Genomic DNA, 60,948 nt, shown 5'->3' on the forward strand with positions numbered 1-60,948 from the left:
AGGTATTGTGGTCCTTATACAATACTTAAAAAAGTTGAAAGTGTAGCTTACAAGGTAGCTTTACCCAAAGGATCCAGAGTACATCCTGTGTTTAATGTTAGTAGACTGAAATGCAAGATGGGAAACAAGGATAACATCATTGAGAAAGAAGCAATAGTTGATTTTATAGAACCACTTATTCTTCCACATGAGCCTAAAATGATTCTAGAATATCGAGAAAAGAAAACTAGACATTTTGTGTTTAAATAATGTTTAGTAAAGTGGAAAGATAGACCAAAAGAAGGATCAACTTGGGAAAGGGTGGCTACACTAAAGAAAAGGTTTCTTGAGTGTTTTTTTGACGATGATAACTTTTCTTTCAAGGGGGAGGAAATGTTATGAGACTGGCACAGGAAACACTAAGGTAAGACTAGGAAAGATTATTTATATGTAAAAGGCTACATATAAATAAGGTCCAGGGGATTTCAAATAGAAAATATCTAAGAAATGGTTAATAGGCATCAAAGTTAAAGTAAAAAGGGAAGTAGATGGTGCACAATGGAAGCCCAAGGGACATAGAAGTAGGGGGGTAGTTTGACAAGGAAAAGGCAATGTCTAGCCACCAACAATGGAAGGTTAAGGGGCTGAAGTTGGAAGGTCATGCGCATCACTTAGGCCTATATAACCATGAGTTTAGGGACTATTTGGGATATGGTTTGGTGGAGAATCAAAGAAGTAGTCTTGCAAGTCTTGAAGCTTATAATGCAAGGAGCATTACAAGACATGAATCACATATCTTAGATAACTGAAGAGTTATCATCGCTTTGCATGATGGATACAAGTTTTATGTAGATTTCAAGGGAAATATGTATATCCCCATGCAAGAATCCTCTAGAATCCTATCATTTAATGTGCCAATAGGGGGATAAGGACCTCATAAGGTCCTAGAAAGCTCAAGTTCTGACACAAAACCAATTGCAAATTAATCTCCAAATTTGGTAGACATATTCTTCCTGAAGAGAGTTAGAGTCAATCAAGGCAATATAGGCCAGTATGAGGATGCCTAGGGAAACCTCTTTAAGCATCACCATTGTACAAAGGGATGAGGATGGGAATCCCAAATTTCTAAATATATCCTTAGTTAGTAGGTCTTATCATCTAGTTGGTGACCAAACGACATATGCAGATGAGGAAGATAACACATACATTCCTAGAGTGGCCAAGGAAGTGGGAAGGATGGAAAGTTCTGGGTAGGGGGAACTTTCCCATCCAACATAGACCTAGAACATAGGAGTCCAATGCAAAGTTAGGTGAGGTCCTCTCTTGAGGAAACCACTTCAAGAGAAGAAAGCCATGTGGGAAAATGCATTATATTTGGCAAGGGAAACAAACCACAGTCCTGAAAGTCGAGGTGAGGCTTACCTCCACATTAGACCCAATAATGGAGGAACATCTAACCTCCATGTGGAGAGAGAACCATTATGAAAGAAGTGGTGCCTATAGAAAGAACTAGAACATTCATCCCATTTGAGCATCTCAGGCCTACTCATTTACAATGGGGAATTGTAAAAGTGAAGAGTCACAAACATAGATCCACAAAGCATACTAGTAACTCACAAATTGCCATAGTATATGGATATTCCATGACACATACAGGCTTTGTGTCTCATTTAGAATGGGAAACTGTAAAAGTGAAGAGTCACGAACATAGATCTACAATTAACTCATGAAGTGTCGGGGTATATGGGTATTTCATGACACATATAAGCTTTGTGCTTCCTTGAGCCACTGGGAGAAACATCTTATGGAGTACCAACTTATGGCTTTACGGGACCATTATATACCCATATGCCTCTTAGAGTTGAGTTGAGATACACAACTGCTATGGTTCTCGAGCCAATAGTAGAACTAGCCAAAATAAGGGCCACTAAAACTTAGTTATGTGAGATGAGAATGAAATTGACATTGTCCCCATTAGGATATTACATTCAAAAGTCCTAGAATCAGAGAATGGAGAAGAAGAAGTGAAGTCCACAAGGCTTTGCTTGAACTTTAAAATGAACAAAGAAAGCATAGCCAATCTTGCCCCATTGGATACAGGAGCAAGTAAAAACCTAATGTCTTACAAGATATGGACCTTGCTAGTAGGAAAGGTCCAAATCTTTTAAAGGCGCTTGTGCAGACCATCTCAAGACTTTACAATGAATGTGAAGGGTTGTTAAAGCTCCAGTTCCACATAAACTCTTATCTTGTGTAAGGTAGGTTTTTTATGTCATGACTACAAGTACTATGTTAGAATAAATCATCCTTGGAAGCTGATGGATTGCTAAACACAACTACAACATCGACTAGAGGACAAGGACCACAAATCTCAATTTTGAGCAAAGAACCATGAGTGTCCTCCTTGCAAAAGGAGAACCAAGACGCATCTCCTCAGAGATCCAAAATTGCTCTCGTTTTATTAAAGAAGGTCCAATCAAGTCGTTAAGTTCGATCATCTAGAAAATCTAAGCCTCATTGAAATAACCCTAAACCCTCCCATCTCTACCACCAACAAGGCCCAACAAGAAAAAAGCTGAACCCAAGCCAGAGAAGCCCAAAGCTTAAACCAAGGAGGAACCAAAAAATGGCCCAAGAATCACTAATCCCTACTGCCTCCATTTCACCACCGATTCCCAAGGGTAAACTTAGCCACGTATGGGTCCCAAAAGTTAAGATACAAAATCTACCAACAAACTACGACAAGATGGTATGGATCCCAAAGCAAGGGAGAAACACTAGGCGAAGAAATGATCCAACCACCCAAGGATGGATAGCCACAAAATGCTCCCTCGCCCAAGGCCAATTATCAAGGACAAGGCTTGATCTACTAGCTACCAAAGATTAAGTCCACAAAAGGGGGTGCATAACCAGCAACAAAGCACGAGAGTTAAAGAACATCCAAAATCATCATCATTCTCAAAGCTAATCCATAAGCTACCTGAGACATTGCAGGTATATCCTAATAAGGGCCGGGCAAAAGTAGAGCAAAAATTGACCATGGAAGAGCAGTAACAAATCCAAAGACAAATTTAGAATCTCCCCTAAACCTCTAGCATGAAGAAAGCTCTTCTAAATCCTCTGATCATGAATAGTAGCTATCATTTCTCTTATCATACTTGTGTAGAAAAGTGTGAAGTGTAGTCATACTTCACTTCACTCCACTCCAGTCCACTTCAATTTACTCTCTTTGCTTGTGAGTCCTATGATAGTATGGCTCACTCAAAAAAAATTGCTCGTAGAAACCTGGCTAAGCTTTCCCACAACCTCCTAAACTTCTCAATAAAACTAATAGTAGTGAGCATACTCAATCCGACAATGTTCCTCCTTCTCAACATCCCCAATAGCTCCTCCAACTGAGAGAGTTGCACCTCCTCTAGCTCCTAGGTGCCCTCCACAGCCACCTCATAGAAAACAAAGATGGAGATCGGGTGCACCGCCACCCTTTGAGAGATAAGGAAGCACCAAAATCCCACAGAGTTGATTATACCAAAGGAACCTTTTGCAAGGTTAGTCAAGGAAGTGATGTAAGATCTACAAAGGTCATCCTCGAATAGGTTCTGTGCACAATATCACACTAACTCTATCGACCCTTGTTCGGCCCAAATATTGATGACTATCCAGATAGTATAGCTGAAGATTATTTGGTGTATTTGATGCATGATGGCCAACTGGCAACAATTCATGCTAAGCGTATCACCCTCAAAGACAAGGATTTATGGCTTGTTCTTAGAGGATATACAAAAATTCTGATGCTTTCAATCTCAATCCTGGCATGATGTGAGGACTTGTAGATGCTAGTGTATTGTTTAGGATGATAAATGGTCCACACTGTAAGATTCCTCCCTAGCCCCTCAAGATGTCTAGTTTCTTCCCCTGTAATCAATCCCCTTTTCAGAATAATAAAAGATCTTGTTTCTATCTGTTTTGGCCTAGAGAGAGAAAATATTCTAGAGAGATAATTCAGTTTTTAGATATCTTTGGATGGAAAAATTTCCCTTCTTATTAAAATAAATTTCCCCGAAACAGAAGTTTAAAAAGAAATTCCTAAGGTGCATTAGAAATAAATTATAATGTGCACAAAAGACCTTAGTCTAAGGGCCCCTGTTTTTAGAAAATTTTGGATTAAGGTCCAAACAAAGGTTTGACAGGCCAATGAGATTAATCCAAATGTAGAGAGGAGATAAATTGAAGAATAAAAGAAAAAGCTCCCAAAAATGAGTAAATGCTCACATAAGATGAAGAGTGGACTAAAGACCAAAGAAAAGAATTAAAAAACTGAATTTTGACACCTCAGTAGTGTGGGGATCTCCCCTCATGAAGTAGGCGCCTTTTTCTCATCATTACTCCCAATTTTTAATCAATTAAATGAGATATTTTTATCTCTCCTCTCTCCTGTTTCAAATCTAGATCCAAAAAGTAAGCTGAACTGACCCAAAATTGGTCAAAAATTGACCAAACTGTTCTAGAAAATTCTAGAATCAGTTTGCTTGGTTAGAGGCTCACTTTTTCCTATAAATAGAAGCCTCCCCCTTTTGTAAAAGCTTAATGGTGTTTATGCACTGTTACTCTACTCCTGTCCTGAGCCATCTACATTGAATTTTTTAATAATTCAATTGTTTTTGGCCTAATCCTCTCCAAAGTGAATTGGTGGTGGCCACTATTGCTTCAAACAAGAGTAGAACCCTCAATCCCTCAAGCCGCCAAAGGAGAGCTTACAAGCTTCATGTAAGTTAATTTTCTTACTTTGTTTTACGAATTTTAATGAAAAATCTATGGTTTTATTCATTTTTATGTTTTGCAAATGATTGAATTAAATTCAAATGCTAGGCCACCCCCTTCTCTTCTTTACATTCCAACCTTTCTTAATCTTAGAAAGATTAAATAAGTGATTAATTAAACACTTCTTATTGTTTACTCTCTTGAATTTAGAAAATTGTGTAGATTAGAGTTCTATAATTCTAAATTGGATTAATTAAGTTAAGTGAAGAAAAATAAAAATGAGAAATGGTCAGCCATACAAAGGAGGTTATGGCAAAATTTTTCAGAATTTTGTGAAAAAGAAAGTTTGTTTTTATGATATTCCAAAAGAGTAATTCCCACCATTTTTGCATCTAAAAGAAATATTCTAATTACTCCATGTACATATTCACCTATGAATATGCATGTATATCACTGATATCAATTATTAAATTTGATTTCTATGCATAGAAAGATGCATAAAAGAATTTTTTTTAATTACAAAAGTGTTATTCTTATTAAAATTGATTTCTATGCATAGAAATATGCATAAAGGAATTTTTTTTATTACAAAAGTGTTATTCTTATCAAAATTGATTTCTATGCATAGAAAGATGCATAATGGAATTTTTTATTATAAAAGTGTTATTCTTATTAAATTTGATTTCTATGCATAGAAAGATGCATAATGGAATTTTTTTATTATAAAAGTGTTATTCTTATTAAAATTGATTTCTATGCAAAGAAAGATGCATAAAGGAAATTTTATTATTATAAAAGTGTTATTCTTATTAAAATTGATTTCTATGCATAGAAAGATGCATAATGGATTTTTTTATTATAAAAGTATTATTCTTATTAAATTTGATTTATATGCATAGAAAGATATATAATGGAATTTTTTAATTATAAAAGTGTTATTCTTATTAAAATTGATTTCTATGCATAGAAAGATGCATAAAGGAACTTTTTATTATTATAAAAGTGTTATTCTTATTAAATTTGATTTCTATGCATAGAAAGATGCATAAAGGAATTTTTTTGATTACAAAAGTGTTATTCTTATTAAAATTGATTTCTATGCATAGAAAGATGCATAATGGATTTTTTTTATTATAAAAGTATTATTCTTACTAAATTTGATTTCTATGCATAGAAAGATGCATAAAGGAATTTTCTTATTATAAAAGTGTTATTCTTATTAAAATTGATTTCTATGCATAGAAAGATGCAAAAAGAAAATTTTTTTATTATAAAAGTGTTATTCTTATTAAATTTGATTTCTATGCATAGAAAGATGCATAGTGGAATTTTTTTATTATAAAATTGTTATTCTTATTAAATTTATTTTTTATGCATAGAAAGATGCATAAAGGAATTTTTTTATTGTAAAAGTGTTATTCCTATTAAATTTGATTTTATGCATAAAAGATGCATAAAAGGATTTTTTTAATAAAAGTGTTATTTCCATTGAAGTTGATTTTTATGCATAAATAGATGCATAAAGAATATTTATATCAAAATTAGAATTCTCTTAAATTCTATGAGTATTTGATAAATGAATAATTAAATACTCTAAGAGAGAAATTTCTATCATTTTATATTCACACAGATTGTAAAAAGAAAATTCAAGAAATCTATCGAGATCGAAATATTGAGATAAATGATTAATTTATTCCTCATTGGAATTCGTAAACTAATTTAGAAATCAGTTAAGTGAATATTCAAAGAAAGAAATTCAGTAAAATAGTAACTAAATTATCAAACCTTTTCGAGAAAGATAGTTCAGGAAAAATCTTATCCGACTCGAACCTTGAATCAGACTATATGACCAAGACCAAACTCTTTCATCAATTTCAAGGAAAGAAGGTGTGACCAATTTAGAAAAATACACTCAAAACTCCCGCTAAATCTGAAACTAAGTTTGAGACCCTTCGAATTGATCTGTGGATCAAGGTTATAGAATTCGAGGAATTCTGGTATAAAATTCAGAATTCCGATCAAGAAGTTTTGGGGATATTGATTCAAGAAATACTCCTTGTATTCAAAAGAAAATCGAATTGAAAACTTTCTTATAAACCCTGTTTTCTTAAAGGACTGTCTTATGCCAGAATGCTGGAGGGAGCATTTGGTATATGTTTTTCTAAGGGAAGTTCGGTTGCAACAGCTGGCGGGGAGAGTTCAAAGGATGGCTCACGCGGCGAAGCAGGTCTTGACCAGCCTCAGTATGGTTGAAAAATGGTGCGCTTCCGGTACGATAGGCGAGGGCCGACGAAGCGGTGTCCCTGAGTGAAGTGCCAGGACACCTAAGGAGGATCCTGGAGGGTTCTGACCAGGCGACGCACGGGCTCGCAGTGCCTATGACACCCATGCGTATGTCGTGGGTGATATGTATGATGGACAAAATGATTATTGGTGCCTATGACACCCATGCGTATGTCGTGGAAGATATGTATGATGGACAAAATGATTATTGTAATCTGTTACTGGATCTCGTTGGGCTGACCAGTGGGTCTCAACGGAGAGTCCAGAGTGATACTGTTTTTTGAGAAACAAGGGATTGGATGGAATTTTTGAGTTATGACATCTATAAAACCAGTAACTGTTTGTCAATGGATTATTTTATATGTTAAAGTTTTAAAGAGGAGTGTGTGTGTATCTGTATTTGAAAGCAAAAGTTAAGAAAGGCATTCAATTATGGGTGGGTGAGTAATTGTCTAGTTCTACCGATTCCAATGGTTGGGTGGTGGCTAACCCATGGGCCAGATGGGGTTAGGCTGGAGTTTTAATAATTAAATTGAAATAATAAGAATACGCTTAGAATTCGAGTAGTTAAATAAAAACCTGAAGAATTTCTCAAATGATTAGATCAACGGCTGTGCCTGATTTTGGTTAGGAAAAAAGCATTGATTTCTTCAAACTAAGTCAGTGATACTTTTCCTTCTATCTGGTTTAATCAGGTGAAGGTTAGTTCAGTCTCTTAACCCCGTTAGAAAATTCATTTTAAGAAAATCAAAAAGGTGAAATCGTCCCTATTTTTTGGGCAAGGGAATTTTCTCGGTTTTGGTTTCGAAATGACCACCAGATTAGTCTCGTATCCGGACATTCGAGGGCGAGGCCCCGAGTGGGAAACCCTGCCCCGCGCAAGAGGAAGCTACTTCTTCTGCTTTAGCAAAACTGGGAATCCAGTGCACGGAGGGAGCAGAGGGGTCTCACAGCTGGTATCAGAGCGCTGTTGAAATGAACTTCATAAATTGAAAACTCATTAATTGAACTGGATTTTTAGATGGATACCCCAAATCTGTCTAGCATTCCTAGACTCTCCCAGAGTCAGGATATGATCGCCTTTGCCTTCGAACATCTCATCAACTCCGCTACAACCCGAGGAAGCAGAGTGAGACTCGCTTGTCACTTTGAGGATCTATACTTTCCTGATCTAGTAGAGCGACGTCAGCATATGTGGTTCTCTGGAGGGCAAAGTATTCGCGTCAATACCAATCAACGATAGAGACTCAGATAGAATATCTCGCTAGCCATGATCTTGATAAGGCTAGGAGTTGTTCATTATGTATAACTCTATAATCACTCACCCCGAAATTTTAGAATTTCTTACCGTAATTTTAGACTTCTTAGCCGCTTTATTCCTAGGAGAAGAATTACAGCACCATTATCAGTGATGAATCGTGTATATCATAGCATGTCTCCATCACAGTATCGCCTTTTTATGCGTACGCGATTGAGGCGGTGACTTTTGGAGCCGAGACGCTCTATGTATATATCAAAAACTTTTGATAATAAATGATGTTTTGTAAAAGATTCCAAATTGTTTTTGTGGTTGTGAATATTGGTTAATAAAATTATCAGAGTGAATCTTGTTTTCAAGAATTATGATGGAATATTTATTGTTTAAGAAGTAAATCTCAAAAATTAAATAGTCATAAATCTGATGACAAAGTTAAGTTAACAAAAATATCATTTTGTCAGAATCATGAGGCGTGTGGGCCGTGGTAGGCAGCCGGATCCTCTTACCGATGATGAAGAGTTAGATCCGGACATTCGTAAAGCCCTGCACTGATCCCAACCTAGTCCCTTCAAGGGTAAAGGCGAACATTTAGGAGAAGTAGTGGTGGAAAAATGGATCGAGGCAATGGAAGAGTATTTTGATGTAACGGGTTATAACGAGAAGAGTAAGATGGCTCTCGCCAGATTAAAAATTATGAAAATGGCCAGGGTCGTATGGAGGAACCATTGCGAGACAAACCGTCTCGCCCGAAATACCTAGACCTGGTCAAATCTTAAAGCTTACCTCAGGAAGAGGTTCTGTCCTCCGGGCTTCCTGGAAACCAAAATGAATAATTTCCTAGAACTGAAGCAGGATAGCCGGACGATTGAAGAATACCATCAGGCATTTGCCCTTCTCCTCAAATATTCTCCACTTTTGGATGAAGAGCAGCTGATGTCCAGATTTATTCGAGGGATGAACGACCCATTGGACACTTTAGTGAAAAATGCCAAACCAGTCTCAATGGTGGCTGAAGCTGTCAGAATGGCAAAGGACTTTGCCAAAGCATTTGTTGTTAAGGTCCCGCCAAATCCTGCACCCTTAAACTTTAAAAGGTTCCAAACCCCGGGAAGTGCAGTGCTTCAAACTTTCCACCCCCAAAGAGGCAGCAAGGCCCTATCAAAATCAAGATGCTGGGAAATTCAAAAGTGAAGGAAGACCCTTCCCTCAGAACATTGGCAAAGGACTTTGCCAAAGCATTTGTTGTTAAGGTCCAGCCAAAGCCTGCACCCTTAAACTTTAAAAGGTTCCAAACCCCGGGAAGTTCTTCAAACTTTCCACCCCCAAAGAGGCAGCAAGGCCCTATTCAGAATCAAGATGCTGGGAAATTCAGAAGTGAAGAAAGACCCTTCCCTCATCTCAGAACACTTTCTCAGGAGCCCCACCTCTTTCAAGGATTCAGAGAGATGAGCTTAGAAGTGAGAACAGGTGTTTTGGATGTCAGGGTTTCGGTCACCAGCTTAAAGACTGCCCGACTCCTGCCATGTCAAGAGGACAGGGAAGTCAAGGACCTAGAGTGCAGAGACCAGCCCCTTCGTATCAATCTATCTTGCCAAAATCAGTGCAATCCGAGGAGGACTCCAGCTCCATCTGCCTCTGTTCAGAGTAATCTCAGAACCCCCTCCCAGAACTGGGGTAACCAAAGAGAAAGAGTTCCACCCAATCCGCAGCAGCCAGAGCAGTTACGATAGTAGAAGTAGTGGAAGAGAAAAGAGATCAGATTTATGTCGCGATTGAAAACCAAGGGCCAAATCGTCAATTCTTTGTCATCCATACAACAGCTGAGTATGAGGGTAAGCCATTTAAGCTTTTGATTGATTCAGGCAGTACTCATTCATTTATTTCCCTAGGATGCTTGCGTAAGCTAGTCTTAGAACAGAAATCAAGGAAACCTTTGCAAGTTGAATTGGCCAGTGGTGGAAAGATTCTTTTCACTCACCATGAGATAGATCATATTCAGTTTAATCTAGATGGGAATGTAACTGACTGCCAGTTTAGAGTCTCACCTTTGGGAGTTTTCGACGGAATCCTTGGAATGGATGGCTCCACAAAAATCAAGCTGACATTCACTGTCACAATGGAACCATTTCCTTCCGTGACCTTCACAGGAACAAAGTTCAAGGATCTGGAATTCTCGAATCCCCAGATCTGCAATTAGTAAAAGCTTCTAGGTTACTGAAAGGACTTAGAAAGAAGTAGCTCATTTATGTTGTCCAAATGAATCCAGTAGACACAAAGTTAAAGGCTAAAAAACCAGAATGGTTAAGTGAGTATGATGATTTATTCCTAACAGAGCTAGCTGAGATGCCTTCAATTTGGGAAGTAGATCATGAGATAGGATTGACCCCCGGAGCTCAGCCAGTAGCCCAACGCACGTTCAAAATGCCAGTCCCTGGAGCCATTAAACTCAAGGAATAGCTTAGGTAGCTGTTAGAACAAGGGTTTGTAAGACCCAGTGTTTCACCTTGGGGAACATCAGCTCTCTTTCAGAAAAAGAAGGATGGAATGTTAAGACTCTGTGTGGATTACAGAGGTCTCAATCAGCTAATAGTAAAGAATAAGTATCCTATCCCCAGAATTGATGAGCTTCTAGGGACAGGCTAAATGGAGCCCATATCTTCACAAAGATAGATCTCAAATCAGGGTATTACCAGATCAGGATTAATGATCAAGATATCCCGAAAATAGCCATCAATACTCGCCATGGGCACTATGAATTTACTGTTATGCCGTTTGGATTAACAAATGCCCCAGCTACATTCAATCGCCTAATGCAGGACATTCTCAGAGAATACTTGGATGATTTTGTTCTTGTTTTCTTTGATGATATTCTGATTTACTCAAAGAATGCAGCTGACCATGAAGCTCACGTCCGTAAAGTTCTTGAGATTCTAAGGAAGCACCAACTCTTTGCAAAAAAGAGCAAATGCACTTTCTCTATGTCGACCATGTTGAATACTTGGGCTTTCTGGTATCCAAAGATGGAATTTCTCCAGATTCCGCAAAAGTCCGAGCAGTCATAGATTGGCCTGAACCAAAGATAGTGAAAAAAGTCAGGGGATTCTTGGGATTAACTGGTTGGTATAGAATTTTTATACCTAAGTATGCTCTCATAGCTTCCCCCTTGACTAATCTTCTCAAGAAGAATACCTCGTTTCAATGGTCTGCCAAGTGTCAGAGCGCTTTTGTTAAGCCGCCTTGGTAACCAATCCGGTTTTGAAGTTGCCAAATTTCTCTCTACTCTTTAAGGTAGTAACTAATGCCAGTGGTTTTGCCCTGGGAGGTGCGCTCATGCAAGAAGGTCATGCAGTGGCCTATGAATCTCAAAAACTCAGAACGCATGAGAGAAATTATGCTGTCCACGACCTGGAGCTACTTTCAGTAGTCTATGCCCCCTAAAGTTGTGGAGACATTACCTACTACTGGGTCAAAGATTCACTTTGATGAGACAGATCATCAGAGCTTAAAGATGATCTTCACTCAGAAGGATCTCAACATGCACCAAAGAAGGTGGATGTAGACCCTGCAGGAATTTGATTTTGAAATCAAGTACCGCCCAGGCAAAGAAAATGTGGTAGCAGATGTCCTCAGCAGAAAAGCCTCCTTGCTTGCAATCACAGTGGTGTCAAATCCATTGATTAATGAAGCAAGAGACAAGATCATGCAGGATAGATTCTTTGGCACTATTGCTACCCTACTTATGCAGGAAAGCAAAACTCCCTCAAGAGTTGAACCGAGTTCCAGGGTACAGCCTGGATGAAGGAACTGGATGAAGGAATTATGTATTATAATAGCAGGCTATGCATTCCTAATGATGAGGAAACTAAGGGTCAAATTCTGAATGAAGCCCATGATAGCCTTATAGCAGGACATCCAGGTTACCTACATGTCTGTAAAGAAAAGCTTCTTTTGGCCTGGACTAAAAAAGGATGTACTTAATCATGTACGTCAATGCCTGATATATCAGAAAGTCAAAGCCAAGAGAGTAAAAATGACTGGGAAGTTACATCCATTAGACATCCCCCAGATGAAGTGGGAATGTATCAATATGGATTTTATTACTTGACTACCTTCATACAACTCTATCTTCATGGTAGTTGACAGAAAAGTTACCCATCTGATTCTAGTAAAAGAAACCTACACACTACAGTTGTTAAAACCCTAAAATCTCTCTAGATAATCAACATGCATAGATCAGGCATAAACTCTACCACACCCAACCACCCCTGAGCCCAAGGGTTGCACACATGAAATATAATGGAGTACCACATACCTTAACCTTAGTGTCCCATACCACCAAGAGGTATAACTCCAATACAACAGCACTCAGCCCTATAGTGAAATGGCAAGAATGTAGATACAATCCTCTACACAAGAGAACATCCCTTGAGTGTGCCCCCCCATGCCCCTATTATATAGGAGGACCCTCAAGTGACTCTTGACTCTCCATTTCCCATGTGTGACCCTTGGATGCCTGACCCTAACCTTAACCCTTAAGGTTAGTCCAACCCATGCTCCACTAGAGCTTGTTCCCATGCTCCCATACTCACAAGCCTAATGTGGGTTAGCCTCCTAGTATATGCACATATAATGTGCACATAACATACTTCCCCTCTCTCAAAGCATTGCACTCTTGCAATGAAAAGAAGGAAATCTGGGCTGAACATTCTCAAACGACTCCCAAGTCGAATCCTCTATTTCCCTATCTTTCCACAAAATTTTAACCTCAGGGATTAGTCGACTACAAAGTTTCCTTTCCTTGAATTCAAGTACCTTTTCAGGTTCGTGTGGAACATAAGATAAATCTTCGACTTCAACGAGTTCTTGAGGAGTAACTGTGTTATCCTCACCTCCCAGCTTCTCTTTCAATCTACTGACATGAAAGATTGGATGAACTCTAACATGTGGAGGCAGTTTTAGTTCATACACAACCGTGCCAATTCGACGTATAACTCGAAATGGACCACAATATCTACAAGATAATTTTGAGCACTTTTCCATTGATAAAGTCTGAGAGTCTTTAGGAACTTTTAAATAAACCAATGCTCTTGGTTCAAAAGACCAAGATGAGCGTCCTCTATCAGCATAAAACCGTGCTCTATCTCCTGAGCACTCCTGATAGAATCCCGAGCTTCGATCAGCATTTCCTGCATATCACGCAAGAAATCCCTCGATGCATCAAGCTCAATGTCCTTAAGACCAACATCACTAGGTGCCCTGGGTCGATACCCATACATAAGCATAAACGGACTAAAACCTGTAGCTGTATGTTTAGAACTGTTATAGGCAAATTCCATCAGTGGAAGATACTTTTCCCAATTTGATGGTTTTCCAGAGACATATGCACGAAGCATATCCTCTACAACCTGATTCACCCGCTCTGTTTGTCCATCAGACTGCGGATGATCAGAGGAACTCATACTTAAAGTTGTTTCCAATTTCTTAAAAACTTCCTGCTAAAAATTAGCCGTGAACTTAGAGTCCCGATCACTCACTATATCAGAAGGTAGACCATATAGTCTAAACAGTTGCTCGATAAATTGGTACGCCAATTTCGAAGCTTTAACAGTTGTTTTTGTGGGTAAAAACTTAGCCATCTTTATCAATCTATCCACGACTACCCAAATGGCATCGTGACCCCTGCTGGTATGTGGAAGTCCCGTAATGAAATCCATGGAAATACTTCCCCACTTTTTAGACGGAATATCCAAAGGATGTAATAACCTAGCAGATTTAAGGCGTTCAACCTTGTTTATCTGACATTGATGACATTGGGACCACATAACTCTGAATAAAATCTTTCATTTTTGGCCGATAAAATGTCCTTCTAACTAAAGCCAAGGTACACTGTATGCCAGGATGTCCTGCCGATGATGCGTCATGGCACTCAAATAGGATCCTTAACTTAATTTCCGTCACATCCAGCACGCAAACCTTATCATTTCGGAATAAAAGACCATTCCAAAGAAAAAATTGGTTGGCTTTTCCTTTCACCAAGTTTTGATCTACTTCAGAGTTGGACCTTGATTTTGCCAAATTTTAAAATTTTCCAAAGAAAATATCTGTGCTGCATTTTTCCCTGAGTGAATCGTACAAGTTAGAAGTAATCTCAGTGAAGCAAAGTTCATTAACTTCACCAATTCGACTCAATGCATCAGCAATGCAATTTAAGCTACCTTTCTGTATTTAATCATAAAATCAAAATCCTACATCAACTTAGCCCATCTGGCTTTTCTACCTTTTAAGTCCGGTTGATCACAAATATACTGTAAAGATTGATGATCTGTCAAGACCATAAACTGAGACCTGTAAAGATACTGTCTCCGTGCCTTTAAAGCATAAATGATTGCATACAACTCTTTCTCCTGAACTGGGTACCTAGTTTGTGCATCATTGAGTTTCTTACTCTCGAAGGCCACAAGCTTCCCATCCTAGAATAAAGCTACGCCTACCGCAAAATCACTAGCATCAGTCTCAACAATGTAAGGTCTGCTAGGATCTGGCAAAGCTAACACAAGAGCATCTCGAACTTTATTTTTCAAAATTTTGAAAGCCTCCTGTAGCTTATCATTCCAACCAATTGGAGAATTGGACTTTTTATTTTTACCTTTAAGAAGATTGGTAAAAGGTACAGTCAACTTCGAATAATCCTTAACAGATTTTCGAAGAAATACCACAAAACCTAAGAAAGATCTTAGCTGTTTGACCGTACGCAGAACTGGCCATTCCAAAGCTTTTTGGATCTGATCCAAATCTATACTTAAGCCATCCTGAGAGAGATCTTATGACCTAAATATAACAATTCCTTTTTAAAGAAATCACACTTAGATAATTTACAATATAGTTTTTTCTTCCTGAGCCTTCCTAGAACCTCTTTAAGATGACTCTCATGCTCATTCAAAGTTTTGTTGTATATCAAAATATCATCTAAGAAAACCACCACACATTTTATATCATTCATCATCTGTTGGAAAGTTGCTGGTGCATTAGTGAGACCAAAGGGTAACACTAAAAATTCATAATGGCCATATCTTGTCCTAAAAGCAGTTTTAGGAACATCTTCCTTTGCTATACAGATCTGATGATAACCGGTTCGTAAGTCAAGCTTTGTAAAATACTTAGCTCCATGCAACCTATCAATAAGATCATCTGATCTAGGTAATGGGTATCTATTTTTAATTGTAACCTTGTTAAGACGTTTATAATCAATACACATCCTCCAGGTACCCTGATCTTTTTTCTTAACCCAAGAGAACTGGTGCACTCTAAGAAGACTTACTTGGTCTAATTTGACCCATCCTCAAATATTCAGCTAGTTGTTTAGCTACCTCATCCTCCTCAGATTGGCTAAGCCGATACGGAGGAATACTAACAGGTTCTGCCCCTAGTACTAGCTCTATTTTATGGTCCACCTCTCGTTTAGGAGGTAATCCATGAGGCAATTCACTAGGAAATACATCCTGAAATTCACTTTTAATGGAACTTAACACTTTATTTTCCCAAACATCTAAAGAAACAGTGTTTGCATCAAAATGAATACACGAAGACACTGGATCCATAACCAACTGGAAAAGTTCATAGTTAAAAATATCTTCCATTAATTTCAGCTCATTGATAAAAGTTTCCTTGGGTACAACAATGTTTCCTTTAAGAGCTACAAGGCTTCCATTATGATGGAAAGATATCAAATGTTTGACCCAATCAATAGAAAAATTCTTATTTTTACTATGAAACCATTCCATTCCCAAAATTATATCCACATGACCCAAGCTCATGACATGAAAATCAAGCCTATCTGAGTACAATTGGATGTCTAATGGTAATTTTGACACCTTCTTGTCCCAAAATTGGACTTGTCCTCTAGCCATCCTGACCTTGTACATGTGATCATTCTGCATGGATTCCAGCTTCATCTTTTGTACCACAATATTGTGAATAAAATTGTGAGTACTACAAGATCAAACAAAATATGAACCTGATGTCCTTTCACTGATCCATAAACACGAAATAATTTGTTTAGACCATAAACATCTTTATTGAAAGTACAATCTGAATGTTGGGTTCCTTCAAGATGCGAAACATTAACTTTAGAGAATTTACCTTAAAGTTCTGTAATGTGTACAAATTTCCTTGGAATAAACTTTTTCGATGCCGCTGAAGTTGTTGTAGCTTCATTCAAAGGATAAAATTTCTTTGTATGCCCTTTCTCTTTGCACGTAAAGCATGTGAGTTTTTCCTTACAAACTTTGGTTTTTTGCTGGCATTGTCACCATTTTTTGGTTTTGGTGTGAAAACCAATTTCCTTTTTTGTCCACTATTTGAATAAGTGAACGTGGGTTTCTTTTCATTTGACGTTGGTTTTGATGAATTAGCGCCAACCATTGTCTTATGAAAAACCTGAGCAGCCTGACCTCAGCCGTTTTAACTTTGCATTTCTTCACCTCGTATTGATAATCACGAGATAAACCATTGATAAAAATACCACACAAAGTATGATCATCAGACTTGGCTTTAGCAGCAGCCAACTGTCTAAACTTTTGCATATAGTTATTATCAAAAGACTGATTAAGCATGCTATTTTTAACCAACTTGGCAATAACTTCGAATTCATCCTCTGGTTGGATAAATTCTTTCTTGAATGCAACTTCAAATCCTAGCCAAGTAGTGGGAATAGAATCTTCTTTTAGATCCTTCCACCAAGTCAAAGCTTTCCTCTTTAATAAACCCTGTGCCATTTGCAGTTTCTGCACATCAGTGAAAGGGTGAAAAGCAAAGTGTGTATTCCACCTGTTAAGCCAGGCATCCACACATTCTTGTGTCTTCTCCTTCTTCTCTCCACCATACACCTTTGGTGCAAAAGACGGAGCAACTGCTTTGGTAGCTGTAGATGAGGTGGCTAGAAGAGCTTTCTTGCAGAGTTAAAATCTGCACCTTAAGTGATTCCATCTCATCATGGCACTTTGTTATAGTAGCCTTGAGACGTTGTGTCACCTCCAAAAATTCACTCTTTGCTACCGCCTCCTCTTCTTCTTCATGGAACTTATGATCTTCCCTTCCAGAGTTGGGATGATCACTCATGTCATCGACATTGTCATTGACCGAGAAGTCAATATGAGCCATGGTAAATGAGTTCTCTATGAATCTGGATTAAATTTTTCTTCACCTTTCTCTTGATCCCTCTTGACCAAAAGTTCTAGCAAATTAATTCACTAGAAACAATTGCACATAAGAAAAATGCTTTAATTAGCATTTGGTGGCTAGACATTAGCTAAAAAATTCATGAAAATATCGTCTAGAATCAATCCAAACGAATAAAGTATTAATACAAGGCATGCTCGCATTAATAATATGCGAATAACCCGCATTTGTTTAGTGTGAGTACATAAAAAACGTACTATAACACCAAAAATCCCTCGAAAATAAGATTTCTCGAGAAAAAAGAATTACCATGATTTTTCTCCTAATTTTCTAGGGCCTCAAAATATGTTAATTTTGAAAACCACCAAAACCCATCTTATGGCACTCCAAACCTATAATTTTTCAGAAACTTTTTAGCAAGTAATTTTGCCAAAATACCAATTTCTAGGATCTCTAAAAATAATTTCTAGAATATTCCTAATTTCTCATGAGAATCCCATTGTCCACGAAATTTCCAATTTCGCCCGACAATTCTCAAATCCAATGAAATTTTAAAAATTTTAATGGATTTCTTAATTTTTTGGACCAAAAAATAGATTTTTAAAAGAATTTGAATGGTCACGGGTGCCCAAATGGACATACCACATGCCAATCACCAATCTCAAATATTATAAAAAATTAAAATATCCTTTGTCTAATTTTCTACTAATTTTCAAGAATTTTTTGAAATTTTTAATTCACCCCAAACGCATTTAGAATATGAACGGTCAAAATTTTCTACTAATTTTCTACTAATTTTTTGAAATTTTTAATTCACCGAACGCATTTAGAATATGAACGGTCAAAAAAATTTCAGAATTCCAATGGTTTTCCCGGAATACGGAAAGCCAAAAGTTTTGGGAAAATGAAAAGACAAAAAAAAAAGGGAATATGAAAGGTCAAAAGTTTCCGGAATCCGAAAGGTCAAAAGATTTTCCGGAATTCGGAAAGTCAAAAGATTTCTCGAGAATGCGGAAAGCCAAAAGGTTAAAGGAAAAAAAATTCTAGAAGAAAGAATAAAATTTTCAGAGAAATAATATATTTTTTCAAGATTTTTTTCCCTTTTTCCAAGCTTTTTTCAATTGAAAAATAACTTGAGCCAAAATATATCTATTTCAAATATATATATATATTTTTAAAAAAACTTTTTAAAAAAAGCTTATAAGCTTTTGTTTTAAAGGCTTTAAAAATTTTATAAGGGGAGGGGGGGCGCACAGCAAAATCACCAAAATAAACCAATAAAATAACATTTTATTTAGTAAATATAAAAATTTACTTTAAAAAAATACCAAAAATTGGAATAAGAAAGTAGAAACAACAACAATTAACTAGAGATTGCTCTGATACCACTATTAAAACCCTAAGATCTCTCTAGATAATCAACATGCATAAACATGCATAAATCAGACATAAACTCTACCACACCCAACCCGAGCCCCAAGGGTTGCACACATGAAATATAATGGAGTACCACATACCTTAACCTTAGTGTCCCATACCACCAAGAGGTATAACTCCAATACAACAGCGCTCAGCTCTATAGTGAAATGGCAAGAATGTAGATACAATCCTCTACACAAGAGAACATCCCTTGAGTGTGCCCCATGCCCCTATTATATAGGAGGGCCCTTAAGTCACTCTTGATTCTCCATTTTCCATGTGTGACCCTTGGATGCCTGACCCTAATCTTAACCCTTAAGGTTAGTCCTAACCCATGCTCCACTAGAGCTTGTTCCCATGCTCCCATGCTCACAAGCCTAATGTGGGTTAGCCTCCTAGTATATGCACATATAATGTGCACATAACAGCCGTGGATGTGGCCAGAGTGTTCCTCAAGGAAATCTTCAAATTGCATGGCCTACCCAGGAGAATAGTAAGCGATCGAGATTCCAAATTCACGTCAAGATTCTAGACTGCATTCTTCGAAGCAGTAGGAACTTTCTTGGATCTCAGCACAGCTTACCACCCCGAGACCGATGGTCAAACAAAAAGGGTGAACCAAATAATCGAAGATATACTGCAGTCATGCTGGCAGGGAACCCAAGAAGTGGCTAAGCTATCTGCACCTAGTCGAATTTGCGTATAATGCTTCTTATCACCGAAGTATCGGGAGATGAGCCCTTTCAAAGCTCTGTAGTATGGGCAAGACTGCCTAACACCATTAACTTGGTCCGACCCATTGATTAGGGTCGAGATGTCCAGACAGATGCTTGACGACATGGAGCAGTAGATGCAGTCAATTCGCAAGGATATAAAAGCTGCCCAGGATAGACAGAAGCAGTATGCAGATAAGAAGAGGTCGGGCAGAAAATTCGAAGAAGCGGATATGGTCTTCATTCAAGTACGCCCCAAAAGAAGTTCTCTATCTCTTGGGAAGTACAAGAAGTTATCCCCTAGATACTGTGAGCCATATCTGATTACAAAGAAAGTAGGTGACTTAGCCTATGAACTTCTTCTGCCTCCTCATCTCAAAGTACATAATGTAATTCATGTCAGCCTACTTAAGAAGTATGTACCAAGCCCGACTCATGTGCTTAATGATGAACTCTTAACTTCTTCAACCCAAGGGTAGATGGAACTCCAACTTGAAGAAATCCTTGATGTTCGAGAGAAGGTTCTCAGGAACAGAATTCTGAGAGAATTATTAGAAATGGAAGTTCTATCCTTTTGAAGACGCCACCTGGGGGGAGAAAGAAGCTGAATTGATGCGGGATTACCCCCCCAGTTTGCGAGATGAGGACATCTCGCGTTTTTCAAGTTGGAGAGGATATAAGATTCCTTCCCAGCCCCTCAAGATGTCCACTTTCTTCCCCTATAGTCAATCCCCTTTTCAGAATAATAAAAGATCTTGTTTCTACCTGTTTTGGCCTAGAGAGAGAAAATATTCTAGAAAGAGATAATTCAGTTTTTAGATATCTTTGGATGGAAAAATATCCCTTCTTATTAAAATGAATTCCTCCGAAACAGAAGTTTAAAAAGAAATTCCTAAGGTGCATTAGAAATAAATTATAATGTGCACAAAAGACCTTAGCCTAAGGGCCCCTGTTTTCAGAAAATTTTGGATTAAGGTCCAAACAAAGGTTTGACAGGCCAATGAGATTAATCCAAATGTAGGGAGGAGATAAATTGAAGAATAAAAGAAAAACCCCCAAAAATGAGTAAATGCTCACATAAGATGAAGAGTGGACTAAGGACCAAAGAAAAGAATTAAAAAATTGAATTTTGACACCTCAGTGTGGGGATCTCCCCTCATGAAGTAGGCGCCTTTTTCTCATCATTACCCCCAATTTTTAATCAATTTAATGAGATATTTTCATCTCTCCTCTCTCCTGTTTCAAATCTCTCCAAAAAGTAAGCTCAAAAAGTAAGCTGAACTGTTCCAAAAAGTAAGCTAAACTAATCCAAAAATGGTCAAAAATTGACCAAACTGATCTGGAAAATTCTAGAATCAGTTTGCTTGGGTACAGGCTCACTTTTTGCTCACTTTTTCCTATAAATAGAAGCCTCCCCCTTTTGTAAAAGCTTAATGGTGTTTATGCATTGTTACTCTACTCCTGGTCCTCACATTGAATTTTTTAATAATTTAATTTTTTTGCCTAATCCTCTCCAAAGTGAATAGGTGGCCACTACTATTACTTCAAACAAGAGTAGAACCCTCAATCCCTCAAGCCAAAGTAGAGCTTACAAGCTCCATGTAAGTTAATTTTCTTACTTTGTTTACGAATTTAATGAAAAATCTATGGTTTTCTTGATTTTTATGTTTTACAAATGATTGAATTAAATTCAAATGCTATGCCTTTGATGAAAAGGCCACCCCCTTCTTCTCTTCTTTACATTCCAAACTTTCTTAATCCTAGAAACATTAACTAAGTGATTAATTAAACTCTTCTTATTGTTTACTCTCTTGAATTTAGAAAATTGTGTAGATTAGAGTTCTATAATTCTAAATTGGGTTAATTAAGTTAAGTGAAGAAAGATAAAAATGAGAAATGGTCAGCCATACAAAGGAGGTTACGGTAAAATTTTCCAGAATTTTGTGAAAAAGAAAGTTTGTTTTTATGTTATTCCAAAAGAGTAATTCCCACCATTTTTGCATCTAAAAGAAATATTCTAATTACTCCATGTACATATTCACCTATGAATATGCATGGATATCACTGATATTAATTATTAAAATTGATTTCTATGCATAGAAAGATGCATAAAGGAAATTTTTTAAATTACAAAAGTGTTATTCTTATTAAAATTGATTTCTATGCATAGAAAGATGCATGAAGGAAATTTTTTTATTATAAAAGTGTTATTCTAATAAAATTGATTTCTATGCATAGAAAGATGTATAATGGATTTTTTTTTATTATAAAAGTGTTATTATTATTAAAATTAATTTCTATGCATAGAAAGATGCATAATGGATTTTTTTATTATAAAAGTGTTATTATTATTAAAATTGATTTCTATGCATAGAAAGATGCATAAAGGAAATTTTTTTATTATAAAAGTGTTATTCTTATTAAATTTGGTTTCTATGCATAGAAAGATGCATAATGGAATTTTTTTAATTATAAAAGTGTTATTCTTATTAAAATTAATTTCTATGCATAGAAAGATACATAAAGGAATTTTTTTTATTATAAAAGTGTTATTCTTATTAAATTTGATTTCTATGCGTAGAAAGATGCATAAAGGAATTTTTTTATTACAAAAGTGTTATTCTTATTAAAATTGATTTCTATGCATAGAAAGATGCATAATGGAATTTTTTATTATAAAAGTGTTATTCTTATTAAATTTGATTTCTGTGCGTAGAAAGATGCATAAAGGAATTTTTTTTATTATAAAAGTGTTATTCTTATTAAAAAAAAAAATTATTATAAAAGTGTTATTCTTATTAAAATTGATTTCTATGCATAGAAAGATGCATAATGGAATTTTTTATTATAAAAGTGTTATTCTTATTAAGTTTGATTTTTATGCATAGAAAGATGCATAAAGGGATTTTTTTTATTATAAAAGTGTTATTCCTATTAAATTTGATTTTATGCATAAACAGATGCATAAAAGGATTTTTTTAATAAAAGTGTTATTCCCATTGAAGTTGATTTTTATGCATAAATAGATGCATAAAGAATTTGTATATCAAAATTAGAATTCTCTTAAATTCTATGTTTAAATTCTATGAGTATTTGATAAATGAATAATTAAATACTCTAAGAGAGAAATTTCTATCGTTTTATATTCACATGGATTGTAAAAAGAAAATTCAGGAAATCTATCGAGATTGAATATTCAGATAAATGATTAATTTATTCCTCATTGGAATTCATAACAAATTTAGAAATCAGTTAAGTGAATATTCAAAGAAAGAAATTCAGTAAAATAGTAACTGAATTATCAAACCTTTTCGAGAAAGATAGTTCAGGAAAAATCTTATCCGACTCGAACCTTGAATCAGACTATAACCAAGACCAAATTCTTTCGTCAGTTTCGAGGAAAGAAGGTGTGACCAGTTTAGAAAAATACACTCAAAACTCCTACCAAATCTGAAACTAAGTTTGAGACCCTTCGAATTGATCTGTGGATCAACGTTATAGAATTCAAGGAATTCTGGTATGAAATTCAGAATTCCGATCAAGAAGTTTTGGGGATACTGATTCAAGAAATACTCCTTGTATTCAAAAGAAAATCAAACTAAAAACTTGCTTAGAAACCCTGTTTTCTTAAAGGACTGTCTTACGCCAGAATGCTGGAGGGAGCATTTGGTATATGTCTTTCTAAGGGAAGTTCGGTTGCAACAGCTGGCGAGGAGAGTTCAAAGGATGGCTCACGCGACAAAGCCTGCCCAGGTCTTTAACCAGCCTCGGTATGGTTGAGAAATGGTGCGCTTCCGGTACGATGGGCCGACGAAGCGATCCTCCCTGAGTGAAGTGCCAGGACACCTAAGGAGGATCTTGGAGGGTTATGACCAGGCGATGCATGGGCTCACGGTGCCTATGACACCCATGCGTATGTCGTGCAAGATATGTATGATGGACAAAATGATTATTGTAATCTGTTTTACTGGATCTCGCTCTGCTGACCAATTGGTCTCAACGGGGAGAGTCCAAAGTGATACTGTTTTTTGAGAAACAAGGGACTGGATGGAATTTTTGAGTTATGACATTTGTAACAACCAATAACTGTTTGTCAATGGATTATTTTATATGTTAAAGTTTTAAAGAGGAGTGTGTGCGTATCTGTATTCGAAATCAAAAGTTAAGAAAGACATTCAATTATGGGTGGGTGAGTAATTGTCTGGTTCTACCAATTCCAGTGGTTGGGTGGTGGCTAACCCATGGGGCGGATGGGGCTAGGCTGGAATCAGTGGAGTTTTAATAATTAAATTGAAATAATAAAAATACGCTAAGAATTTGAGTAGTTAAATAAAAACCCGAAGAATTTCTCAAATGATTAGTTCAACGGCTCTGCCTGATTTCGGTTAGGAAAAAAGCGTTGATTTCTTCAAACTAAGTCAGTGATCGTTTTCCTGACCCCGTTAGAAAATTTGTTAAGAAAATAAAAAAGGTGGAATCGTCCCCGTTTTCCGAGCAAGGGAAATTTTCCCGGCTTCGGTTTCGGAATGACCACCAGATTAGTCTCGTGTCCGGACATTTGAGGGCAAGGCCCCGAGTGGGAAACCCTGCCTCGCCCAAGAGGAAGCTACTTCCGCTGCTAGCAACCTAGAATCCGCCGGTGCGTGGAGGGGGCAGAGGGGTCTCACACACGCACTAAATCAAGCTTTGTACTTAGTACTTTTTTAGCATTTTGTTGTGTTTAATTTGTGCCGTCGCACCTTGTACTCAGATTTGGACTTTGTACTTTTCTTATTGTAATGTTATGATTTTGCTTTATGAAGTGATTATGATTTTTGCATTAAACTTTTCAATATTCTTACCGTGGTCCATAATTTTTTTTGGATATTACCGAAACTTGACACACTTGAACATTATGTAAATTTTACAAGAAAAATATCACTTGGATAGCCAAATTTTCATGTGGATGTCTGATCAAGCACTAGAATACCCCAGATTTTGAACATTGTCAGAATGTGATGAAACTTGATGTGTGAGTAGACTAGGCCTTAGAGAGCACCCATAAAATAAATTGGGTTGATTTTCCCTCAACCAAAGGCTCACGTATGGGGGCTTGGATGTATAGATCCAAGCCCCCACATGCAAACCTTTAGCTGTAGATCCAAGCCACTACATGTAAGCCTTCAACTAGGGGCATCATAAGCCTCAGATCAGCCCAATTTGTTTTCGGGGATCTCTAGTGCCTGGTCTACACACACCTCAAGTTTCATGCACTTATGATAACTTTGAAAGTTTTGGGCTTAATTTTGGCATCTAATCAAAGAAATTAAAATTTGCTTAGGTTGACTTTATAAACATAAGCTATCATCATTTCTCATTTTTTATTTTTAAGAAGTACGGTTCACATAAAGCAGTACGGCTCACATAAAGTAGATAGCAAAGACAGTGATGCCTCTAAAGGTAAGAAGACTGATGCCTTCACCACTTGATCATGAGATCGAGACTGGGCCTGAGCTTGAGCTTAATCCCCAGCCCCAATAAGAGCCAGTCACAATAGCCTTAAGCCACATAAAGTTTATCAGAAGATAGTACACCACCTTATCCCTGTAGCCCCATTCCACCGACTTGTACAAGAGGTCAATGATGCTCTCATGTTGAGAAGCAATAAGAGATTTTGAGATCGCCAAGCCGACTGCTGCCATATCATTGGTCAGTACAAGCACTGGAGGCTTTATAGGAGGCATAGTGGACATGTTTAGTGACAATTTGTTAGTTGTTGTCCATGCAAAGAGGGTGACCATCTTTGACAAGGACATATGATTGGTTCAACGTATGTGAAGATGGAGGGATACTCTAGGAGATGACACCAGCATGATCACATATATATAATTGTGTACCTATGTAAACAATGATATGTAACTCTATGATTATGATGAATAAAAAAACATCTTATCTATTCCTTAGTTGTTTGTTTTAATTGTGTTTTTTAAGCGTGTAATGCGTAAGCATTAAAACAACCAACCATAATGATTACTAAGGGTGCACTGAACCCATGTAGTAACTAAATTTGTCTTGCAAAACAACGATGTATTGCTATGTCTTGCCACTATATTGAATGAGCCTGGTTTTGCATCTTCCTATTGCATTTGTTACAAATGGGCTACAACCAAGACATACTTCTCTCCTAATTAACATTCTTGTGATGCTGCCCTTGGAAATGGACTACAAACGAGACTAGGGAATTCATGTGCATCAATGGAGTCTTGAGAAATGTGGTGCCATTGAGCACAGGAGTTAGTAGGGAGTGAGTTGAGTAAGCCAAAGAAGATATTTTCCAGCAAGAAGCCACATGAGCAAAGCTAAGTCATCCCACGGGAGCTAGCAAAGCTAATGTTGTACTCACCCATATAAAAGGGGGCCATTTTCAAGAAATGAACATATCACTTGCACTTATCTCAAGTCTCTTTATGTATCCAACATTAGGGAAAATTAGGGCTCCAAATGATCTCTCTTGGAACCCATTAAAAAAATATAAGACCCACCAATGAGAGTGCTTAGATTCTAGATCCATGTAACATGGATCTTTTTTGTCAGAGTAGTCCCCACAAGTTTGATCTCAAAAAAGAAAAATAAAATATATTAGCATAAAACTAAAAAAATAGAAGAATGTCAGGCCTGAATACCACCTACCAAACTTTAAAAACAACGTATGTGAGAAGGAATCTCAAGAAAAGTGGCTAGACTAATTGAAAACTAGTCTAGAGACTAGAAGAAACTTGAGTTTTACTTTCTTCATAATTTAAACTTTGTTCTCTTCGTTTCCTACCTCTCTTGTGTGTAACTCATTTTCACCATATCTTCTTCATCTCTTCTTCTTCTTCTCTCGGCCTCTTTTTTCTTCCATCTTAATAATCTAGTAAACTTCTTTAAGCTATGTTTGCTAATCACGGTTTCTTTGTGATTTTATTTTGTTTATTATGTTTATCTATTATACGGAACCTTACTAACCATGATGTCATTTGTGAAACTTATAGGGTTATTTGTCAACTCAACTACAAGGAAAATCGAGTGTAAGGTTCACAACATTTTTTTAAAGTTTTATTTTAGTTATTTAGATTGTTGTGTCCACCATCGAAATGGTAATAATTTTATGTTCTCCCTTTGTAGATGAGCTCTAGGAGAAAACACATCTACTGCAGCATTAAAAGTGTGGAGCTTTTCAACAGGAAGGATGATGATGGCAGTTGGATCCCTCAGCAGTTCAAGAAGTTGGACTGGATCACGATGAGACCCAGCACTCAAGAAGCATTCAGGAAGTCAGACTGGATCCAAATGAGACCTAGCACCGAGAAGCATTTAAGGTAAAACGAAAAGACATTGGTGATCCTAACAAGCATTGGAAAGGTAGGATCATAGAGTTCTGTAGGTATCCAAATGGTGCAATAGAGTCCTTGTGCAGCATGTTTATATGCACATGGACATAATGCTACATCACCACGATGAAAGTACAAGATCTAAGACAAACAGTAAGATTCAGTAAGTAGTCTTTGTTTTTTCTGTTCAATACCTAATTGTTTTGTGCTCTATAGCTAAGCATTAAAATTTTCTTGCAGCTTTATATCCATCGAATATGCAAGAGTGGCAGAATGCAGTCATCAGTGGAATAATCAATGTCTTCCATATAGAGATAGGCACATTGCTATATGACAACCCACCCAGCCATTTAGCATTAGAGGGAATCTTCTTTTACAATTCCATGTATGTTTTGGCTAATCCAAATGATAATATTAGTAGACTAGAGTCTACCACCATTATTTATCCAAGAATGGGTTTGTCCTTGCACAGACATCCTTGCAACATACAAGAATAAGATAAGAACATATATGCATGGAAACAATGAAACCATCAACACAACAAGTTCTAAGGACGTCATCTGAGTTTGTTTATACCATTTAACACCTTTGCACAGATGTTTGCATCATACGAGGGTGTTAAGAAAAAAAAGTTAACATATCAAGTGAGGTCACTTGATAATGAATATTTATATATTAGTTGATAATTAAAGTACATGAATAATATATTCTACTCTAATGTATTATATCTAGTTAATGCATCATATACAATGATTTAGTATAATAACTTATATAAAAAACACAAAATTAAACCAATATAAAACTTGATAATTATGTGTGCTACAATGAATTTAATACCTTTTTCATAAAAATAGAAATAAAGACTAAGTTTCAATTCAAATAGCACATGCTTTTGAAAAAATATATGAGTGTTAACAAATACACATACTTTTGTTATTATTGTTACTAATTTCATAAAAACTACCTTTTGTCTTCAATATCTAATAAAGTTAACTTTTAAAAAACTAAAATTTATATTTTAAAATACCTTTACAATTATCAAAGTTGTATAGCTAAGTGGTAAGGCTTTTGTACTTCAACCTTGTGAGATAGGTTCAAATCCTACCTCACACTCTTTCTTCTAAGAAATTGGAGTTGTAAAGGGTGATGCATTATTAATGGTGATTTGACATAGGTGTATTCTTGTCAATTGATGGCATGTACCCCACCCACTAATTAATGTTGTAATATTAAAGGATGTGTCCTACAAGTTAAGGTTAATGATGTCATGTCCTAAAACAAGTTAAAGTGCCAGTTTCAAATAAATAATGTATCAAGAAAGTGAACCTTGTATTAAAGTGAACAATACCAAGGCTATGAAAGACACGACAATCATGAAGAAAACATCATGCAGCAAATATATGATAGACACTATACTAGACAAAAATCTTGCATGTCTATTCACTCGAAAAAAAAATTGCATTAATTAATTGATGTCGCGGTTGCCTTTAATCAACATTTACACTAACGTTAGACATTTCACTCCTAAGGTCTCGATGTCCAAAAACCTTAAAACTTCATACCTTAAATCAACAGAGGCGTACACAAACAGACCACAACACCAACAACATGCTCACATAGCAGCACGACACATGAGCAATGTAACACACACGTAATAGAAGCAGGCCAACATGGACCCTACACAGATTTCTAAAGTAGGCCGACGTCACTAGCACGATGATAACCAACCATAAGGAACATCAAACAAGGTGCAACATCATCACCTCCCCACTAAAGCGAGCCACACCCTGCATCAAAGAAACCTGCATAAAACCCTAACAAGAAGGAATAGTAAACGGAATAGCAATAAGGGTTGCCACATCTCACCTCCACTCGCATGTCACCAGCATCATAGCCATGACGACCAACAAACCAAAAGAAACATTAAACAAGGAGCAACCTCATCACCTCTGACACCCAAACGAGCCTACATCAAAGAAACCTACACGAAACCCTAATGAGAAGGAATAGCAAACAAGGAGCAACATCTCATCACCTCCACTCTGCTCTCAATTAGACCTCCCCACCAACATCACCAAGTGTCACAAACACGCATCATCACAAAAAGAGCAATCAAAAACACGAAACTACATTATTTTTCATTGCAACTTTAAGGTTTCAAAGATGCGTGGGATATTACCAGATCAATGAATTAGCTCATATTAGATCCTCTCTCTCTCTCTCTCTCTCTCTCTCTCTCTCTCTCACACACACACACACACATTTATATATGTTATAAGGTTTCTAGCTTGCTTCCATATGCCTTAGTATCTCCATCGAAATTTAGAAGAGTTTTTAAAAAGCTTTATATTGAGACTCATAACAAGCAATTGACAATCTGAATATAATATTTAGAGTTAGGTGTAAAATCGTATAAATAAACGTTTTTCACTCCCTAAATGGGGAAAATATTCTTTTTTAGAAATAGAGGGGCCAAAAAAGCAAGAGGAGTTATTCAAATTAAGAAAGCTCTTGGGCGATAAATAAAGCATCGTTTAAACGACTAACTACTAAATTGAGAGTATATCTTGCCCAAAACGGGACGCACATCATCCTGCAGAGAGGATCGCATGCAACAAAAGCATACACGGGACGAGAGCACGCAACAAAAGCATATACACACGTGCGCACAACAGCATATACTCCGTTCTCATGGCTGAGGACTGGACTTTGTTGAGCACATCAGATGATGAAGAGCTCCAGCTTCCATGGAAGGGCTCGGAAGCCCCTGTGCACAGTAAATCTCACGAAGAATTTATCAAAGCTGAGCACAGCAGTGATGACGATGGGCCTTTCTATGAAGAATGTATGGGGAAAAGAAAAGATGAATGTGCCGAGGACGATAATGCAGGTCTCGGTTATAAGGTGCAGATAGAGAAAGCCGGATGGTTGAATGCTCTGAGATCAATTACAGGTCTAGAAGGAGCAGGCTATGGTAATTATGATGAGAAGGGAGAAGAGGTGAAAGGTTTTAACACAGAAGTTGATGGTCTTGTCCATGATCATCTGGGTGGCAGCGACCATGATCATCATGATGGTGCCGTCGAAATTGATATGATTGATGATGGCCATGCTGAAATTGACATGGGCAGTAACTGCAGTTATGATGGTGAGCAGGGAGAACAGGGTTTTGAAAAAGAAGGCGATGCTCATGTCCTTGGTCATAATCATGTGGGTGGCAGCGACCATGATCATGCTGATGAATTTGATATGGGCAGTAACCACAGTATTGATAACGGCCATGCTGACATTGATACGGGCAGTAACCATGATGATGTTGATTTGGGTTTAGAAGAACTAAGGGGAGAAAGGGGTCAAGTTCATGTTCATGGCCACAGCCGTGGTGATGACCATGGTGATAAAGATCATGTTTATGTCAACCTTGGTGATGAGGATGATATTGGAGCTCAAAAGGGTGAAGAAGAAGTACAAAAGCAACTTGAAGACAAGGAAAATAATGTACACAAGGCAGATAACAAGGCACATAAGACAGATGAAGAGGCACAAGAAGAAGAGAAAGAAGCGAAGACAGAGATGACACAAACAGAAGAAGAAAAAGCAACACAAGAAGAGGAGACTGCACCAAAGGCACAAAAGGAGAAAGCACAAGTACAAAATGTACATGGAGAACTCAAAGAGGAGCAGAGCAAGGCCAAAGAGGCCTGCCATGGAGAGCAACAAGAAGAAGCTCGCCGCAAAGCTCAACAAGAAGAGGAGCAAAGAGCGGCTTGCCACAAAGCCCAACAAGGAGAGGAGGAGAAAGCTGCCCGCTGCAAAGCCCAACAAGCAGAGGAGCAGAGACCGGCGCGCCGCAAAGCTCAACAAGAGGAGCAAAGACCAGCCCACCGGAAAGGTAACTATACCCAGCGCAAATTGCAGCGAGGAAAGGACAAGAGAGGCGCCCGGGTAGTCGAGAGAGTAGAAACCTCAGCCAGCCAAAACAATGTCCTTGAAGGGGCCAAAGAGCTGTCCAAGAAGGTTCTGTCATGGGGTTCAAAGGTTTTTCAACAGGGGCCAAGTGAGCAGGTTGCACAGGTGGCACCCCGCCCACGAATGCATGCAGAACAAGCCCTCACTCTGGAAAACCAGAGAGACAGGGGAGGTAGATGGAGTCTGGTGCCGACAGTTTCTCTGGTGACAGCCATAGGACTTTTAGGTTGGGTATTGGCCTTTTGCTGCGGTGGTTGTTGTGATGGACTTGATTCACCTCGTCACAAAGCACAAACCGAGGAGTTTGCCGAGCCGAATTAACCTTGATGGGCCACCTATCTGGGTGTTAGGTAAAACTTGTTTACTTTGCACTTAAGGCATGCTTTTTTATGGCCTTTATTTGAGCGTGACATATTATGTGATTAATTATGTGCAATTTGTCATGAAGTGATTCATTATGTGCAAAGCATCACAAAGCCTTTGTATAGCTTGGTTTCTTTTACTGACAATTCTGCATGATCTGTGGCGTTTTTGCGTTTGGCAGCTTTGCAGGCTGAATGAGACGGTGTGAGATCGAGAGAGGAAGAGGTTACCATATAGTTTAGGATTCAACTTACATTCTATGTATCAATTCATCCAGGGTAAATACCATGTAGTTTTTGGTACCCAAAACATAGTGGGATTATAACATTTTGCTGAAATAGAACAACTCCATTTTTTAAGCTTTAACTATTTGTTTTTCCTATCCATATATATTCTCTTAATTACGGATCATGTGCACTAAGACCACCAACAGGTCAGAGCATGGACTGTTTGAATTTAGACAGTTACATGTCAATTTATCACACAAGCGTATGTGTCGATGTATCATGGCTAATGTAAACTAGATACTTGAAATGATTTGCGAACATTTCACTTTAACTGTTCGCAAAACATATCCTAAGATGGGGGTAAATTTCACAGTAATATTGATGGACTTAACATGGTAGCCGTACCTTAAGATCAGACCTGTCCAACCAGTGTAGCCCATGGAAAGTAAGTTCTCTTCTGTGACATTGTGCCTTTTCTCGTCTCTGCCCGTGAGAAAGAATACACTCCACTGTGCTTCAATAAGATGACCAATTGCAGGAGCTACGGCTAAAGTCTCCCATTCAACCCAAGTAGTTCTGTTGAAAGGGGTGGCCCTGCAGAAAACGAAGAACCCCACAAGAAGGGAAGGAAATGATCACCATCAGACAAACTAACATAAACATCTGTGTTTCATGTGCCATGCATACAACACAATCTCTTACTACATACATCTATCACCCCTTTCATTCCTTGCCCATGAAACGAGCAGGCAGTTGCAGGGGCAATCTCTCAGGCAGCCCAGATGGGCCCCTGTTGGCATGCATTCTTCTGTAAACGGCCCCAACAACTCACAGGGAAGACTTACCCAAAATGATTTCTTGAATAGAATGCAACGTGAGTCAGGGCAGTGTCATCGATGTCAAAAATCCAGGCATCCTTTCCATCCCCGTTGAGCACTACTTTTCTGGCAGTTGCCATTGCTTCATGGGCTAAAAGATCCACATCGGAGATGTATCGACCTCCAAGCATGAAGTTGCTGATATGGTCTTCAAATCCAGACAAGATCACAACCCAGTCGACTATGTTGTCAACCTCTGCATTAAGCCTCCAGCTTTCACAGGCGGTGTTCAGCGACAGCTCACCTTGTGTGATAATGTCAAAGAAGTCACACCTTGCCTTAGAGAAGCTCGATAGGAAGAAAATCAGTAAGATTATGGTCTTCATCTCTGCCAATGGCATAAAAGGATGTTGTGTTTCTGTTATTTAAAAATGGAAAAGATACATTTTGCATAGTTATATGCAGGGCGACACCTCCAAAAACATGGGAAAACCATGGCTGGGATCTCAAACCATGATGGAAAGAAAAACGTATACAAATATGCACAGAGAAGAGCCCTAATGCAGGATAAAGCAAGCCCTACCGGGAACCGATGAAAAGTCTGACAGACAAAGGTCAGGGCAAGAAGAGATCCAACTAGGTTTAGAGGTCTGAAGGGTCTAGGGGAAACACAAGCTTCTCTGGCAAAATAGGGTAAAAACCCCAAATCTCTCTGGCTACGTCAGAAATAGGGTAAACCGCAGGGCTCTGTGGTAATGTTGGGATTAAGGAAACCCACACAGATGGCGGAATAAGACTAAAACCCAAGGCTCTCTAGCTATGGCGGAATCAGGTTAACCTGGAGGATTAGGATGAAAGGGGGATGAAAGCTCTCTCAATCAGGTCGAAAACTATGTCTGGCGATGGCGAAATCCGATGCCTGGGTATGGATCAGGGTAGAAAAGCTCGCTGGCTATGGGCAGGAAGGATCTCTAGCTATGGCAAGCAAGGACGGAGAAGGAGCAAGTCTGGGAAATTAGGGCAACTCTGGCGATGACAAGGTGTCAAAATAAACGAACGCAATCATGGCCAGGGGGCGCAAATGATGCTATCCTTTCTCACTATTCCTACGTGTCAGGCTTTCACTCGCCCGATCAAACCGCCGTGTAGCTGACTTTTTTTTAGACTTGCGTGGCGAAGTCCAATTGGCCGTCTGCTATAAAATTGAATATCCACCTTTTCTTGCGGTGTGATCCCAACTTTTATTTAATTTACGAAGGTCATATATTTCATAAGCTTTTTTTGGCAACATAATTAAGCCAAAAGGCGTCAGCTTGAGGAAGAATGCTATCGCATTTGGGGCAACATGGGTGATCAGTGGAGTGATTTAAAAGGATATGTTACTGGCGAACAAATCCGATGTACTTTATACCCTAGTTCCATATCCAGACCAGCATATTGTGTGTTGTAGTGGTAGAATTGGTGGAGTTTTCCGGAGGGGGGAACAGTGCCGCCACAAAATCCTTTAAAGACAAAAGGATTCAAGTTTTAGGGCGTCAAGTAAAACCTGTTTACTTTGCACTCAAGGCATGCTTTTTTATGGCCTTTATATTTGAGCGTGACATATTGTGTGATTAATTATGTGCAATTTGTCATGAAGTGATTCATTATGTGCAAAGCATCACAAAGCCTTTGTATAGCTCGGTTTCTTTTACTGACAAATCAGCATGATCTGTGGTGTTTTTGCATTTGGCAGCTTTGCAAGCTGAAAGAGACTGAGATCGAGAGAGGAAGAGGTTACCATACAGTTCAGGATTCAACTTACATTTTATGTATCAATTCATCTAGGGTAAATATCATGTAGTTTTTGGTACCCAAAACATAGTGGGATTATAACATTTTGTTGAAATAGAACAACTCAATTTTTGAAGCTTTAACTATTTGTTTTTCCTATCCATATATATTCTCTTAATTACGGATCATGTGCGCTAAGACCACAAGCGTATGTGGTGATGTATATCCTGGCTAATGTAAACTAGATACTTGTGCAGTAGAATAGGGATATGTCAATTTATCACACAACCGTATGTGGTGATGTATCCTGGCTAATGTAAACTAGATACTCATGAGAATAGGGCTATCCAATCCCTCTGAAAGTTTTCCTGCAAGTGTGTATGTGATACACATGCATCTGAGCAAAGGCAATTGGAACTAAAAACACTAGGCACTAAATAATAAATCATCATGATTTAATACTCACGAAAACCAAATTGCATAAGTTTGTAAGTTTACAATGTAAAAGATTCCAAAAATATTGGTGAGAAGCCAAGCCCTGTAAAGTAATTATTTACACTTGAGTTTATTCCATTCAGTCACATTGTCATGAAATCCTTTTGTCTTGAAAGGATTCTGTGGGGGCACTGTTCACCCCTTCGGAAAACTCCAACAATTCTACCATTACAACACACTATGCTGGTCTGGATATGGAACTAGGGTATAAAGTACATCGGATTTGGCACTTTGAAGACACGTTCGCCAGTAACATATCCTTTTAAATCACTCCACTGATCACCCATGTTGCCCCAAATCCGATAGCCTTCTTCCTCAAGCTGAAGCCTTTTGGCTAACTTGTAGACTTTAGCCGGTAGAGCCCTTTCTGACTCCTGCCTGCAATGCAAAGATACAAATTTAGGATCAGTTTCACAGGAAGAACATTTCACTTAAACTATCTGCAAAACATATCCTAAGATGGGGGTAAATTTCACAGTAACATTGATGGACTTAACATGGTAGCCGTACCTTAAGATCAGACCTGTCCAACCAGTGTAGCCCATGGAAAGTAAGTTCTCTTCTGTGACATTGCGCCTTTTCTCGTCTCTGCCCGTGAGAAAGAATACACTCCACTGTGCTTCAATAAGATGGTTGTATAAAGACAATATAGAACCAATTGCAGGAGCTACGGCTAAAGTCTCCCATTCAACCCAAGTAGTTCGGTTGAAAGGGGTGGCCCTGCAGAAAACGAAGAACCCCACAAGAAGGGAAAGAAATGATCACCATCAGACAAACCAACATAAACATTTGTGTTTCATGTGCCATGCATACAACACAATCTCTTATTACATGCATCTATCACCCCTTTCATTCCTTGCCCATGAAACAAGCAGGCAGTTGCAGGGACAATCTCTCAGGCAGCCCAGATGGGCCACTGTTGGCATGCATTCTTCTGTAAACAGCCCCAGTAACTAATGGATGCATTCTCTCAGGGGCCCTGTTGGTCTGTAAACAGCCCCAATAACTCATGGATGACACATCATAAAACCACCCCTATGATATGAAGAGATTTTAATCATCCTTGCTTTAAGGGGAAGACTTACCCAAAATGATTTCTTGAATAGTATGCGATGTGAGTCAGGGCAGTGTCATCGATGTCAAAAACCCATGCATCCTTTCCATCCCCGTTGAGCACTACTTTTCTGGCATATGCCATTGCTTCATGGGCCAAAAGATCCACATCGGAGATGTATTGTCCTCCAAGCATGTAGTTGCTGATATGGTCTTCACATCCAGACGGGATCACAACCCAGTCGACTATGTTACCAACCTCTGCATTAAGCCTCCAGCTTTCACAGGCGGTGTTCAGCGACGGCTCACCTTGTGTGATAATGTCAAAGAAGTCACACCTTGCCTTAGAGAAGCTCGATAGGAAGAAAATCAGTAAGATTACGGTCTTCATCTCTGCCATTGGCATAAAAGGATGTTGTGTTTCTGTTATTTAAAAATGGAAAAGATACATTTTGCATAGTTATATGCAGGGCGACACCTCCAAAAGCATGGGAAAACCATGGCTGGGATCTCAAGCCATGATGGAAAGAAAAACGTATACAAATATGCACAGAGAAGAGCCCTAATGCAGGATAAAGCAAGCCCTACCTGATGCAGGGAACCGATGAAAAGTCTGACAGACAAACGTCAGGGCAAGAAGAGATCCAACTAGGTTTAGAGGTCCGAAGGGTCTAGGGGAAACACAAGCTTCTCTGGCAAAATAGGGTAAAAACCCAAAGCTCTCTGGCTATGTCAGAAACAGGGTAAACCGCAGGGCTCGGTGGTAATGTTGGGATTAAGGAAACCCACACAGATGGCGGAATAAGACTAAAACCCAAGGCTCTCTAGCTATGGCGGAATCAGGTTAACCTGGAGGATTAGGGTGAAAGGGGGATGAAAGCTCTCTCAATCAGGTCGAAAACTATGTCTGGCGATGGCAGAATCCAATGCCTGGGTATGGATCAGGGTAGAAAAGCTCGCTGGCAATGGGCAGGAAGGATCTCTAGCTATGGCGGGGAGGGAGAAGGAGCAAATTAGGGCAACTCTGGCGATGAATCATGGCCAGGGGGCGCAAATGACGTTATCCTTTCTCACTATTCCTACGTGTCAGGCTTTCACTCGCCCGACCAAACCGCCGTGTAGCTGACTTTCTTTAGACTTGCGTGGCGAAGTCCAATTGGTTGTCTCATATAAAATTGAATATCTACCTTTTCTTGCGGTGTGATCCCAACTTTTATTATATCATATATTTCAAAATTAAGCTTTTCTTATCCCTTAGGTGAAGAGGGTAACTTGCCTCAAGAAGACTCCAAAGACTTCTCTAATCGGAGGCTTTAATGCACCCCTTCCCTCACAATAGTGCAGCAATTTTTAACACATTTGCAAAATACATCACATGGCCGCTTGGTTGAGAGGAAAAACTTCAGAAGCAATCGAGGCTCCTGACGAGCTTGATGAACAAAGCTGTTGCAAATGCAAGGGGGAGAAATGATTATGTTGCACATGAGTACTATATCTCTTGGGTAGCAAGTGCGCTCTATATCTCTTACCAATGAATCCAATCTTGACACATGAGCATAGACTAAAAAGATTCCAAAAAGCATTCCACTGCTAGGGAGAGGGGTGCAAGAGGACAAGGCTTAAGGGTGTTTTTTTACAATTATGTTTTCTATCTCGCCATCAAAATTTACACAAAAAAGGCAAATATATAGCCTAGGTTTAGAGTAGCCTTTACAATTGCATTTTCAACCTAGCCATCAACTTTCTCGAGTAGTCATCGCAATATCTTCTTTTTTGGATGGCTATCTCATTGATAATTAGGTGGGATGCCAAGTGTACAAGCACATACATTGGTGGCACTTTATGTGAAAGGAGCATTAATCCTCATATTCATTCATGTAAAACTTCCAAGCAAGCATGGGATACACTTGTGCTACACTTTACTCGGTGCATAACAAGGCACAACTTGCACAAGCAGTTAGAGTCTAAGCATACGATGAAGGAGGCTTAATGGATGAGTGCTTCACAAGGATCAAAGATCTCAGGGAGTAGCTTGCACGTATTGATGAGGCTTCTCTGGATAGTTCATTGGTGTTTATTGTTCTCACAGCTTTATTAGATTCATACCAGGCTTTTGCACCCTCATGAAGGGTAACCTCAATGCCCTTGCATTTGATAAGTTTACCGCAATACTCGTGCAAGAAGAGCAATCTCGGCAAAACCAAACTAGTATGTATGTGGGAGATTAGGCATTTTCTCTACCAATCAAAAAGAAAAGGAAAAGCGTTCTCTACCAATAAAAAAGGTAAAGGAAAAGCGTTCTCTCACGGTCAAGGTGGCTACAAGCAAAGACATAATCAACCTAATCTTATGGAATTGAAACTAAGAAGGGAGGTGATAAGATATCAAGAAGAAAGAGTCAGGCATGGGCACCAAGTGCTGAAAGAAAGGAGTCAGCGAACTACCCACAAGATGCATTCATTGTGCACTGTAGTTACCCTTTGTCTGTCTATGATGTATGCATTTCAGTGATAAATTAGCATATCAAGTATTTTGATAGTGGTGCTATCAAGCACCACTATCAAGCACATTACTTCTCACCATGATTTGTTTTCCTCCCTTGAGTCTACTCCTCAAGGAGGCACAGTCCTATGTGCAAAAAACTCCTTATATCCAATGAAACGAGTTGGTAAGGTTATGCTCACTGTTGCAAATGGTGGGATAATCACTTTCTCAGAAGTCTTGTTTGTGCTAGGTATCAAAAGAACTCAATCTATGCCATTACTAGGGCATGTCTAGTGGTCATATTTGTTAAAATGACAAGTATACAGTTCATCATCGGAGTGATGGAAAAATCACTATGGTATATCCGATACTCTAAGACATGGGCTCTATAGGTTGGACAAGTATGAGAGATTGGCACATAATGTTTGTTCTACCATACATGCTATGAGTGACCTAGAGCTATGGTATGCCCATTTTATTCACTTGAATTTTGGCAGTTTGTTGCACCTTAAAAGGCAAGAGATGGTGCCCATACATGCTATGAGTGACCTAGAGCTATGGTATGCCCGTTTTATTTACTTGAATTTTGGTAGTTTGTTGCACCTTAAAAGGTAAGAGATGGTGTCATAGTATCCAAAGCTTAAGGCCCCTGTCAAACATGTATGTGGGGTGAATTTTGGCCAAAGATGCAGCATGCGTCATTCCTGAAAGATGGATTAGTAAGGGATGTCCAAAAATTACAATTGATATGTGTGGTCCCATGTCATCCTTAGACACTTTATTTCAATAGCTAAAAAAATGTGTTTATACCCTTTGTACAAATCGTAGGGGGGATTATATGAAAGGCAAAGTCAAATATTTTTACATGTTTTAGACACTTTATTTCAATGGCTGAAAATATGTTTATACCCTTTGTACAAATCGAGGGGGGGAGTATATGTTAAAGGAGTTTCATATGCATATATGGCTAAAGAGATATAAAACATCAGTACATAGTGCCTTACACACCTCACCAAAATGGTGTGGCTAAGAGAACAAATAGATCTCTCATGGAGATGGCATGTTGCATGGCTAAAGGCTAGGATTTTCCTCATGTTTTTTGGTTTGAGGTACTTATGTGTGCCCCTTTCTTATGTATTAAACAGATGCCCCACCAGGGCCTCATAGACAATTACCCCTTATAAAGCTTAGAATGGTAGGAAGTGACAATTACCCCTCACAAAGCTTAGAATGGTACGAAGTGACAATTACCCCTTATAAAGCTTAGAATGGTAGGAATCCCTCTATGGTTCATTTACATGTTTTTGGTTACCTTTCTTATGCACTTATGCCTAAGAAAGAATTCAGTAAGCTAGATAGTAAGGCAATAAAATGCATTTTTTTGGGACAGAGCTCAAAAAGCCTCTGCCATATCAGACCCATAAGGCAGATTTTGGTGAGTAGAGATGTTGCCTTTGTTAAGAACTCAGTCCAGTCCATGCTTTTATGCAAAAAAACATAGCTTAATGTATGCTCATAGGACATCCTTAATACACTCCTACCTTTGTACAATGTCATACTAACATATGTGGAGCAAATTAATACTCAACAAGGTGCTATAAATCAACCCATACCGGCTAAAAAGCATCTCAAATTTTAAGCCACAGATCATCCCATTGATGAGGTAATTGTGTGTGCTACAGCAAGGGAATCCATACATGTGTCCAAGAGTATGCCAAAATAGCTAGTGTAGACATTGTGGGATAGCAAATTAGCTACTCCTTTTTCTCTAGCAAGGCATGTGTAGGTTCTCATCATGCATCTTATTCTTTTGTGGATCATGCTTGCCAGTATTATATATAATGAAGAGGAACTTGATGAAGCACATGGAAATGATAATAGAATCCAAGCCATGCAAGGATGCGTACGACTCAATCCTTTAAAAAGACACAAATTTTCCTTACGGTAAAAAGGCCATTGGAAACGAACTAGATTTATAAGCTTAAGCATAAAGTTGATGACAATACAAAGGTAAGGCTTGTTGCAAAGAGTTATGCTCAGGAGAAGGGCATAGATTATGATAAGACATTTTTCCCTCACATCTTATATGACTATAATCTAGGGTATAATAATATTGCATTGGTAGCACATCCTGGAGGGAATGTACATTGGTTGGATAAGCTTGAGCGTAAAGCTGATGGTAGCATTTTGATTACTACAAGTCAATGCTTGTTGCAAAGAGTTATGATCAAGAGAAGGTCATAGATTATGATGAGACAGTTGGATATCAAGACTTCCTTGTTGAATGGTGAATTGTATGAGGAGGTTTATGTATTGCAAACTTGTGGTTTTGTTGAAAAGGGATAGGAGTCTAAAGTATAAAGGTTAAGAAAAGCTTTATATGGTCTTAACAAGGCTCCCAAAGCATGGTATGAAAAGATAAATGCATACTTGGTTGTAAATGGTTTTTGCAACAGTCCTCTATTTAAAGAGAGGAGTAAGAATTGTTTTTTGGTCATCATTTTATACGTTACGACTCATAAGTCCTAAGGAGGAGAAGATTTCAACCTTGAAGGCTGAATTACATGTGTTATTTAAGATGATAGCTTTGGGCTTGTTGCTTTATTATTTGGACATATTATTTATGCAACATGATGATGGTATTGTGATGTTGTAGTCAAAGTACATATAAAGACTACTTACACGGTTTGGTCTAGAAGAGACTGTAAGCGTATTGCTACACCAATAGAGACATGTGCTAGGCTCAGTCTCTAGGATGCAGGTGAACCATTTGATGCATCACTTTATCGGCACGCTATTGGGTGTCTCATTTACCTATGTAATAATTTAAAGCTAGTTTAGGGTCTCCTAGTTAAGTAGGTTTATTCAAAGTCTTAAAAAAGTAAGCATTAGTAGGCTGCCAAGCAAATACTCTAATATTTACAAGGCACTCAGTACTTTGGCATTTTTTATGCTAAGGGGGGTGATATTAAGTTGCATGCTCTTTCATAGTGATTTCAATTGGACTAGATGTTATGTTATGTGAGTGTCCCACTAGTGGGTTTTACTTTAATCTTAGTGATTCATGTATATCATGGCTTAACAAAAAGCAACCAACCGTGGCCACTTTGAGCTGTGAAGCTGAGCACAAGCAAGCTTTTACATTGAATGTGGAGTGTGTATGGCTTAGATGCCGCCTTTTGGTGGCAGATCTTGATGTTGGGGGGGATAATAGTCCCCCACCTCCATCTTCAGTAATAGCCAGAGTGAGAAACCTAGTTTTTCATGCTTGCATAAAGCACATTGACATGCATTATCATTATGTTAAGGAGAGGGTCATTGATGAGATTAACAATTCATTAACTCAAGGAAAAAGACACAATAATCATCTTACATTAGAATTGATCCAAGTATATCCTTTTATAGCTCTCATGAAGCTCCAAATCATAAGCTATGTGCACCCTTGTGCCATCCATGTGTCAATAAGTTCCTACACTACATGTGCCTCCTTGTACTTTCCATGTGCTACCTTTTTGACCATTAACTTCACCTTTTATAAGTAGCCATACAAATCGACCTTTGATTTAGGAATCTTAGTCTTTCTTCCTTTTTCTAATGTGTATACTCTCCCCCTTGATCTACTTGTACCCTCACACATTGCTATTTCAACACCTCAATGTTCTATCACCTAACATGCTACACTGGACCTACACTCCTAGTCCTATGTTAAAGTTTTCTATTTTAGCTTATCCTATGGGGGCTATAGTGTTGGTTTTGACTTGACACTTTACACACGAGAGGATGGGGTTACAGCCACGGGTAAGAAGCCATGCTTTTTTTTTCTTTATACTACCTTTAACAGCCTTTGATCGCTAGGTTTATTGGCTTGTTCTTCGCTTCAAACTCAGAGGCTTTGAGCTTTATCTTCTTGTTTACATGAAATATTAGATCTTATGGTAGCCGTTTTAACCATTGGGCTAAACGTCTTATCATAATCAAGCCCATCATTTTATGCATAACCCTTGGCAACTAGCCTTGGATCCATCTAGCTTACATTTACCATTTGTAACCAATCACATTCTTGCCATCGAGTAACTAAACTAAATCCTATGTGTCATTATGTACCAATGTATCCATCTCTTTATCCATAGATTTGTCCCAAGCTTCTTTGCTAATAGCCTCATCAAAACATGTAGGCTCCACATGATTCACTATAGACATCATATCTGTATAGTGCATATCGTGTCCCCCATATACCAATCTCTAAACTAGATATCTCACCCTTTGTGGCCTCCTCAATGGTTGTGGGTCACTCAATTTCTATGAGCACTAGCATGTGGCGGCACATATATCTGTCATGCTTTACACCTAGAGTCCTCACCAATGGGATTCCCAACTCATCATCAAGACTATTCGAACTAGATGAGTCATAACTTGCATTCCCAATGCCAATGCCTTCAACCTTCTTCTTGCCTTTGTCCAATACACTACTCTTAGTGCTCACACCATGTCTGAATCTCCCTCACCATGGACTCATATTTCCACTACTAGATGTCTCATGTGGACTAGACATACTAGTAGACTCCTCCAAAGGCAAATGTACATCTACATTGGCATCAATGTCATCAACCACCATATTTTCACTTTCTTTTTACCAACTATGACATTTGTGCCCTTTCTGATCTTGTGCATACCCAATGAACACACATTTTTAAGCCTTTGGATACAACCTAGGACTCTCTTCTCATTTAACACATGCTCATAAAGCAATACGTCCAAACACTTTCAAGTGTCCAATGTCAAGCCTAAAACTAGTCATCCTCATCCTAGGAGTAGTCTCATGTATGGCACTTGTAGGTGTCTTGTTCAAGATATACACCACTGTAGCACATACCTATGCTCAATAATGTGATGGCATACCTTTGTTAATCCCATTTTGGATTAACAAGCATGATTGAGGACATTAATAAGTGTCATGAAATGGCACTATAAAAGTTGTACATTATGAGATATTGGCCACCCAAGGCCTAGCTAAGTAAGTTTTGGGCGCCCAAGTGTGAATAAGTGCCAAATGTATATAAGGCATTTTCTCAACAATGAAAAGACACAATCCCCTTTTGTGCTATAGAGATCTCTTCTTTGTGTCTTGAGAGAGATTGAGAGAGAGAGATAATTCTAGCATTATGCCTCTTCTATGCTTGTCTGATTCAAGCTTGTGTAGGAGAGTGAGGGAGAGTGATTTCCTTATGCGACGGTGCGAGTGACTCTATGGCAAGACAGCGTGGAGGTGGAGCTTGGAGGTTTGGAGCTTAACAAGTGAGCTTGGAGGCCTCAAGGGACTCAAGTTCGAAGCATTGGCAAGTGCCCTACGATGGTTGTGATCTATTGCTCATCCTTTAGGTGAATGCATTGAGTTTCCTCTTGGAGGTGTGGAAGCCCATTACGTTTTTGGCGGCGTTATCAGGGCAACACCTTTGTTTCTTCATTCCTCTTGGAGTTTCAGCTTCCATTGCATAAGATTCATGATTGCCTTTGTATTTTGTTAGTGCATTGTGTACGAAATGAATGGAAAAGAATTGTGTGGAAGTAACAAATCGGGTGAAATCGGTTGTGTTTGGTGTGTATATGTGTGGTGGAGTGGTCTTAGAATAGAGCTTCACTGTTTTTCTGGTTAATTTTGATATTTGCATCATTGGAAGCATCAACATAAATAAGCAGGTTGGTGTTTTATTTTTTTTATTTTCTAAAAATCCATAAAAATCTAAAAAATAAGGAGCCATTGACTATGCCTTGAACTTGTATTCCACTCCTTAGATGTGGCACAATCACTTTGGGAACGGTTCGATAAGTATTTTGCACCCAAAATGATAATAGTCAATGCGGGAAGTCTCCACATGAAACTACGGAAAAACGTTCACGCCGTGAACTTCATGTCACAAACCACTCCCGACATCAGCGCCACAGTTAACGCCACAAAAAATCATGGGATTACCTTGCCAAAAATAGGTAACATTATCCTGACACTTGTGACGCCACGAGGTTTGACAAAATCAAGAATCGTGAAGGTGAAAAAATTCGTTCACGACGTGAACTTTTTCAGAACTCCTCACGACATGAACCATTTTTTGTTCACAACTTGAACCATTTTAGAAGACTTTCACGGCATGAACCCATTATTTTTCATGACATAAACTTTTTCCTGCAAACTCACGGCAGTCACAGTTTTGTACAATCCAACGCACTAGTTGGTATAGTTAGGCTAAGGCTACGAAGGTTTGGAAAGAAGTGACACCTACAACAAGGACGAGGAATTCTGAACCCAAGAGCAAACATTTTGAACACGTGAAAGAGCAGAAAAATATTCACGACGTGAACTGTTTTCTGACACTTCACGCCGTGAATTATTCTCTGCAATCTCACGGCCTCAGGAACAGATCGATAAAAATTGATCAAAACTATATTGGGTCATCAAAGTAGCTTATCAAATCATACATGCACTTAAGATCTGGGAAGCTCATCGGAGATGATCTTACACCTGACGATAGTGCATCGAATCACCCAGGATCTTCTTATCAAAAAAGTGTGGGTTCAGGTCACTCATCAGTAAGCACTCATTTGAGTGTACTAAGGAACCTGGCCACCGTTAAAACAAGTAATGAAGAGTCCATGGACGAAGGGCTGAGGTATTCTGGGTTTGGGGAAGAGGAGAAACCACCCTCCCCAACCAGATCCAGTGGTATCATTGATATTACCCAGGGATTTTTTGGTCTCCAAACTAGTCATGAGATGACGAAGAAGCGCAATCTCCGGGCGTGGATCAGTCAACCAGTGTTGGACTTGGTCCAAGACAAGAAGTGCCCATCCAAACGTCAAATTCAAGGTTGTCGAACACTGGCACCCCCCGAATGAGACGGGACATGGAAAGTGCGGCCAAGACGGGTCAAGTATTCTTCCTCACCTCAGAGGAAGTAGAGTTAGATCTCAGAAGGAGCGAGGTAGAAAACAACAGCTAATGAGAGTTGAGCTTAAGGAAACAAGAGCTCGATAATCGAAGGGGAGTGAGAGCTAAACAAAAGGAGATGGGAAGCTTAAACCTACTCCAATCACGGGGTAAGGAGCCAGAATTAGTCATGGCAAGAAGTTTAAACCTACTCCAATCACAGGGTAAGGAGCCAGAATTAGTCATGGCAAGAAGTGGGAGAAATTCTAAACTTAGAACGCATAAATGAGGAGCCCAGAGCTGAGGAAGGGTTTGTAACCCTAGAAGAAGAGGATAATCTAGCAAGAGTGGCGGGTGAAGTGGAGGACCGTCTGTACACCCAAAAAGATATTGAGCAGATGATCAATCATCCTATGTTCCTACAAGACATGGATCTTTTAATTCTGAAAAGGTGTACAGAGGCAACTAATGATGAGCCACTCCAAGAAGGTACCATGGCAGGACCATCCCATGGACCACCAGAGATACCTAAAAGAGCCAACACAAGAAGACGACGAGGTTTAGGAAGGGGGGAACAATTCCTCAAAGACCAAGGGTGGATCTAACCATTGACCTTAATGCAACCACAAGGACGGCGGATCTGTTGAATATGGCGGTAGAGATGGGGTGAGGAATGGTCAAGGAACTAGGCACTACTCTAGAAACTCGACCCTCCCAGATGAAGCCACATATCATTTCCAAACTCGTCCAAAAACTCTCTAGGGAGACGGAGATCCTATCCAACATGTAGATATTTTTGAATCCACATGTGAAACTTGCGGACCTGTCAGTGATGTGACAATGATTCATGCTTTCTCACTGACCCTAGAAGGGAAAGCGCATCAGTGGTTCCGAACCCAAGGATAAGGTTAACTTCACACACAACTCAAGAATGTGTGTGCCCAGCTTTGTCACAAGCGACGTGACAGATGGAGCCCTGTGCCATAGCTACACAATATTAAACAAGAGGAAATGGAGTCGATGAGAGACTATGTGTCTTGACTTAAGCACTTAAATTTAAGGTGCAAACTACGAGAGACGTTAAATAACGATCAGTTATTGCCTTGCTTCCGGAGAGGGGTTAGAGACCACAAGATGCATGATTATCTAGTACTAGCCTGCTGACCAGCCACTCTTGATGCATGTTGCAAACTGGCAATTGAATATGAAGATAATATGCTAGAATTGCCACAATTGGAAGATGTCAGAATATCTTTGGCAACTACGACTCCTCGTGTCTCGAGTCACCACCAAAAATTGAAACTCAAAGCAAGCAAGTTGGAAAAATGACTGTGGATGACTCAATAACACAATACAAGAGAAATTGAAGATAAAGGAGGGAAGAGAAACATTTGGACATGGGCATAACCATCTTTACCCCCACAGGGAATTGGTGTGGTGCTCTATGTGCAGATTGAATCACACTACCACCGAATGTCCACAATTAAGAGCAAGGCCATTACTCTATCATGCACACTATATAAAATTAGGGAATCATGACACTTCAATGTGCAGATATCCAAGATTCTAAAATGTTGCACAGCTACCAGCACCTAGAACTCCATTGGCTTTACCAGCGTTACCTCGACAGATCACTATCTTGGATGGTGGGGTGAGGTTTTGCATCATCACAAAACATTGCTGGGAGAATTGGGGAAAACCTGATCTAAAAAGGGCAGATCTAACCGTTAAAATGGCTGATGGAACATCTTCAAGGCCCATTGGACTTCTAGAGAATGTGAAACTCAAACTCTTTACGTTTCGCTACCATCATACATTTATGGTAATGGAATTCCTGCGCCAACTTGATTCATATGACATAATATTGGGGAGACTCTTCATGAGGGAATCCAAATTGGTGCATGATTGGGCATTAGATCATGTACGTATGTGTGTAGAGATTCGCAAATTTTACAAATAGATCTAAGAACATGGAAAGCACATCCCATGGAAGGGAAATTGTTCGACGGTAATGATTCGTCACAATGGAACGAACCACATCTGTACAAATATACCAGCCCACGGTGGAAAATTCCAAGAAAGAAGAGGAAACGAAAATGTATGCATCACTTCCTTCTCCGGACTTCAGTGAAAACTGGATGCATGTGCTAGCTACCATAGATGTGATGCAACCCAGGGGAGCCTAGTATGTGGAATCTAGAAATATCCCTACAACCTCTGTCTATATGGTTAAGTGGCAAACCATTGATGAAGAATTAGGAGAGAAAACCTCTAGCATAGAAGGGACCATAACACAAGGACGTACCAATGCTCAACGCCTCAGAAGATGGAGAAAACAAAAATGATATATCTCCCGAAATGCCCTATTTTACAAAGAAAACCCACGGATGCCCAGTGGCTCTGCGATACCTTGAAGCCACTAAGGTACACGATGCATTTCCTAAGGATTGGGGTGAGGATTTGAGTAAGATATCGCTGGAAGGAAGACACAAAGAGGCAGTCACCCTTCAGAATCCACAAACACCTAAGCTTACAAAAGCTGGGCGTTGAAAACGCAATAAAGCTTTGGCAGAAGCTGAACGTGAGGCTAGAAAAGTTATGGCTAAAACAAAAAGCAAGAATGAGGATAAACCAGACTTTCTCTCAGTGTGCCAGACCACTTTAAAACCTACACTGTTTACGAATGGAAAGTGGTCCGATTGACGGCAACAAGGGTTAAGGAGGATGGGCTATCCACATCATCCGATGGCCCGGCAAAAGTCAAGGAAGTTGACATTGCGGGACCAAGGGAGGAAGCCAGACCCGTATACATTGCTTGCTAAGGACTTGACTTCGGCTAAGGAAGATGAGCTCGTTGCCCTCCTTAAGGAATTTAAGGACTGTTTCGCCTGGAATTACAAGGAGATGAAAAGGGGTACCGCTTGAGGTAGTGCAGCATACGATTCCAATCATGGAAGGATCAAGACCAACTAGGCAGAAACCATACCAAATGAATCCTAAGTTTTTTGGCAATTGTAAAGGAAGAAATAGACAAGCTCATTGCTGCTGCAGATTTCATCTATGAGATAGAACACACGGATTGGAATGGAAAACTTAGGGTATGTGTCGATCTTAAAAAGGTCATTGTAGCTACTAGGAAAGACCATTATCCCCTATACATAACATGTTTTGGAGAGAGTGGCTGGTGAAGAAGCTTATAGCTTCTTGGATGGATTCTCTCGCTACAATCAGGTGTCCATAGCACCAGAAGACCAGCATAAGACAACTTTCAATGTGGGGGAGATTTGCATACAAGGTTATGCCCTTCGATCTCACTAATGCCCCAGCAACATTCCAACGATTGATATGCACAGCCTTCAAAGACTACTTATGCAGAAGTGGTTGGAGGTATTCATTGATGATCTGTGTGCACACTCTCGATGGGCGGACCATTTGGCTTGCTTAAGGAAAGTGTTCGAGCGATGTCGATTATATTGTATATCCCTGAACCCTTTAAGGTATCAATTTTGGGTCAAACATGGTGTGATATTGGGACACGTTGTCTCAAAGAGCGAAAGGCTTACTAAGTATAATAAGGCTTGATGGTCCACAAAGAATACAAATTTGTTGGCCAATAGGTAATGTCGATACTTGACAGTGTAAACCATGGCAACAAGCATTGCACTAATAGATACGGGATCAAGTCATAATTTGATCTCATATGAGATATGGGAGGCCGTAGATAGACCACACCTTGAACCCACTGAGGCACAAGTACATAGTGTACACTTGATAACTACGAAAGCTGAGGAGTTTTTCAGTGTTTACATTTCCATCAAAAATAATTCCTCGGTTGGGAAAGTGTTTGTCATGCTTGCAAGTTCCATGGAAGAGGAAATGATTCTAGGACAATCCTGGATCTACATCAGCAAATGCAATATCCAATGGGAGAAGAGGACAGCGTTGTTGAACGAGGGCGACAAGGTCATGTCCATACCCTTATGGAACCTGACAAACAGAGGGAAACATATCATGATTAACAAAAAAACGACACTGAATACAGTAACATCAACTCATAAAACAGAACAAGCATCAGTCCCATAAAGCCTACACAAACAATACCCAAAGTCGCAGGGTACACAGAAGTGGGTGCCCAAGGTTCAACTCAAAAACCAACCCCACAAGAAGGAGAAGAAGAATAATATGAGGACAGTAAGAAAAATCCACAAAGAAATCAAAAGTCAAACCTGGCTTACACAAACAGATTGGCAGGACTCCAAGCATACCAATAGCCCACAAGGTTTCCATAAGCAATGGGTCCGAAAAGACTTCCTACGAGCACAAGGATACTACCAAGGCAATACGGCAATATGGGTACCCAAACCACACTTAGTGGCCACCATCACTAGCAGTTTTGGTAATAAAGGAAAGAGTAGTAAAAGCATATAGCATCAACTCCCAACCAACGAAGGAACTGCGCTAAACTTGGTGTGGAGGAAGAAGACAACTTAATAAAATGGGTTGGGAATTGCCAAAGCAATGTCAGTAACCACTTCGATCACATAACTAAATAGGGGCCCTAAAGGTAGAAACAAAGAAGTTCAGCAAAGGGACACGAATAAAAGCCCCCAACCATAGGATCCAGTAATAACATTGTTCAGTTGGGTGGAAGGAAGAATCAAAAACTCTCACACGGAGCTAAAATGCCTCCAGCAACACTTACCCAAAAGTGCCAAGGTGTCATCTTAGTTTTCATGGCAATAAAAAAGGAAGGTGTATCCATTTGTTGCACAATGGGTACAAACTGGGTATCATTCACTCATTACGTGCATGTTTGAATGACTGAGCATGAAGGAAAAAATAGAAGGTATCAATCTTGCAAATTCATAATCTAAAAAAGTTCACGCCGTAAACTGATCCAAAAATGTTCACACTGTGAACTGGTTCACGTTGTGAGCCAATCCTAAAAAGTTCACGTCGTGAACTGGTTCAAAAGGGTTCACGCCGTGAAACGATCATTTCTCATGGGCCAATCGAAAGACACCATGTGGCTTTCTTCATTAAGGCAACTGCCCAATCTGACGTCCATCGCTACTCGCTTGAGCTCCCACTTTCGATCATCGTGCATCATCCTTCCCGGATTTTCCAGCTATAATCGAGTGTCATCTATTAAGGTGGGAGCTTGGTCCATTTCTCATTTCCTTTTTCATATTCTTTTTGCTTTTTTATTTTGATTTTGATGTTTATGATCAATATCTTCTCGATAACAATTTTTGTACATACTAAATAACACGTGATTCGATGGTTATTCTGACCATTTCCTTGCGGTATCATCACTTGTATGCATCACAGTCTTTAATAACAAAAAAATGGAAAACCGATACAATAACAAAAAATCTGCACCTTCACGCTTGAAGTTTCATGGGACTACCATACCTGCATTGTCTCACAAAACCATAGTTCAGGTAACTGTAGTCTCACGGGACTTCAGTTCATGGAACCTGAGTTCACGTAACCACTTTTCACGAAACCACAGTTCACGTTACTCTACGTCTCACGGAACCTCAGTTCACGTAATTGTAGTCTCACGAAACCACTTTTCTCACGAAACCACAGTTCACTAACTGTAGTCTCACGGAACTTGAGTTCACGTAACCACTTTTCACGAAACCACAGTTCATGTAATTGTAGTTTCACAGAACCTGAGTTCACATAATCGCTTTTCACGTAGCTGTAGTCTCACGGAACTTGGATTCACGTAACCACTTTTCACGGAATCTCATCTCATGAAACCACCTTTCACGGAACAACTTCTCACGACCTGCAGGTTCACGGAACTACTCAAACCCTGCACCTTCATGATGCCACAGCTTTCACTTGTCAATTAACGCACCTTGTGATTACTCCTACACTAACACACTTCTCATTTCAACTAACTAGTTAACCATTAACCAAAAATTAAAAATTAAAAAAAGAGAGAAGAGAAATGGTACCTACCCTACCAGTCGGGAGACTAATGTACTTTATATGCACATATGTCGGCCTCGGAATCAGAAGTTGTAGAGACCCCAACTGCCACTCAAGCCAGCGCTACAGTCTCCCCCCAGCAAGTTAGAAGAAGAAACGAGTGTGGATACCTAAACTGAATTTTTTGGGCCCATATGCCCAAGCCTTCCATGGGGCCATCATCAGCAAAGAAGCCCTTACGGCCCATGGAAAGGTCACATTGCATTACCATAGCCCAGAGTGCCTTCAAATTCTGGAAGAGGCACAGGTCAAGGCAAAGTTGGAGAAGGTGGTCTAAGGGAGAATGGCGCAAATACTTTCAAGGAGGAGCATCGACATGGAGCTCTGCGTCGAATATATAAAGACCTATGACAAAGGCACCAAACAGGGCACTATCAACGAAGGCTGATGGCACTATAGAGCAGCTCCTGATCACAGAAGAACTCATACGTGATGCTCTGCAGCTCCCACCAGTAGTCAAAGTCCACGCCCACGCATTCGAAAAAATGCCTCTGGATGCAATGCTAAAGAAGAGTTCTTATAACTCCAATGGTTCATCGTACGAGAATATCCGAGATGAGGCTGCAGAGAAAGCCTGTAGTAGGGCCATGTCACTGATAATGCAGGTCAAGCTGGTGGATAGATACAACATGGTTCCTTTAAACAGAATCACTAAGGTACATGAAGAGAAGGAGGAGGACTGGACCTATTCTATCCATAAAGAGATGGAGAACTATCTGAAGGCTCACCAATCCAAAATTTGCAACCCATACTTGCTAACCCGTCCTTAATCATGTGGCAAAAAAGGCCTCTCCCATAGCCTGAACTAGTAGAGAAACTGCAACTGGCATTGCTGCCAAAGGAACCACCAGTAATAACAGCTTAAGAAATGCAGGAGGGTTAAGTTGTCCTAGTGGAGGCAGTTAAGTTGTCCTAGTGGAGGCCAGGCCATTATGAAGGATATGAGGAAATGGAGAAAGAAGAAGACAAAGAAGAAAATGCGGGGCATCATCCCAAACATAGCTGCAAAGTCACCAACGACTAGAGGCTGAGGTGGCACTAGAAATCAGAAAAAGTACCAGGAAGCACTGACAGAGTAAGAAGCCACAATCAGCCAGGCCCCCCCTCAAGAGCAATAGCAACAAGTTACTCCGCCGAGACGAGCTCGGCATAGTTAATTTTCACCAACTTGTCTCCACTTAAGGATTCATCTTTCGTCGGGGGAGCAACAGCAGCAAGTTACTCCCCCGACAAGCCCGGCATAGTTAATCTTCACCAGCTTATCTCCACTTAAGGATTCATCTTTGGGCAGACCCGTCGGCTGAGATGGAGCCCGAACAAGTAGCATCAATTCTAGTATAGGTTGAGGAAACACAAGGCATTGAGGTAGCAACGGCTCAAGAGCATGAACCAGCAACCCATACTGACACTAGAAAAAGACCACGAAGTGCACAACCATCAAGCTCAAGCAAAAGAAGGCATTTGGAAGAGGACAAAAGAATACCCCAGCTGATCTCCCTACAAAACATCGACTATCAACAATTCATGCAAGAAACAATGGAGGGTCTGGATGAATTGTTAAACCTACCACATGCAAGACTAGAAGAAAGTGCAAACACAAGTGCACCATGGGATCAGGAGCAAAAAGTCTAGCGTAACACACATGCTCCATGATCGTAATGCTGCCCTTTGGAAGTAGGTTAACGAGTCGAACACACAAGTGCGGACCTTAAAGGACCCTGGCGGCGGCTGAGGCCACACATAGGGATGTCATATTGAAAATCTTGAAGGCCACAGAGGAGCAAGAGACTAGATATAAAGCACTGGAGAGCAATAATGTGGTCCTTAGCCAAACGATTGCACAAAGGATCAAGGAAAATACAGACCTTAAGGCAAAGTTAGAACAAGCGAAAGAGCAACTTCAAAAGGAGGTCACCCACACCCATGAGCTCACAACACTTCATGCCCACTGAGTACAAAGTTAGAACAAGCGAAAGAGCAACTTCAAAAGGAGGTCACCCACACCCATGAGCTCACAACACTTCATGCCCACTGAGTACAAAAGTTCTAGCACAATTCCAAAGCCAAAGAAAAGGAGATGCAACGATAGATCCAATAGCTATCCTCCAATCTGAAAGTAGCAGAGGACAAAACCACTCACTTACAGCAGCAAGAGAGAGAACAATCGAACAAGGCACATGCAAAAAAAATAAGAACACTTAACGACACCATAAGTGCAAGTCAAGTCAAAATGTAAAGCATGGAATTGGCCCACCAAGAAGCAATGGCACAACTTACATAGCAACTACAAGACAGTCAGAGGCTGCCGCCAAAAGGCTCCATAGAATTACTGAAGCTCAAGAAAGTGAAGCAACAGCCAGGCGTGCCCAAGAGGAAGCAACCCGAAGATTCGAGAAATTGCATGCTATGCAAAGATGGTTTGTGAAACTACCATATCAAACCTCCTTAGCAACAATGACTCTTGGCTATAAGAGTTAGAACGCCAGTTGGTGATACGACAGAAGTTAGTGGTGGCCAGAGCCTACATATGACCTATGCCTATTCCTTGAACGTGCCTTGGAGTTGGGTTAGTGTTGCCAGTAACTCCTCGGGCCCCTCCTCAAACTCTCACTCTATTTTTGTCTACACTAACCCTCTCTTTGCTTCAGTACGATATAAATCTGAAGACCTAGGCCTAGGTGAACTAACCCTTATTAAGCAGAATACTGAACGCGATGCTGACCCTACAATAATAATGGGAAATTTTCGGGGGGATAGAGTCTTAACTAATCCATAAGATATCTTGTGTTAAACCTTTGTAGTTGGTGTCAAGTACTCCAAAATTCTGAAATTATGGACAACAGTGTCGAAGAAATAGACTTGTTTGTTCTAGATGACATTCCCGAGACATCGGCCAACTATGAGGTGGTAGCACATAGCTATCAGTGGATTATAAGTCATGGGTGGCTTGAAGTTTATAATACTCACCAACATCTTAACTTATGTGAGTCTACCTTGTATTATTCTTTTGGAATTCTAAAGCTATACTCTAATATCTACAAACACTTACCAACATCTTAACTTATGTGAGTCTACCTTGTATCATCCTTTTGGAATTCTAAAGCTATACTCTAATATCTACAAACACTTAGAATCCATGTTAACCAATGTACATTACAATTTTGATGCCACCCATATTGAATATCCTACTATAAATCCCGAGGAAATCCCTGACTTACAAGAGTTTATAAAAACTCACAAGCCTAGCCACCCACCCCCTAGCACAAGTCATGGTCAGGAAGAATCTTTGTCTTCATCTTCAATGTCCACTTACTTCGTCTATTCTAATGTTGCTAGTAAGCTCTTTAACCCCTATCCTAATACACCACCTACTAACACATCTCAGGCCGACTGCATATTCTCTACTTTCACTCCTCCGCAAATAGATTTTCCCACTAACACTCTCGCCCTTGAGGAGATACTAGCACCTCACCTGTCTCCCCACAAACGGCAACCTCAAGAGGTACGCTATCCTATTCCCTAGGACAATATTGAAGCCTTCACTGTAAGATTCCTCCCCATCCCTCCAAGATGTCCAGTTTCTTCCCCTGTAATCAATTCCCTTTTCAGAATAATAAAAGATCTTGTTTCTACCTGTTTTGGCCTAGAGAGAGAAAATGTTCTAGAGAGAGATAACTCAGTTTTTAGATATCTTTGGATAGAAAAACATCCTTTCTTATTAAACTAAATTCCCCCGAAACAGAAGTTTAAAAAGAATTTCCTACGGTGCATTAGAAATAAATTATAATTTGCTCAAAAGGCCTTAGCCTAGATTTTTTTAAAATTTTAGATTAAGGTTCTGAGGGACCAATAAGATTAATCCAAATGTAGGGAGGAGATAAATTGAAGAAATAAAGAAAAACCCCCCAAAAATGAGTAAATACTCACATAAGATGAAGAGTGTGGACTAAGGACCAAGGAAAATAGTTGACACCTCAGAGTGGGGATTCCCCCTCATGAAGGAGGCACCTTTTTTCTCATCATTGCTTTCCATTTTAAATCAATAAAATGAGATATTTCATCTGTCCTCTCTCCTAATTCAAGTCTAGTAAGCTGAGCTGACCCAAAAATGGTCAAAAATTGACCAAACTAATCTGAAAATTCTAGAATCAATTTGCTTGGTTTGAGGCTCACTTTTTCCTATAAATAGAAGCCTCCCCCTTTGTAAACACTTAATAGTGTTTATGCACTGTTACTCTACTCCTCCCCAGAGCCAAAAACATTGAATTGACTTGATAATTCAATTGTTTTTGACTAAATCCTCTACAAAGAATTGGTGGCCACTCTTGATCCAAACAAGAGTAGAACCCTCAATCCCTCAAGCCAAAGGAAAGCTCACAAAACTCCATGTACGTTAAAAATTCTACTTTTTTTTAATTCTAGTCTATGGTTTTCTGATTCTTGCTTTTTTAATGTGAATATGGATGTTATGCCTTGATGAAAAGGCCACCTCCTTCTCTTCATTAAGAATTCAGCCTTTCTTTATCCTAAAATGAGTAACAAATAAATTGATTTAAAATTTTCTTATTGTTTACTCACTTGAAGTGAAAATTGAGTAGATTAGAGTGCTTTACTTCAACTTGGGATTAGTTTTAAAGTAATATTAGAATGTAAAAAATTGAGAAATGGTCAGCCATACAAAGGAGGTTATGGCAAAATTTTCTTAAATTTTTGTGGAAATTAATTTTATCTTTATGTTATTCTAAAAGAGTAATCCCCACCATTTGTTTCTATGCATGGAAAGATGCATAAAAGATATAATTTTTATTTCAAAAGTGTTATTCTCATTAAAATTGATTTATGCATAGAAAGATGCATAAAAGATTTATTTTTAATTCAAAAGTATTATTCTCATTAAAATTGATTTTATGCCTAGAAAGATGCATAAAAGATTTATTTTTATTTTTATTTTTTTAATTTCAAAAGTGTTATTTTCTTTAAAATTGAATTATGCATAAATAGATGCATAAATTGAATTATCAATTTCCTTTAAAATTGAATTATGCATAAATAGATGCATAAAGAACCTTTATATCAAAAATTAGAATTCTCTTCAATTCTATGTTTAAATTCTATGAATAGATGTGATGAGATGTGATGTGAATCAGATAGATGTGAATGGATGGATGGATGGATGGATGTGAATAGAGGTGATGAGATGTGAGGTGAATAGATGTGATGAGATGTGAAGTGAATTAGATAGATGTGAATGGATGGATGAGATGTGATGTGAATGGATGGATGTGATGTGATGTGAATAGAGGTGATGAGATGTAAGGTGAATAGATGTGATGAGATGTGATGTGAATCAGATAGATGTGAATGGATGGATGGATGTGATGTGAATAGAGATGATGAGATGTGAGGTGAATAGATGTGATGTGAATTAGATAGATGTGAATGGATGGATGGATGTGATGTGAATCAGATAGATGTGAATGGATGGATGGATGTGATGTGAATAGAGGTGATGAGATGTGAGGTGAATAGATGTGATGAGATGTGATGTGAATCAGATAGATGTGAATGGGTGGATGGATGTGATGTGATGTGAATAGAGGTGATGAGATGTGAGGTGAATAGATGTGATGAGATGTGATGTGAATTAGATAGATGTGAATGGATGGATGAGATGTGATGTGAATCAGATAGATGTGAATGGATGGATGTGATGTGATGTGATGTGAAAAGAGGTGATGAGATGTGAGGTGAATATGTGTGATGAGATGTGATGTGAATCAGATAGATGTGAATGGATGGATGGATGTGATGTGAATAGAGGTGATGAGATGTGAGGTGAATAGATGTGATGAGATGTGATGTGAATCAGATAGATGTGAATGGAAGATTGTGATGTGATGTAAAGAGATGTGATGTGTCATGAATATATATGGATGTGAAGAATGTATAGATAGATGTGAGAAGTCATACATGTGAACGATTGGATGGATGTGGATGAATAAGATGAGATGTGTATAAATGAGATATGATGTGGATAGAAGTGATGTGTATAATGGTGATGAGAATGAATATGATAGATATGAATGAATGTGAATGTGATGGATATGAATAAATGTGATGTGATGGGATGTGAATCGAGATAGATATGAATGAATGAGATGTGAGGTAAAATGAATGAGATGTGATGTGAGTGAATGTGATGTGGTATGAATGGATGGGATGTGAGTGAATGTGATGTGGTCTGAATGGATGAGATGTGAATGAATGTGATGGATGAGATGTGAATGAATGTGATAGATGAGATGTGAATGGATGAGATGTGAATGGATGAGATGTGAATGAATGTGATGTGATGAGATGAAAATGATGTGATTGGATGAGAATAGGAATACTTATAAAATGGTTGTGGAATTAAATAATGTGGATTGATAATGGAACAATATGGAAAGACGAGAGTTCGTTATAGAAACTGTATTTATGACATGTTTTTAAATGACTGTTTAAGAATGCTGGGGAAGCATATTGACCATCTTGTGATTGAGGTCATGTGGAGACCTAATCTAATAAAGTTGCAACAGTTGACGGAGAGTCAATGGAGGACGTCTCGTGTAGCAAGGTCGACTGAGGTCTCGATTAAAATGGTGAGCTTCCGGTATGGTGGATGAGGGACCAAGGAAGCGGCCTATGAGAGTGAAGCGCTAGGTCACCTGCGAAGGATCCTAGAGGGTGTTGACCATACGGTGCTCGGGCTCTAGGTCGCCGACGATACCCACGCATGCATCGAGGAAGATATTGGAACAAGGAGTAAGAGTTGTTTTCTGAATTAGGGCATGGATCTGGTTGATTGACCTTGCTTGTCCTCAACGGATGAGTTCATGACTCTTTTATATGGATCTGTTGGTTGATCTTGTTGATCTTCAACAGAGATTCGATTTTGTTATGTGAATATATTGTCGAGTACTATGAGTTAGGAACCATCGAAAAGGCCCCTGAAGTGGATATGTGGTGAGTGTTCTGGTTGCAAATGATGTCATAGGTACATCGATGAAAGAATGTTTGGAAATAAGGATTCAACCAGAGATCTTGAGGATTATGATCAGTGACACTATGGTTTCATTTAATGATTATTTTTAAAGATAGCTGATTCTGTGAAAAAGGCAATTTCATATTGGGTGTGTAAGTGGTATGACTAGTTTTAAGTTTGCATGAATATCTGGCTAGGGGGCTTGGGAACTCTTTTCCCTAGTACCTAGGACAAAACCTAACCAAATTCTTAATTGGATCCCATCACTACAGTGGTTGGGCGGTTGGCTAACCCATGGGTCTGGATGGGGTTACGTTGGACTGATGGATCCCTAATTTGAGACTCAATTCTGTTATGGTACGATAGATGAAGTAAATCCCAGACAAAAATTGTTCTATGGAAAAGAATCAACGACGGCTGTGCCTCTCAATGAGGAAAAAAGCATTGGTCTCTATGATCCAAGTGCAATCTTTTCCTTGATCTGACTATGGGACTTACAGGATCGGTCAGATCAGTTCAGTGAGTTAAGGCTTTTGACTACGTTAGAGAAAAATTATCCTGGAGGAATCGCCCGTGCTTTTCAGGCAAGGGAAGTTTTTTCGGGTTCGGTTTTTGAAGAACCGATGGATTAGTCTCTTGTTCGGATATCCGTGGGGCGAGGCCCCAAGTGTGGGACCCTGCCCCACGTAAGAAGTGCTACTTGTGCTGCTAGCACCCCTAAATTCGTTGCACAGTGGAGACAGGGATCTTGTATTCACTGACAACACAATTTTGGAATCATTGTCTGGTGCAGAATATGAGGGCTTCATTTGTGCTGGCAATCCTCTATTAAAGCCCAAGTTGATGTTCAAGGTGTTCATGCAAGTAACTCCATTTGAGCCAACTCGACGGATTATGCCAGAAGCCTACTCCAAGGTCACATCAACAAAGCAGCATTATGTGCCATACCCTCTACGAGCACCTCGCCCTGATTTAGAAGAATTACTTCCCTTGGCTGGAGAAGGCACATTATGGGAAAATGTAGCAAAGAACACAAAATTGGCCAATCGCCAATTAGCTGACCTGCTGGAAATCAGGATTGTCACCTTCATGATCAGTACTGCTTCTGCTGCTTCTGCAGGTGGAGAAAGGCTCACCCTATACACACGAGGCAGCTATGCCACCATTATCATAGATGAGGCGCAACCCAAACTAGAAGATTTTGGAATACAGCCAGACTGGCGGAAAGAGTACTTAAAAATTCCAAAGTATAACCAAATCTATATGTGCACGCCACCAACACAGCGGGTTGACCCATTGTACATGCTAATTAAGAGAAGATGGACTCCGTTGGAGTTTTAGGAGGCCAAAAGACGTGACTCCCATGTCTGGTACAACTTTTCCATCTTCTTGCCAGCAACCTTTCTAGACATATGGGAGCAAAGGAAGCAAATGCTAACTTGGATACAAGCATGGCGCCGTATTCGAGATCCAGCGATCGTGTGGCAAGTGTTAGATTTTTAAAATTGCTGGTGGTCTTGATTGACCAACCTAAAGAGCCCTACGATGGCCATGACGATGAGCACCTACAGTTCGAATCCAGGCCCATCCGATCGGGGCATGATGTTATATTACCATCTAAGGTGTCTTCCAACTTACATGCATTCAAGTTTAGGGTTTTCACTCGATGTGAGAGCAACCTATGCTTTGATACCATGTAAATAGAATGGGGATGTATAAATAACACTTGCAAAAGTGCTAATTAGTTGTCTCGACCATAGATAAGAATAGGAGAAGCTATTATTTCATTCCATTCTCCTTCTTCACACACTCTCAATCTTGCAAAATCCACATACACATAAGAATAAGTTCACACCGTACTAACACACCCCAAATGTCTATACACTTGGCCATTGGGTATGGCTAATTATTGTCCACACACTCCTACTGCTAATGTACACTACACGTGTCACACATCAATACTATTTGGATGAACATGATATCTTAATAATTTTAGGTCTATTATACCTTCAAAACCCTAAGGTTTTAATAAAACTTATCTTTTCCCACGAAACCAATTGCTAGAAACGTTTGTGGAGGAAGTCACTACCACCTGTGAGGATAGGTGTCACTGATGTGTGTCGCTCTGTACGCTTGTCATGTATCACAAGAGACAGAGCTTCTTGCTTCTTCTATAGGTCATGACTAGATGCTGCATAAACGTTATATTTTCCTACAAGATCAATTATTGGAAGTCATTGCCATGTGTGGAGGAGGGCTTGCTACCATCTGTGGAGGACATCACTAATGTTGTATGTGGCTCTACGCGCTCATCTTTTATCACTAGGGATAGAGCTTTTTGTTTCTCTTGCAAATCGACTAGATGCTGCTCATTGCTAATATTTTTCGCCTTGTTGCAGTGGGTAGAGCTACCAACAATTATGAGTGGCGGTTGGCCTTTTTGTGTTGTTGCTTGAAATGTGCACCTACACTTATGCTTTCATACTTTTTCTTCTCACTTCTATCCTTGGCCGCCGCTGCTACAAGCTTCTTGGTGGCTTGTTTACTATATGGACAATTGGATATCACCTACTGTTAGTACACAAAAAGCTCGGGGGGGGGGGGGGGGGTCACATAAAAATATGTAAGTCTATTACTAGGAGAGGTTTTTAAACCAAGATTTTGAGATAAATTTATAGAATCTACTTATATAAGGGGGTTTTAAATGGCATTTTGAAATAAAACCCATAAGTTTATACAGAAAAAGGGGTCATCTTATTATGTCAAAATTCACAAAAAGCATATTTTTTAATACCCTTTGAACGTTGTATGTAGGTCTTCCAAAAAGTACAGCATGCGAGAGAAAATTACACATGGTTGTCTATTGTGCTAGGCT

General features: G+C 39.1%; 3 protein-coding genes across 5 annotated transcripts; 1 reads left to right on the forward strand and 2 right to left on the reverse strand.

Moving 5' to 3' along the window:
* Nucleotides 1-28,221: 28,221 nt before the first annotated feature.
* LOC147637508 (acid phosphatase 1-like) lies at nucleotides 28,222-33,622 on the reverse strand. 2 transcript variants are annotated; one of them, XM_086799291.1, is made up of 3 exons: nucleotides 32,347-33,619; nucleotides 31,907-32,095; nucleotides 28,222-28,744 (listed from the first exon to the last, which is right to left on the reverse strand). In XM_086799291.1, the coding sequence occupies exons 1-3, from the start codon at nucleotides 32,718-32,720 to the stop codon at nucleotides 28,735-28,737; spliced, it is 573 nt and encodes a 190-aa protein (XP_086655417.1). In that variant the 5' UTR covers nucleotides 32,721-33,619; the 3' UTR covers nucleotides 28,222-28,734. The 2 variants fall into 2 exon arrangements, with proteins under 2 accessions (XP_086655417.1, XP_086655416.1); XM_086799290.1 differs by lacking the exon at nucleotides 28,222-28,744 and having other exon boundaries at nucleotides 31,657-32,095; nucleotides 32,347-33,622.
* Nucleotides 29,543-31,612, forward strand: LOC147637509 (uncharacterized). Its single transcript, XM_086799289.1, has 2 exons — nucleotides 29,543-31,261; nucleotides 31,456-31,612. Exon 1 carries the CDS (start codon nucleotides 29,634-29,636, stop codon nucleotides 31,230-31,232), a length of 1,599 nt encoding a protein of 532 aa, XP_086655415.1. The 5' UTR covers nucleotides 29,543-29,633; the 3' UTR covers nucleotides 31,233-31,261; nucleotides 31,456-31,612.
* Nucleotides 33,623-34,528: 906 nt separating the features above from the next.
* Nucleotides 34,529-36,690, reverse strand: LOC147637510 (acid phosphatase 1-like). Of its 2 annotated transcripts, XM_086799293.1 has the most exons (4): nucleotides 36,229-36,690; nucleotides 35,673-36,033; nucleotides 35,098-35,307; nucleotides 34,529-34,965 (listed from the first exon to the last, which is right to left on the reverse strand). In XM_086799293.1, exons 2-4 carry the CDS (start codon nucleotides 36,029-36,031, stop codon nucleotides 34,788-34,790), a joined length of 747 nt encoding a protein of 248 aa, XP_086655419.1. In that variant the 5' UTR covers nucleotides 36,032-36,033; nucleotides 36,229-36,690; the 3' UTR covers nucleotides 34,529-34,787. The 2 variants fall into 2 exon arrangements, with proteins under 2 accessions (XP_086655419.1, XP_086655418.1); XM_086799292.1 differs by lacking the exon at nucleotides 36,229-36,690 and having other exon boundaries at nucleotides 35,673-36,198.
* Nucleotides 36,691-60,948: the final 24,258 nt, after the last annotated feature.

Source organism: Cibotium barometz, chromosome 6 (genome assembly GCF_041138505.1).
Source record: "Cibotium barometz isolate CiBa-2024 chromosome 6, ASM4113850v1, whole genome shotgun sequence".
Lineage (NCBI taxonomy): Eukaryota > Viridiplantae > Streptophyta > Polypodiopsida > Cyatheales > Cibotiaceae > Cibotium > Cibotium barometz.

Excerpts from the sequence above, each read along its gene's own strand:
- LOC147637509 (XM_086799289.1), top strand. The coding sequence starts at position 29,634 with ATGGCTGAGGACTGGACTTTGTTGAGCACATCAGATGATGAAGAGCTC.
- LOC147637508 (XM_086799290.1), bottom strand. The coding sequence starts at position 32,720 with ATGCCATTGGCAGAGATGAAGACCATAATCTTACTGATTTTCTTCCTA. Across the intron at positions 32,096-32,346 it reads TATTCAAGAAATCATTTTGG|GGCCACCCCTTTCAACAGAA; the intron begins GTAAGTCTTCCC and ends CGTTTTCTGCAG.
- LOC147637510 (XM_086799292.1), bottom strand. The coding sequence starts at position 36,046 with ATGCCAATGGCAGAGATGAAGACCGTAATCTTACTGATTTTCTTCCTA. Across the intron at positions 35,308-35,672 it reads TATTCAAGAAATCATTTTGG|GGCCACCCCTTTCAACCGAA; the intron begins GTAAGTCTTCCC and ends CGTTTTCTGCAG. Across the intron at positions 34,966-35,097 it reads TGGACAGGTCTGATCTTAAG|GCAGGAGTCAGAAAGGGCTC; the intron begins GTACGGCTACCA and ends TTTGCATTGCAG.